At 45.8% G+C, this 71,393-nt stretch overlaps 2 protein-coding genes across 6 annotated transcripts; both read right to left on the bottom strand.

The window, feature by feature from the left end:
* Positions 1-2,467: 2,467 nt before the first annotated feature.
* On the bottom strand, positions 2,468-2,965 carry LOC118651884 (synaptobrevin homolog YKT6-like). The gene has a single exon (XM_036301585.1). The coding sequence runs from the start codon at positions 2,963-2,965 to the stop codon at positions 2,468-2,470; it is 498 nt and encodes a 165-aa protein (XP_036157478.1).
* A 17,204-nt stretch (positions 2,966-20,169) lies between these two features.
* On the bottom strand, positions 20,170-64,955 carry PDGFRA (platelet derived growth factor receptor alpha). 5 transcript variants are annotated; one of them, XM_036333829.1, is made up of 23 exons: positions 61,038-61,152; positions 55,195-55,255; positions 53,666-53,980; positions 51,396-51,656; positions 50,183-50,313; positions 48,530-48,701; positions 48,249-48,438; positions 45,652-45,767; positions 44,596-44,722; positions 43,548-43,741; positions 42,802-42,896; positions 42,466-42,598; positions 39,803-39,907; positions 38,852-38,962; positions 38,432-38,585; positions 37,206-37,372; positions 34,819-34,934; positions 34,346-34,468; positions 33,048-33,159; positions 31,727-31,826; positions 31,479-31,584; positions 28,616-28,857; positions 20,170-23,243 (listed from the first exon to the last, which is right to left on the bottom strand). In XM_036333829.1, exons 2-23 carry the CDS (start codon positions 55,241-55,243, stop codon positions 23,096-23,098), a joined length of 3,267 nt encoding a protein of 1,088 aa, XP_036189722.1. In that variant the 5' UTR covers positions 55,244-55,255; positions 61,038-61,152; the 3' UTR covers positions 20,170-23,095. The 5 variants fall into 5 exon arrangements, with proteins under 5 accessions (XP_036189722.1, XP_036189730.1, XP_036189726.1 ...); XM_036333837.1 differs by lacking the exon at positions 61,038-61,152 and adding an exon at positions 64,793-64,955 and having other exon boundaries at positions 23,096-23,243; XM_036333833.1 differs by lacking the exon at positions 61,038-61,152 and adding an exon at positions 63,614-64,491 and having other exon boundaries at positions 23,096-23,243.
* Between the last annotated feature and the right edge of the window lie 6,438 nt (positions 64,956-71,393).

The raw sequence follows: 71,393 nt of genomic DNA, 5'->3' as shown, positions 1-71,393 counted from the left end.
CTGTCTAGGTGAGAGGTGATACAAAGAGCCAGGAGAAGGAGTCAGGGATGATACCCAGGTCTGGGGCTTAAGCAGCTGGAGCGTGGACACTAAAAGGGGAGCAGGTCTCTGAGTTCACTGGGGGGGAGGAGGGCTCTTGAATTTGACGCCCTATGTATCCTCCACGAGGAGCTATCAACTCAGTAACTGGCTCTGTGAGTCTGGAACCCAGGAGAGAGGACAGCACTGGCCATAGAGAGCATATAGTTGGTAAATGAAGCCAAATGCATTCAAGATAAGAGAGGCAGAGGGACTCCACCTTGCAGCCACAGAGTAGATGGGCATTCGGGGACCGTAAGAAGGCAATGCAGCAACTCTCTGTGTGGCAGCTCCTCTTGCGTTTTGTTTTTTAATCTCTGTATTCTCCTGGACATCGGACAATTGAATTCTCATATATGGTAGAAGCATCCTCTCTTCTGCCTTAACGACAGACTCCTATATTGTTAAGAGTCTCAGCGTGTCCAGCTAAAAAAAACTCTATTTCCCAGCATTCTTTGTAGATAGGAATGCTAATAGGATACAAATGGAAGTTGTTGACTGAGACATCTAAAAAAAAAAAACAGCCCTCCTAAAGGGGCTGACTCGGCAAGGCATCATGTACCTTTTCTTTTCCTTTCTTTTCTTTTCTTTTCTTTTCTTTTCTCTTCTCTTCTCTTCTCTTCTCTTCTCTTCTCTTCTCTTCTCTCCTCTCCTTTCCTTTCCTTTCCTTTTCTTTTCTATTTCAAAAGACAACTTTATCCAGATAGGAACCTCTCTAACAACACAAGAAAAATTAGGCAGCAATTATTAAAATACACTCTTAGCCAGATGACATCAGAATGACATCAACAGGGAGCACACGGGCACAGGGCCTCCGCCAGCCACCCCCCTCTTCCCAAATCCACCCACGCCCAGGTCCTCCCCGTCATCCATGACCCAACTGTCTTACGTGGGGTCACAGCCACCTCAAGCGCCATGAATAGGATGGGCCTGCGCCCCAAGGCGGGGTTCAGCAGGAGGAGTCACATGGGCAGGCAGCTACCATAGGGAGGCCAACAGTGCCCAGTGAAAAGGACAGCCGGCAGGTGAACCTGTTGGGGCAGGTACTGAGAAGCTAGACGGATCCCATTCTCTGGCCCAAGTGAGATTTGGGGCTGCTGGCACTTTCTGCTGGGTGAGTGAGACCTTCGGGCTAGGGCTGGGCAAGAACCAGCACGCTCAAGGAAGGACCCCCAGGTGAGACCACACTGGTTGACACCACCTCAGCAAAGGCACCTTGTCTGCAGATGGCACGCAGAGCAAGGAGGCAGTGTGGACAGGGCAGCACGACCCAGGACCGGGCAGGCCGAGGGGCCAGGACCTACTGGGCCATCGCCTGGGCTGCTGTGCAGGCCGCTGCTGAGGGTCAGGAGGGTTGGGAAGGCTAAGGTTCAGGAGGGATGGGGGGACTGAGGGTCAGGATGGATGGGGGGCTGCCACACTCAGAAAAGTGGGGTGCTGGTCCTTGGTTGGCTGGCACCTGCTCTTGATGCCCAATAACAGTGGCCACAGGAAGACCACTTGCTGAGACACACAGGCCCAGGTGGTTGCCAAAACAGTTTTGCTGCCAGAGGCACCTGCCTGGGATTCAGGTTCAAGGCCAAACTGCAGGTCAGGCAGGGGCTGTCTCCTCATGGCTCTGCTTGCCCCCTACCCTAGTGACCCTGGGCAGCTTTCCCAGGAGAATCCAGGGTGCGCTCTGCCACCCCTAGCCCTGTGGATTGAGAACCCCCTCACGGAAGCATTAACACAGTCAATGTACAAGTAAAACCCAAAGGCTGCTGAGGGCCAACACAGAGCTGGCTCTAACCTGGGGTGTCTCAGGTTAGACAAGAGCCCATTGCCATCTGCAGGAGTCATGGAGTGTTTACCATTTCATTCAGCCCCAAAATACCTCTGAGGGCCTCAAATTATCTTTTCAAAAATGACCAGAAACATGAATTTGAACATTCCCCACCCCAGGTCCCTTCTGCTGCTTCGGTGCTTCCAGGAGCTCCAGTGAACAGTGACCGTGCTCTGGTCTTGCCATGGCCCAGGTGTCTCTGGAAGCCACGGTTCTGATGGAATGACTGGGACTGCAGCCAGGGGGCCTCTGCAGACTATGGTCACATGACTGCACAGCACGAATTTTGCTTCCAGGCTGTTTTGTAGAAGGCTTTAGAGCAGTGGTTCTCAACACTCTGGCCCTTTAAATACAGTTCCTCATGTTGTGACCCAACCATAAAATTATTTTCATTGCTACTTCACAACTGTAATGTTGCTACTGTTATGAATCGTAATGTAAATATCTGATATGCAGGATGGTCTTAGGTTACCCCTGTGAAAGGGTCGTTCGACCACCAAAGGGGTCGCGACCCACAGGTTGAGAGTGAATTCCCAGCACTTCGGATTTGGACACCAAGTCATATATCTACTTGCCTCCTCCTAACAGGGACTCCATGGGGTTGTGCAGAACAATCTTGGTCTCATCAAGTTCTGCCTGCACTTTACTCACGGGGTCAGCTTCTCGGGGATTCTGGTAGGTACTAAGGAAGTCATCCAGGGCTGTGTAGTGGATGGTAGCAGGGGATCCGACTGGCCAGTTGATCCTGTCCACCTGCTTGGAGGAATGGTCCAGCACCTTCTCCAGCAAGGTGAAAGCCACCCGGGATGGGTTCTCGCTGTCAGCAATGACCACTCCTGCAAGACTGTCGTTCTGCACGTAAACGTGGCACAGATATTCTTGTTCCTTGATGGAAGTTCTGCTGCCTTTGGCAGAGAGCTCCACAATCAGCTGGCTGGTGAAGGTCATGAATTCCTGAACACTGGTCCTCTGGAAGAAGCTGAGGGACGACACGTCGTAGGCAGCCCTGAGCAGCACCGCCTTGGGGTCACCTTTGTAGAGTATGCTCAGGCTGAACAGCTTCATGGCACCACCCGGGCCGCCCACCTGCCCGCCTGCAGACCAGCGAGCAGTGCGGCCGCTGCCCCTCAAGACCTCCGGCTGCTGATGGTCCAACACCGCCTGCTTTTCTATCGTTTTTCATTTTCTCCTTGGAACTTGGGCCTGACAGCTTGGGCTCCAGAGGCCATCTTAGACCACGAGGTAATCTTGAACATAGAAACAAGATAGTTTCTGGGTCTCTGTTGATTGTGGAGCTACTGCCCAGGTAACTTGTTGGCTTCTTTAAAGTGAAATAAAAATGAACCTCAATATTGTGTAAGCTACTGGTATTTGGATTTTGTGGTTTATGCTGTCAAACTTAATCTAACTGATAGATCATTTGTGTGATAATCAGACATGACAGTGAATCCATAAAAGAGACTGTAGGGGTGCACAGAATGAAGAAAGCAAGTTAGGCTGATGCATAAAGGAGCAAAATATTCTTTCATATCAGGGAAAATGTCCTTGTTTCTTGCAATGGCTTGAACTAGCAGTGCAACAGCCAAAGTACATCATCTCGAGTGCCTCCCCTTGGGAATCTATTAGCAATTGAGCATCTTTGAATCACAAGGGAACGTTAATCTCATGTACAAAAATAGTGCTCATTGTGATTAAGATCTAACAACTGTAATTGAATAATTACAAAGTTTAAAATAGTTCAGGCAATTAAGAAAGCACAAGTGTCTCAGCTACATGAGGTGCACAAAGTTCCCAGAAAAATAATTAAATCCTATGTAATAAAAGCCTAATATGCTAACTGACCCGTCATCTGGTTGTCCGTTCAACTAATCCAGTGGTTGGCAAACCGCAGCTCGCAAGCCACATGCGGCTCTTTGGCCCCTTGAGTGTGGCTCTTCCACAAAATACCGGCTCTTCCACAAAATACCAACTTCTGCGCATGGGCCACAAAGTTTCAATCGCACTGTTTGTGCGCACCCGCACGTGGTATTTTGTGGAAGAGCCACACTCAAGGGGCCAAAGAGCCGCATGTGGCTCATGAGCAGCGGTTTGCCAGCCATGGAACTAATCAAAGCGTAATATGCTAATGATATGCTAAGGGTGCTCAATCACTCGCTATAGTGTGCACTGACCACTAGGGGGCAGACAGTCAACCAGTTGACCAGTTGCTATGACGTGCACTGACCACCAGGAGGCAGACACTCAGACCGGTAGGTTAGCTTGCTGCTGGGGTCCAGCCAATCAGGACTGAGATGGGCTGGACACACCCTGGAGCCCTCTTCCTGTTCCTTCCTAGCTGGCTAACCTCCCGCATCCCTCCCCAGCCCCGATCATGCACCGGTGGGGTCCCTTGGCCTGACCTGCTCCCTCTCGCAATCTGGGACCCCCAGGGGATGTCAGAGAGGTGGTTTCAGCCCGATCCCACAGACCAGGCCGAGGGACCCCAATGGTGCACAAATTCATGCACTGGGCCTCATATATATATAATGTTATTCTCAGCTGCCACTAATTCTAGAATTCTGTCTTCAGGTTGCCCAACCAAGGGCATAAATGAGGGCTGAGACCTAGCCCGAGTTTAGCTCCCAGACACTACCCCAAATCAGGCCAGGTCAGCTTGGAAGCAGTGGCATGTTTTACAATTTGTTCACCTACAAGAGGCATCCTTTAGCACTTGACACAGAGATGCTTGATCTGCTAGCTGGTTCCCTGGTGGGGCCCACCTTATTCCTTTCTTTTGAAAACCATATTTATTTAGATTGCGTTCAAGAAGTTGAGGAATAAGAAAGCATATTCGGAGTCCCTCCAAAGAGCAGAGGAGACAGATGAAGCACTTTGAGGGATTGGTATACAGAAAATTACCACAAGCCGACAAATGTGGGTAACCCACAGCAGAGCCATAGCCACTAAGTAAATACAACCCCAAATGGAAGAAAACGCCTTACTTCCTACCAAAACTAAGAAAATGATGTGATCAAAAGGAGAAATGTTAAGTTTCTTTAGTCACTAAAGTTTAGTGCTTCTGTTGCTCTCTAGCAACCCCTTGTGGTACTTGAAACAACCTGCAGTCTGGTGCTGCTATTCCAGGCCCGCTCTTGGTTGCAACAGATTTGAACTAGAAGAAACTGAAACCTTGAATCTATTCGGAACCCTGCGCTAAGCACAAAGATCTTAGAGACCTTGCAAACAATGTTTACCAAAATAAATATAGCAATGAGTTCATTTCCTGCACACCAGTGAGACTCAATTCTTTAAGACAACCAATTTGGTTAAAATATGTATATCTCTCTCTCTCCATTCATCCATCCTTTAATAAGATTCTGCTATGTTCCAACCCTATGAGTGTGGCTCAGGTAAATAGATGGACATAGTATCATAGTTTTGTAGGACAGACAACTAGGAGACAGGCAAGGGTTGAGTCATGAAAGATCTTTATATTCTGTTGAAAACTTTGAAGGAGATAGGGAGGCATGTGACATGTAAGCACGGAAGTGGTGTAATCAGATCTGTCATTTACAAAAAGTGATTCTGGAAACAGGGTGAAGGTGGGTTGGGTGTGGGCATATGGCAGAACGATGGATTAGGAGACTGAGAATTCAAGTTCAGACAGGCTGACCCAAGGCAAGTAGCAGAAAAGAAAGAGTGCAAACTGAAGAGAAATTTGGGAGTAGATTTGAAAGACATAGCACATGGGTCACGTTTCTGCCTAAAGCAGCCAAGTGGCTGGTAGTGTTACTAACTGGCGTGGCAAACATAGAAGGCTTGGAGTAAGGTGAGGGGTGTGGGGACTGGAAGAGGGAGGATTTGATTAGAAATTTAAATGGTTTTGTGGAAAGAGCTTTTCATCTGGAGTCAGGCTCCTGCACTGATGCCACTTTGTTCTAACTGAATTTTATTAGTCTATATTCGTCTACTTGTATTCATTAATCACAGGGTCCAACTAATGCCCAAAGTTGTCTGCATCTTCCCTGCAATCAGCTTTTTCGGGTGTTCCAAAATCATATTACAAACTCCCCATGTGACCCTGAATGCCATGGTGTGCCCGCCTCTTCTCAGGAAATGTAAGTAACAAAAATCTTTCATTGGAGTTAACCTCCTCATGTTGTCACTCAGTCACCTTTATAAATTTAGAGCACCAGTCATACCTCCTCCTTATAATTCTGAACATGTTACTGCTTTATGTTGCTCATCTAAAGTATAAGAATAATAATAAGAAAAAAAATAATGAGTTACTTCATGTGATTGTATGAGGCTTTGTACATTATAAGCATGTTTGTTATTATCATTAGCCCTGAAGAATCTAATCTGCCAACAAAATCAACTTCTAATTTTTTTCTGACAATATGGTCAATGAATCATATATATTGAGCATCATCCCTGTTCATAGTGCAAGTAAATACATATGATCTGACCAAAGCAAGAGATAGAGAGCTACAAGGAGCTGGGTTGGTTGGTCTTACCTAATGCAATATCATATTTTAAAAATTCTGCATTTGAAAAAGAAAAATCAGCAAAAAGGACTCTCCTACAGTATTTAAAAACAACCTGGATTTATGATCATTCTAGCCAGAGCTTTTCAGGAGTTCAACTAAACAAAACTTGATCATTAAGTTTTTTTTGTGGTTTTATTTGTGTGTTTTTGTGTTTTTGTTAGTCCTCATCCGAGGATATTTCCCCATGATTTTTAGAGAGAGTGGAAGGGAGGGAGTGAGACAGAGAAACATTGATTGGTTGCCTCATGCAAGCATCCTGACCAGGGCTGGGGATCAAGCCACAATCAGTACATGCCCTTGAACGGAATCGAGTCTGAGACCTTTCGGTCCATGGGCTGATGCTCTATCCACTGAGCCAAACTGGCTAGGGCTTGACCATTAAGTTAAGTCCAGTTGCTAGTTTATAAAAATTTCCCACCAGATTCTTGCTTATTGTTCTAAACACAATGATTTGGCAATAAAAATGGAATAAAGGAAAAGAAGACAATCTGGAGTGGGAGGGGATAGAAGACAAATGGATTTTTCCAGCAGCAAAATGGCATTATTGTTATTCCAAGAAATAACAGTTTCCACAGAGAGCCCTCCATAGATTCAAGATGCTCACAAGAAAAGGCCTGTCCAAAGCCAGTCAGAGTGTCAGAACCAAGATGGTGACTCTGTGAAAAGGAACTCGTGTGGAAAGATCCTAGATTTCCTGGAGCATTTAATGCTAACTTCACTTGGTTCAGAGTAAGAGCAGGTGACAGCAGGACCACGATCAGGGTGAGGCAAGTGAGGTGCCTAGGGTATAAAATTTAAGGTGACATTCAGGATTCTCAACTCTATGCATATTCCCTGGTCCCCACCCTACAGTACAGCTACAGGGATAAAGAATGGGTAGTTACCGAGTGGTCACAAAGATGTAAACTACAGCACAGGGAATACAGTCAGTAATATCGTCATAACGATGTATGGGGCCAGGTGGGTACTTGAAATACTCTGTAAAAGCACATGATTGTCTAACCAGGGGTGGGCAAACTTTTTGACTCGAGGGCCACAATGGGTTCTTAAACTGGACCGGAGGGCCGGAACAAAAGCATGGATGGAGTGTTTGTGTGAACTAATATAAATTCAAAGTAAACAGCATTACATAAAAGGGTACGGTCTTTTTTTTTTTTTTAGTTTTATTCATTTCAAACTGGCCGAATCCGGCCCGCAGGCCGTAGTTTGCCCACGGCTGGGACTCTAACCTCTATGCTGTACACCTCAAACTAATACAGAATAATATTGAACGTAAACTGTAAAAAATAAATACAAATTTAAAATAAAACGTCATGGCAATGATTTAAAAATGAAAAAAAAGCATTTCCATTCTAGCATCATTAACATAGAGAAGCGCTGTCAAGTGGCTCGCCCTCAGCTGCAGCATAATCATAATGCAGACTATTGTGAGCTGTTCTCCACGCTGAAGCATGCCTCTATGGATGGACTGGGTTCTTTGCCAAGTAGCCTCCATCAAAACCTAACCAGAGCTCTGAATTTGAAGAGGAATTGAGACTAAACAATGTTTGCTTATTCATACCAGAAGTGGAACAAATGCTCACTCTTAGTGAGGTAAACGTATTTCTGAGAAGTTCACCTCAAGTTCGACAAATACACACGTGTATTTCATACAAAAATAGCCACCACACAAGGCCACCCATGTTCTTAATTCCAATAGTGCTCAGGATCAGAAATTTCTTTTCCTCTGGCTCTTCTTCCCTTTGCCTCACGCCAGACTTGGACAGTTTGCTAGCAAAACTCTGTGTTTTATTTAAAATTAGGAGTGAAATTCTTCCCATAAGTCTAAAAGAGATGTTATGGTGGCAAATGAGTACATTCAACAGTGTTTGTTTGATTTTTCTAGGTTCATGAGAGCTCTATTAAAACACTTTTCAGCAGTTTTCATACATGTCCCTGCTAAAAATAAACAAACAAAACAAAACAAACAAACTCCTATAAATTCACTATTATGGTAGTTGTCCCTTTTTTCACTAGAGAAGAGCATAGCTATTATGTCATAGGCACTTTGGATTGACACACACAGGCAGGAGCTTGGGGTCAGCATTGAGTCTGGCCTCAGATGTTGCTTTCTCAATTAGTCTGCTGTCCTCAAGCCTCCCCGCCGCCTCACCACCCCCAACTCCTTCTGTGTGGGTTCATACAATTCTGCAACGAATATTTACTGAGCACATACTCTTGTCCAGGCACTGTTCTAGGCACTAGGCATATATCGTTGTCCAGAAATAGCAATGAGGCCAGTGAAATAAGAAAGGAATGAGCGAAGGAGAATGGAAGAAGGAGATGTGACAGAGGCTGCATCTTGAAGGGCCATGAAAATTATTTTAAACACTTCCTGTTTTACTCTAAGTAAATGGAGAGCCATTGCAGGATTTTAAGCAAAGGGGTGATCACGATCCAGTTGCATTTTCAAAGGATCACTCTGGCTGCTATATTGAAAATAGTCTGTTGACACAGACAACAGGGGGGTGAGGGCATGAGTGAGGGGGATAGAGGGGTAATGTGGGCACATATGAAATAACTTAATCAATAAAGAAATTTAAGAAAAATAGTCTGTTGTGGGGAAGGGAAGGAGCAAAACAAGGTAGACTTTTAGGAAGCTACTGAAGTAATCCAGGTAAAAGGTGATGGTGGCTTGGTCCAGGGTGAGAGCAATGTAGGTACAGAGAAGTGGTCAGATTCTGAATATATTTGGGATATGCTTAAGTTGGAACCAAAGTCTTGCCATATTAGCCGCAGTGTATGAGAGAGAGGAAGAGAATTGTCGAGGAGGACTCCAAGATTTGTGGCATAAGCAATGGAAAGATTAGAGTTACCATCAGCTGAGACGAGGGAGTCTGAGGGTGGATTAAGTTAGAGGGGAAAAGCAGGAGTCAAGTCTTAAAGTTAAGAGGTCACAATTTCACATCCAAGTGAAGATATTGAGTAAGCAGTTGGACATATGAACCTATAGTTCAGGAAAGAGGACTTGGTTGGAAATACACATTTAGGAGTTGGCAGCATATAGATTGCACTTGAAGCCATCAGGTTAAATGAGAACAACCAAAAAATGAGGTTCAAAGACTTAGCCCTGGGCAACTCCAACAGAAATAGAAGCCAAAAGAAGAGAAGGATCAGCAAAGAGAGTGAGAAAGAGGAATCAGTAGCATCACTTAATAATGCATTTGTTACAGCTGACACACAAAAACATGAAACTGGTCAGATACAGAGAGAGAGAGAGAGAGAGAGAGAGAGAGGGAGAGAGAGAGAGAGAGAGAGAGAGAGAGAGAGAGAGAGAGAGAGAGAGGCTGGAAATAAGTGGATAAGGGCTACTGAACATATGCAAGATATCGTTAAGGAGCTTGACTTTTTCTCCTGGACTATCATTTTTAGTGTGTGGTTTTTAATGCCATAGTCAAAATATGGCTACAATGACTCTAGACAATGTCTTCAAGCTCCCAGTAGGAAGAAAGGAGATGAACTAAGTAAGAAAGACAAAAACTTTCCCTCAAAGCTTTCCCTCTTTAATGCAATAGGGAAGCCCTCACCAGAAATTGCACCAATATCTCATTGGCCACAATCATGTCACATGGCCAAATTCTAACTGCAAGAGATTCTGAGTATTTTGCTTTGCAACATTTGTTCTAGAAAAAAAGCAATAAAATGATATTGAGAGAGGATGCTGAGTGGGCCAATCTATAATACCTGCTGCAGAGAGTGAGGAGTTATGCAGAGATAAAGATCTCATAGCTGAAGAAGTAGATGAGAAGTTGGAACTTCCAAGGCCATTTCTCTCTGAGAAATGAACGTATCTTAATTAATGACTTTGTACCCATAACTAAGAAATAACCAGACCGCTGCCCCATTGCTTCTATTTGAACCTCATTTTACCTTTATTCCAGTCAATATCCAAGAAATTCACACATGGCAGTCCTTTTTTGACTCTCTATTGAACCAATACCATTCTCCTTTAAAATGGAATCAGCTAATAGGTAGACTTCAAGAGCCAAACAACCTTTCAGCCCCATCATCACATTTGGTTTATGGGAATGACTGGCTCTCTCCCAGCCTTTCAAAGAGATGTCCTATCTGTAGACTATAGTTATTAAATATTTCTTAGCACACTTTATAAGGGAAAGGTCAATTCATGAATCTCGGCTTCTTGTTCTTTTGGCTTAAAATGATCCTACCTTCTTCTCTGGCTGGAAAAAAAAAAAAAATCCTTCAAAGCCCAGTTCAGATGGTTCTCGCCAATACTTCTAGCTTGGTTAAAAGATCTTTTCTCTGCACTCTGATAATACTTTGAATTATATAGCATATGTTTATAGTATACAGCTAAAATAATGTTTAGAGGAAAACTTACAGCATTAAATTCTTATATTAGAAAGTATTAAGGTCTCAAATAAATGATCTATGCTTCTACCTTAAGAAACTAGAAAAAAAAGAGAATTAAAGCTAAAGTAAGCAGAAAAAAGTAATAAAGATAAGAGTAGAAATCAGCAAAATAGAAATGGGACAAACAATAGAGAATAGAAAAATAATAAAACCAAAGTTGATCTTTTGAAACCATCACTAAAATTGATAGATCTGTGGTTAAAATCATCAGTAAAAAAGAGAAAACATCCAAATTATTAATATCATGAATGAATGATGAGACACTATAAATCTTACAATATTAAAAATAAGGGATATTATCAACAACTGTATTAACAAAGTCAATAAAATTTTTGCTGATAAATTTACAACACATATGTATAAATTCCTTCAAAAACACAAATTACCTAGCTTACTTAGGAATAAATAGATAACCTGAATAGACTTATTTCTATTGAGGACATTGAATCCATAATTTATAACTTTCCAACAAAGAAATTACCAGGCTCAGGTGGCTTCAATCAGGAGAATTATATCAAACATTTAAGGAATAAGTAATACCAATTCTACACAAACTCCTACAGAAAATGGAAGCAGAGGAAACAAGTCCCAACTAATTCTATGAGGCCATTATTATCCTGATACCAAACCAAAACAAAGTCATGATAAGAATAGAAAATTATACAGGTGAATATTCATCATGAACATAGATTTCAAAATCCTTTAAAAAATTAGCTAGTTGAATCCACCAATATATAAAAAAGGACAATAAATCATAACTAAGATGATTTTAATCTAGGAATGCAAGATTACCTAGTTTGTTTTTTTTAAATAAGTCAATATATTTCACCATATTAACAAAAAAAGCTATATGATAATCTCAATAGATGCAGGAAAAGCTTTTTACAAAACCTAACATCTATTTCAGATAAAAACTCTCACCAAAGTAGGAATAGAAGAAAAGTTTCCTAATCTGATAAAGGGTATCCATGAAAAATCATACTTCATGATGAAAGATTGAATATGTCCCTAAGATCAGGAACAAAGAAAAGATGTGACTTATACCATTCCTATTTACTAGTAGCTTTGTACTAGAATTCCTAGTCAGTGCAATAAGGTAACTTGAAGACATAAAAGGCAACCAAATTGGGAAGAGAAAAGTAAAATTGCGTTTATGTTCAGATAACATCATTGTCTATGTAAAAAAAAAAAAAAATCCTAAGGAATCCAAAGGATTGCAAAATATAAGGCCAATTGCATTTCCATATACTAACAACAAATATAAATGAAAGGATGCCATTTACAATAGTATTAAAAGTGAAATATTTAAAAATAAATTTTAAAAATGTATGTAAGTAGCCAAAACCGGTTTGGCTCAGCGGATAGAGCATCGGCCTGCGGACTGAAAGGTCCCAGGTTCGATTCCGGTCAAGGGCATGTACCTGGGTTGCGGGCACATCCCCAGTGGGAGATGTGCAGGAGGCAGCTGATCGATGTTTCTCTCTCATTGATGTTTCTAACTCTCTATCTCTCTCCCTTCCTCTCTGTAAAAAATCAATAAAATATATATATATATATTAAAAAAAGTAAATATTTAAAAAAAATGTATGTAAGTATACTAAAATATACAAAATATTACTGAGATAAAATAAAGAAGACCTACGTAAATAAAGAGACATACCATGTCCATGGATTGGAAGACTCAATATTGTTAAGGTGTCCAGAGCGTAAGTCCTTCAACAAAAGAAAATTTCAAGTATCTACTGTATCATGTCTTATTAATATCCATTAGTCAAAGGGAATCACATGGCCAAATCCAATATCAACGATGTGAGAATGTTTGCTTATCATATGAAAATGAGGGAGAGGAATATGTTTCTGAAATATAATTCAATTTCTCACAAGGTTCATTGAACATTAGTTATATTAGTATCCCTAGAACTTAACATAATACTTGCAAACAGTTGTTGAATGATGACTAAACAAAAGTCTTTTAGAAAAGTATGTCCAGTCCTAGCCTGTTTGGCTCAGACCTGCAGACTGAAGGGTTCTTGCTTTGATTCTGGTCAAGAGCACAAAGCTCACTTGCAGGATCCTCCAGCCTGGGCCCTGGTCGGGGCTCACACAGAAAGCAACCAATCAATGTGTTTCTCCCACATTGATATTTCTCTCTATGTTTCCCTCTCTCTTTTACTCTCAGAAAATCAATGAAAAAATATCCTCGGGTGAGGGTTTAAAAAAAAAAAAAAAAATTATGTCCAAACATCTCCTCATGTTTCGACTTGGAAGGATCTTTGTTTTAAAAATAATAACTGGAGTGTGACAATCATACCCTACGATGATGATGTTACCTCACTATCCACATCCCTGAGATTCTACAATAATTACAGTCTCATGCTGGGAACAAAAGGAGTTATGATAGGAGTTCAAGGACAGCACCGAAATACTTACATCATTCTTGCTAGTTGTGGAAAATTGCCAATTTTTTCTTTCTATTTTGTTGTAGAGTTGAGGTGTAATGGTAGATTGAACATATAAACCGTGGAAATAATCTTAATTAATTATTGTCTCATAAATTCCATTATATACCTGTTCTATAGAGTTCATTCTTCCTGCCCTTTTGGATGAAATTTAGAATACACTCACTGACATATCTTGCTTTGCATCAATAATAAAATGTTCACTATTTCCTCCAGATAGTAACTATCCTATCTAATAATAGACAAACATGGTAATTAACTGTACCTCTGACACGCTTCCCATTGGCTAATCAGGGCAATAGGAAAATTAACTGCCAACCAAGATGGTGGCCGGCAGCCAGGCAGCTGAAGCGAACAGGAGGCTTGCTTGCTCTAGTGACGGAGGAAGCCAAGGTTCCCCGCCTGCCTCACCCTGCTCTAAGCTACACTCTAAGCAACAAAGTTGCAATTATAGAAGCTAAACAAGCTCCAGATACCTGCTTTCAGCCAGCTTCGGCCTCAGAGCTTAGAGTGGCAGTGATGGCAACAATGTTTCAATTATAGAAGCTAAACAAACCCAGATACCTGCTTTCAGCCAGCCGCAGCCTCAGAGCTGGAGCCTGCTCTCAGCTCCAGTGACAGCTATAGAAGGTAAATAAATCCCAGAATTTAAATAAAAACACACACAAAACAAACAAACAAACAAACAAAAAAACAGAAGAAAAGGAGAGGCTGGGAGCTTCAGTTGCCTGCCAGCCTGAAAATGGCCCTCAGCCCCTCACTGAGACTGGCCAGGCACACCAGTGGGGACCCTCTCCCTGAAGGGGGTGTGACCAGCTGCAAATAGCCATCAGCCCGTCATCCAGGCTGGCCAGGCACCCATGCGGGACCCCCACTCTGACCCTGGACACCATTCAGGGCAAACCAGCCGGCCCCCACCTGTGCACCAGGCCTCTATCCTATATAGTAAAAGGGTAATATGCAAACTGATCCTAACAGCAGAAAGACTGGGAATGACTGGTCACTATGACACACACTGACCACCAGGGGGCAGATGCTCAATGCAGGAGCTCCCCTATGGTGGTCAGTGAGCTCTCACATGGAGGAGCTCTGCTCAGCCACAAGCCAGGCTGACGGCTGTCAGTACAGCAGTGGTGGTGGGAGCCTCTCCTGCCTCCTCAGCAGCGCTAAGGATGTCCGACTGCAGCTTAGGTCTGCTCCCCGCTGGCAAGTGGACATCCCCCGAGGGCTGCCAGGCTGCAAGAGGGATGTCTGATTGCCAGCTTAGGCTCAATCCCCCAGGGAGCAGGCCTAAGCCAGCAAGTGGTCACCCCCAAGGGGTCCCAGACTACGAAAGGGCACAGGCCGGGCTGAGGGACCCCCTACCCCCGAGTGCACAAATTTTTGTGCACCAGGCCACTAGTAAGTAACTATAAGTCTGTTATAAACTCTGAACTTCATGTGAAGTTTTAATTTCTATTTCCCCACCTTTGACCTATTGAAGAAGAAAAGGCTGCAGTTATAAATGTGGTCAATTTCTTCCCTATTTTCCACAACTAGAACTTTTTTCCCTACTACTTTCCAACTTACTTTGTTGCCATTGGTCCCTCCAGGGTTAATGGGAATGTGATATGGGGAAGAAGTAAAAAGATAAAAGACTTGACTGGTGCTCTCTTGAGTTACCAAGAGAATCATGAAGGAACTGAGGATTTTCCTACTTGTAAGGTAAAGAGTTAGCCTGCCACAGGTTCATGGATGCTGACAGAAGACATAAGACTCCTGAGTCAGAAAGAACGGACTTCACTACTCATGGTACAGTGCAAGCATGAATTTTATATTTATGTCAGTTCTCTCTGTCCCCTAAGCTCTGTGCGGGCCATGCAAAGTGGCCTGGGTGGGAGTACACATGCAGTGGTTCTGTGTCACAGTTGAGGAAACCTAAGTAAGGAGCCCCCATCTCTCTATATAAAAGCCTAATAGGCAAAGTGTCCCCTCTGGAGCTCAACAGACCAGGAGTTAGATCACTCGCTATGATGTGCACTGACCACCAGGGGGTGGCACAGAATGAAGGAAGACCCCGGCTGGCAACTGGCAGCTGCTAGGGACCCTACCTGTGCACGAATTTGGTGCGCTGGCCCCTAGTCTTTTATTATAGCCTACAAGCACATCTGACCAACCTTTGTCTCAGAAGGAGACATTGTCTTTGTTACACCGGCCATCAACCAACTATGCCCTCTGCTCTAGCGAGAGACTGTCTCTGTCCTCCATGATGTAGAGATCTTGCTGGGTTTTTTAATTTCTGAATATCAGAATCTAAAACAGTGTTTCACTAAAAACATTGAACTATAGAAGGATGAAAGTTGGGAAGAATGTATATGAAGGTGGCCATGGAAGTGCCTGGAATCAAGTAAGGACAGAGAGCCCAGGTAGGAAGACCACCCAGTCAGACTACCCTAGCCTTAGCTCCTCATTCTCAAATGTGTCCTCTGGTCGCAGAAAAGCATTCGTGTTATCAGGAGGCTCCCATAAGTTATACTCCATGTCCCACTCTTTTGACTTTTGTTGCTCCCAAGTAAGGACCGTGGCCTCCTCCACCTACCACCATTTTCTGCTCTGTGCTGCTTTGCTCTGTGACGTAATGCTCCCCTCAGGTGATTAGCTGGCTGGAATCAACTCTGCCAGCTGCCTCAATTAGACTCAAGCATTTTAGAGACCAAGTAAACAAAGAAGAGGCTGTTCTCTAATAAATATTTGTTGAAGGAATTCATTAAAAAAATGACTTTCTGTGGCGGGATCGCTGCATCATGCATTTTCTCCATTTAGGAAACCAAACCCCAGCCTTCCAAGGGAGGGAGAGAGGATGTCTGATCACCTCAGGCTAATGAAAGATGCATCCGCTCCGCAGTTGTCTTCCGGCAGCAGATATTACCTGCGCCTCGCGGGAGAGCAAGCTGAAGAAAAAGAGAAATGTAATGGGGTATTCAGGACGGGGAAGAAAACGGTTTTCTTCATTGCGAAGAGTTACTTAATTCCTAATCAAGTCTCCAACTTTGACCCACCAAGCGATGTGCGGCTTCAGCGCCGCGCAGAAAATACTGGCTCCGGGTCTGTGTGGAGCAGTCAGCATGAAATGTAATGCAATTCAAAATAGACAGGATACACATGCTCCAGAGGGAAGTCATTAATACCCATGAATAATGATAAAGCAAAATGCCATCTGCCAGGATAATGTGGCAAATCTTTTTAAAATTCCAATTAGCCTATAAACCAGGAACAGCGAGCAACTACGCTCCCCCTGCCATGCGAGACAATGTGTCCTTGATGTCTCCATCGCTTCACATGGAGACGAAAATGTGAGGGACGAAAACATCACCCATGTGTGCATACACTTAGGAGGATGCATTCATTATTCTTTAGGACACGGGTGCTGGTTATGGAACCGGGTGGAACAGAATGTTACAATCTGCTAATTAAGGCCACCTATGTATTTTCATATATATTTTAATCGCGGGGGTGAATTGTGTCTGTCATAAACACAGTATATTAATTTCACTGTAACAATGTGGTTCCTTTTCGTTCTGATATGTATCTGGAGTCTGAGATAATGAAGCATTTCTATCGCTCTGTTATCCCAGGGAAAATTGCCTGGCTTATGATGGATTCCAGGATTCAAGCCATCTTCCTGAACTGCATTTTACGAAGCACATTATAACTATTAAAATCATAATGTCCATTATTAGAACTGTTGTGGTATAGCCTGCAAAGAAATTGTCCTTATAACAAATGCATAAAATAGTTCTACAAGCCAGCTAGTCCATCACTTGTCTCTTGAAATTCTCAAGAAGCAAAGCAACCTATTTCTGAGCACTGACATCTCCCACTGGCTCTTGCTTCTGCATGGCTTAGCCTCATACATACAGAGCACTGTTTGGCATTTCTGATCCCACTGCCCTCATTAGTCAGTCGGATGCTTTTCAGACATCACTTGGTTTCATTTATAAATATCTTCCCGGCTTCAAAGCGCTATTGTAAGAATCAAAATAAGTCCATGTGAAAAGTATCTTCGAAAAAGCTTTAAAACCCTCCCGAGGTAAAAGTCACTTTTTATTATCATGATGAGATAAAGGAGGCAGGATCATCCACATCATATTGAGGTGAAATTATACTTTAAAAAGAAGAACAAAAAGATCTCTCCCCAGGCGTGGAGCACAGATTTGATGCTAGATTAGGCCGCTATTGTTTAAGCAGCAGGATGATCTGTCTTCTTCCCAGGATAATGCGGCAAATCTTTAATAATAATAATGAGGCCAAGCCAATATCCCACCAGTACCCTCCTTCCAGCTTTAACTTCAAGGAGGTGTGCTTGAATACAGGCTACTTGAACTTGGATAACAGGAGTTAGGTTGGAAGAGGGTGTTACATTCCAATTATTAACAACACTAGAGCACGATGCATGCAGTACATCCGGAAGGTCATCTGGAAGGTTGTCTGGACAGTTGTTCCGCTGTTCAGCCGTTCAGTTGATTTGCACAGTACGCTATCATTATAGATAACCAATTTCCAATATCCAGGTGTTGAAAAGGGTAAGTTGTTTTATTTAAAAAAAAAATCCTAAAGTCCTTTGATTCGGCATGCTTCAGAATGCAAAAACCCACACGCTCTGGCACACGCCACATCCCAGTGAGCAGTGGGAGGCAGGCAAAGCCTAGAGCTGCCGGTGAGCTGCAGAGCAGGTGACTCCCGTCCAGACCGACAACATTTACTGCACCAGTCACATCGGAAGACTGGTGCTCAATAATAATTGACTTGGGCACACCCTTGGGCCTCGTGATTTTATTTCTAGGAAACTATCCTAACAAAACACTACTCCAACCCAGCCGGTGTGGCTCTGTGGTTGAATCCTGGTGTGAACCAGGATTCACAGTTTGATTCTGGGTTGCAGGTTCAATCCCCACTGTAGGAGGCGACCGATCGATGATTCTCTCTCATCAATGATGTTTCTATCTCTCTCCCCCTCTCCCTTCTTCTCTGAAATCAATAAAAATATATTTTCAAAAAGCACTACTCCATGTGCACTTTAATAGCAAAGAACTGGAAAATATAAATGCATTTAATAGGAACATGGCATAAAGTATAGCATATTTACATAGAGGGATACTATGCAGTGGATAAAAATGAGGGGAATATATATATATATTTGTATATATATATATATACACACACATAATTTTCACAGAGATCTTTAAATATAGCATTTAAAATACAAAGCACTGTGGATTCTGGGGATAATGATGTGTTATCAATTGTAGCAAACGTGCCCCTCTGTGGGGGACAGTGAGAAGGGGGAGGCTGTGCATGTGTGGAGGGCAGGGGCTGTGCCCTCCTCTCAATTTTGTTGTGAATCTAAAACTGCTCTAAAAAATAGACTACCTTTAAAAAGAAAAGAAAAAGAGAAAAGCATAGCACAAAGCATTATCTAAAGTACAATCCCTTCTATGTTAAATATAAAGCAAAAATAACTTTATTACACTTCACAGCTGTTGTGTGCTTTTCAAATTAAAGGAAAGACCTTACACCAGCAAAATTACGACTCACTTTATTGCGGTGGTTTGGAACCGAACCCCCAATATCTCTGAGGTATGCGTGGGTATGTGGATCAGCAGATGCACAAAAAGGGGGCTGCAAGAATACAAAAACACTCACCGAGTGACGCAGTCCTGCCTCTGGGAGATGGGACAGGGAAGAAGATGTGGTGGAAAAAACTTTACTTTGTACTTGATGCCTTTGTGATGTTTGAATGCTGTCCAGAGTAAATGCAGTCCTGTACTCTTCATATTGCACAGGAAAACATCACACAATAATATGCTATTATACACACAGAGCAGACTGGTGGTTGCCACAAGGGAGGGAGTTAGGGGACTCGGTGAAAGAGGTGAAAAAATTGAGGAGTACAAATTGGTAGTCACAAAATAGTCATGGGATGTAAAGCATAGCATAGAGAATATAGTCAATAATATCGTAATAAGTATGCATGGTGCCTGATGGGTACTGGAAATATCAGCGGGGACCCTTTAAAGTATATGATTGTCACCTGGCCGGCATGGCTCAGTGGTTGAGTGTCAACCTGTGAACCTGGAGGTCACAGTTCGATTCCCTGTCAGGGCATATGCCCAGGTTTCGGGCTCGACCCCCAGTGGGGGGGCATGAGGAGGCAGTGGATCAATGATTCCCTCTTATCGCTGATGTTTCTATCTTTCTCTCCCTCTCCCTTTCTCTCTGAAATCAATAAAAATATATTTTTTAAAAAGGTATATGATTGTCTAACTACTATGCTGTACACCTGAAATCAATACAAAATAATAGACAGTAAACTAATTGAAAAATAAAAATGAAAAATTTAAAAACAATAATATGCTATTATAACAAATAAACAAACAAAAATAGGCTCAAAGGCCCTAGCTGGTTTTGCTCAGTGGATAGAGCATTGGCCTGCAGACTGAAGGGTCCTGGGTTTGATTCTGGTTAAGGGCACATGCCCAGGTTGAAGGCTTGATCCTACTAGGGGGTGTGCAGGAGACAGCCAATCAATGATTCTCTCTCATCATTGATGTTCTATCTCTCTCTTTCTCTCTCCCATCCTCTCTGAAATCAATAAAAATATATTTAAAACAAATAGGCTCAAAGATTAGGCAAGTGCCAATCATCTTTAAGTCAAATGCTGAGTCTGAGAACTGGCTAGCTTAAATAATGTTTACATCTTAAATTTTCTATTGGTTTCATCAAAACCATAATACAGAGTCCTACTGAAATGTTGCTAAGAAAATAAATTGACTAGGATTGCTTTAATTTATATGATTAAACTAAAGACAAAAATGTTGGAACCTTAGCATAACTTTAAATTATATATATATCTCATTTATTGAAATATAAAGATCTTCATTTACACGTTTAAAAACAAAAACATGAACGGGGACTTGCAATACATTTTGCACCGGTAGACCCTTCCTATCGAGTTAGTTCTTCTCACACATTCACCACACCACTGTTTCGGGAACACTTACGTATTTTTCTCTTTATTATTTCTAAAATATAAATTTTGGACATTCAAAAGTGCAACAGTTAATGTGCCTGTGGGGAATATCACAGTTAAAAAAATATAAACAAAGGCAGTGATACAGCTTGTCATAAATGTTTTGGCAGTATTCTCCAAGTCTATATAGAAATACATATATACATATTGATGTATAACATCATTGTATCTTACGTCCCTCTTCACAAAAATAGGACCATTTTGTTACAGGTTGGCAGACCACATTTTAAGGACATCATAGATCATTTTAAAAGTCACAAATTTTGTTTCTCAGGCCAGCTTTGATTGTCTTCATAAAAACAGAAAGCAGGAATGATTGGCAAATTTTCATCTGGGGACTTTGCAGTAGGCCATAAAGGAAACAAATCTGTGATACACTGAAAACGCTGTTTCTTTACAAAACAAAAACAACAACAAAATGCAATTACACACAAACTCCGGGGGGAGCATTTGTTAGGACTGGAACCTGCTGGTCTGAAAATCTTCTCCAGCCTGATGATGTCACACAAGACTCAACGGAGCATCAAAATGTAAAGTAGCAACAAAAGAAGGCTACACAGGAGAGCGAGTGATAAACAGAATGCTTGAGCTGTGATTCTAGAAATACAAATGTATTTCAAGTCTAATTGGCTCTACAGGACCTAGTTAGGTTTGCTTTTTAATTGGCCAATCTGGCTCAGTCTTCACGCTATGAAAAAGGTGGATAAGAAAGTTGGAGCTTGCACTGAGATTACACCAGTAGGTAGTCAAGTACCTTGTTATCGCTTTTACATCTTTCAAAGCATCACCTGTCAGGAGCGTATACAGTGATTGCAGTAATCACAGCCCATGTTTCATTCATATGGTGGCAGAGATTAAGCGGTATTGCAAAGAATGCCAATGAACCCACGCCAACCAGTTTGACAGTTTGGATTGATGTGATAATTTGTCCTCCCATCTAACCCCAAAATATCAGAAAAACTTTTCTTTTTTTCACCAAAATATTGGCCTGGTTCTAGAGACTTGGCACACGAACCTGCATCTTTTTGTACATGCATTTTGGGGCTGAGGGAAGAGGGAGTTCAGCTCCCCCATGCTGTGGGCAGCAGTGCCTTTACTTTTAGAAGACCTGCCAACCAAGATTTAGCACGGTCAGCCTCAGCAAAGACTGAAACGTTAAATTAAGGATAGCAATTGCTAGATATGTGGCATTAAGTGGCACTGACCCGAAGCCAAAGATTTCAACAGCAGCCCAGTTCCTAATTTCAAATTATTTTTTTCCCATGGCTGTTTCCTGTAACCTACGCTGGTTTTTCCAGACCCGGCTGATCAGAACAGCCAGGGTGTTTATAAAAATACAGGCTTCTGCTCCCCCAAGATTTAGTCATTCAGAATCTCTGGGACGAGGACTTACCATCAGGGGATTCTGGCTACCAGTTCCGTTTGGGAACCAAAGATCCAGATGAAGGCACACACAGCCTTCACTAAGCAATGCCTTTATGGGCTCAGAGTTTCAAACTATTTCTGCTTGGGGTAAGAGAAGAAGAAAAAGGGCTCATATTCAGGATATTCTTCTGCCTCTTTTAGGGTCTGTAGAATTTTAAAAACATATATGTTGGGATTCACCAAAGTTTTCACCAGGAATGAGTAAAATCTCTGCAAATGCCATCTTTTTGCTGATGATTATATTTTCCATAAGAAGTCATGTTAGTCATAGGCTTATGCCTTTATATTGAGAATATTTAGGATTCAAGGGTTTTGCTTATTTGTTCCAATCCCATCACTTCTGAGGGTAGTTAATTGTTTTTAGTACAATGGGTTAGGGGACCTATTTTGTACATAGGTAAAAACTCTGACTTCCTGGAAGACACTACTTTTACTTTGTTCTCTATGTTCAACTAAATTTAATCCACTAAAGCTATTACCATATTTTATAGAGAAACATATGTTATTTAATATAAATGTCAAAAACTGTCAACCTACTTAGTAAGGATTTCTTTAAAAAATTGTGCTTTCTTTGTAGGGAAAACGTGTTACATATTACACATTTAGCATTACTGATAACAGTAGTATTATTATAAACATAGATTACAATATAAAAATGAGATGTTGGGCTTCTAAATGACCCAAATCTATTAAACAAGGTTGGTTAATCATTAGCCTTTATCTCTTTAACACTAAAAAAAAAAAAAAAAAAAAAGTAAAATGCTATAGTACCAGTACCTTTTAAGGTTCAAAAGTGGTTTTGCATGTACTTCATTAGAAAGTTCAACAGCAGCTGATACCAGGTTTCAAACAGGAAGTACATGGATGGGTTGAGTGGTCGGTCTCTTCAGAGGTCCAGAGCAGATAGTTAATACAAAACTAAACACATCCTTGGTTAGAGTTATTTACATAATTACAATGCTGGAGTTTTGTTGCAACAAAACCTTGTGTATGTTGGAATCTCACCAATGCCTTGAAACACAAAGTTCGTCTTGTGTGGTCCATTATTTCCTTGTCCAACTACCTCCAAACTTCACACGCTGAGATGCTACTGAAGCATTGCAAGAGGCAACGCTGAAGAAGTTCATTTCAAAATATCCCATTCACTCACATGTAGAGGGCTCCCGGAGGCCCTGGGCTGGGAGCTTCTCTTTACACATCATCCAAGTCCTCCTCTCAAACTTTGCATTGCAATAAAGTGGTTTTCTCAATAGGATCCACGGTGGCTCCGGGAGTGGAAGGCACCCCTCGAATCCGCAAGTTAAAGGAAGCTGTCCTCCACCAGGTCTGAGGAGTCTATGCCAATGTCATCCATCATGTCGATGTCCTCAATGGTCTCGTCCTCTCTCTTGATGAAGGTGGAACTGCTGGAACCTGTCTCAATGGCACTCTCTTCAGAGGTCTGGGAGCTGGGGAAGGAAAGAAGAGGAAAGGTTACGGCCACGTACAGCCCAACCTGACCATGGTGGCGTTTCTAGGGTGGCCCCCAAAGGCAAAGGAGCTCTTCCTGCAAGACCCTTAGCATTCAAACTTGGGCTACCCAGTTGGGCAAGATTCTACCACCAAGCCAGGCAGCTACTCATCACCCATCACACTGCAATGGGCCACCTGGAAAATCAAGGTCCGCGGGTCATCTCCACACTTCAGCTTTCCTTCTCTTCTGCTAAACCTTTCATCAAAGTTGCTAATAAGCTGAGACAATGTCTACTTTCCTAACTCAATCCTCCTGGAAGAGAAAATAAGCAATGCCTTGTCAAAAGGATGGGGAAGGAAAAGCAGAGGGATGGAATCAGGGGCAGACGACAGCCAGGCCAGTCCCTTGCTCTCCCTGAAACCTCCTGAATGTGCCAACTGTGTTCTCAGGATGTCGGCCCACTGGCCTGGAATGCCTTCCTTCCCCTCCTCTTGAAGGCCAGGTGAAGGCTCTTTACTTACTAGAGTAGAGGCATAGAGGGGACATTCTAGAGGCAGAAAGTCTCAGGTCTGGAATGGTCTGCCACTTAGTAGCTATGGGACTTCACCTTAGTCACTTAACCTTGTTCCCTTAACTGTAAAATGGGATGACAATGGTGCCTGACAATATTCCTGTTTGTTAGGGTGATTAAATGAGGTAATAACCATGAAGCACTGAGCCCAGTGCCTAGAACATAATAGGTGCTCGATAAATGTTAACTGTTATTATTATTGCTAGTATTCAAACCCTCACCTAAATTTGAATAGGGCCTAGATATTAGATGATATAGGGAAATAGTTTAATTTTCTTATGGGTAATCATGCGATTGTGGTTATGTAGGAGAGAATCCTTATTCTGAAGGGATGTGTGCTAAAGTTTCAAACGATTTTGCAAGAATAAAAAATATGAGTATGTATGCATGTGAAATACTCAACACCTATTAGATAGATAGATAGATAGATAGATAGATAGATAGATAGATAGATAGATAGATAGAGCAAGCAATGTGGCAAAATGTTGACAACTGCTAAATCCAAGTGGGAAATGTATTCTCTCAATTTTTCTAGACATTTAAAACTTTTCACAAAAGTTTTGGAAAATAATCTTCCCTAAATCAGCCTGTCACGATTCCCTGTCTGTCCTTCCTTCTCTGAACTCTTGGTAGTTTGGTTCTCCTGCCTTGTTTGCTAAATGTTTATGTATGTCTTTTAGCTCTAAGCAGATTACCACCTGCTGACAGGCAGGAACGGTCTCTTCTCCTCACTGTGTGGCAGCAGCACCGCTGTATACAGAGCATCTAAACCACACTATAGGCTGGTCAGCCAGAAGGAGGAGGCTCACACACACCACACAGGGGCTCAGCCCGGTTGGCTGTTTCCTGCCTGTCAGCCCAGCCTGATTCCTCAGCCTCTGTCCCCCCCCTCTCTCCATATCATTTCCAAGCAGAGAACCGAGCCTGGCCCAGCAGAAACCTCTGGGGAACGGTTTGCTGTCCTGCACCCCAAGGCCCCTGTGGCCTGGCGAGCACTTAAAACCAATGGGGCTACTGGACTGAAGTTTCCCTTCACAGCCCCACAGATTGGGCCCTTTCCTATGGTGAGCTTTTGCCTCGGTGACTAGTTTATATTCCACCCCACGCCCCCACTTACACCCTGGTCCTGGAACCTCACTGGGAACCCCAGCCCACTTGACTAACCATCTAGTCCTGACATCCCCTCTTCCCTGGCAGGCCAGAGTGTTCCTGGGCCTTGACAATGACTAGGGGCCTGAATCACCCCTTGGCTATTGACCCAACTCAGCTGGGGCGTGCAATTATGACACTTTCTTGGATGCTGTGATTTGGACTGCTGGCCCCCTCCTTGAGGGCAAGTTCCACAGACAGTCTGTCTCCCTGGAACTGGCCCTCCTGGGCCTGGCATGCTCCTCTCTCTGAAAGGCCATCTCCCAGAGAGAAGGAAGAGGTGTGGGCACAGAAGCGAACTCCCACAGAAACTCAGCACCAGACCATCCCTGCTGCTCCCCAGGCTTCACGGTGGGTCCTAGAGCTGATGACTGGGATTACACCTGGCTCCCAAGCCACAGTGCCCGTCTTACAGCCCAGGACCTGGCTCCCAACAGCCTCTGACCAGAAGTCTCTACAGCAAGGCCCTGTCTTCCTCCTGCCCTCTCCTCTCCTGAGGCCAAGCATCCTGAGCCTAAGGAGAAGGTTCCTCAGGACACCACGCTGACCCTGCCTGCCTAAACCCAGAGCACCCCAGCTCAAGGATCGCCTCTCTTTTACCGGCTGAATTGTGCACCCCTCTCCAATTCATATGTTGAATTTGAAATCTTAATATGACTGTATTGGGAAATAGAACCTTTAAAGAGGTAATTAAAGTTAAATGAGGTTATGAAAGTAAGGCCTAATTCAATAGAACTAGTGTTCTTATAAGAAGAGGACAAAACACCAGTGGTACTTGCACCCAGAAAAAGACACAAGAAGCCTTGGCCAGTGTGGCTCAGTGGTTGGAGCATCAACTCGTGCACCGTAGGGTCTCGAGTTCAATTCCTGGTCAAGGGCGCATACCTGGGTTGTGGGTTCTCTCCCTGCCCCTGGTCAGGGTGTATGTGGGAGATAACCTGTCGATGTGTCTCTCTCACATCGATGTTTCTCTTTTTCTCTCTCCCTACCCTTCCACTCTCTCTGAAAAGCAATGGCAAAAAAATATCCTCAAGTGAGGATAAAAAAAGAAAGGAAGAAAGGAAGAAAAAGACACAAGAAGAAGGTGGCCATGTGCAATCCAAGGTGAGAGGCCTCAGGAGGAACCAAGCCTGTCAACACTTTGATCTTAAACTTCCATCCTCCAGAACAGCGAGAAAATAAATTTCTGTTGATTCAGCCCCCAGTCTGTGGTACTGTGTTATGGGCCACCTGAGCTGACACCATGCTCAGCCCACTGTCAGGACCAGAGTCTCATCGGACCTTGTGTAGTCATTTGGGACTCAATCTGCGTGACTCAAAGGAGACCAAATGTGTCACCCTAGCAGACGTTCTCATTATCTAATGCGACCAATACCTAGCAACTAGAATCGTTCTCTCTGTCAGATATGTGTCAAGTTCTGCAGTCTAGCCTCCTCTATCCCTAGAAAAATTCTGGGGACACCTTTCTTATGTTATTTATTTATCTCAATGTGACTTTCTAACTTTATTTAGATGCAGAATCCTTTTTACAACAGAAATATTATTCAGAGTCCCCAAACACACAGGAACCAAATAGATGACTGAGCTGGGAGTGTGCCGAGGCCCCCTGCTCAGCCTTCCCCCACCCCTGAGAGTTCTACCACAGATCCCCAAAACTTGGACAAACACTGCTTGCTAAAGGAATGTAAACACATTTTGTCCTGAGCAAAGGACAAGTAGAACAGTAAGTCAGACAGACCACTTTGCCCCATCTCCAAATCTCATTTAAATCACACATTCCAAAATCATAACAAAACCTGTTCTTTTAAAATTACCTGTGCACGCAAATAAGCAAGGGGTATCTAAGCCTCATACCCCAGCTGGCTGGGAGCGGTCACAGTCATAAGCCTCCCAGATAGTAATGCCTGTGCTTCAGTAATTGTATGTAGTCAACTGAGTGAGGAAGAAGGGACAATATTGCGAAGAAAGAGGGGAAAAAAGGAGACTCATAGCAACTTGGACCTTGGACAAGGGGCCACCATCACCTTCTCCTGCCTCTGCTCAGAGGCCGTGCAGAGAGAGCGTGGTTGGGGCATTCCACCTGGGCTGTGTAAACCAACGGTTCTAGTCCTGGCTGTGCATTTGCATCAATTGGTAGTAAAGTAATGGGTCTAGGGGAGGATCACCAATGGCTGCTAGTGTCACAAAAGGGGACACATCTGGACAGTAGGCACCTCCCGACAGAAGTACACAGCACCTTCGCTGAAGCATACTCGCTTCAAAATCTAACCTGAGCTAGATCAAGTCTCAAGACGAGCTACCAGTTTACAACAGAAATCTGAGGCAGAAGCACATGGTAAAATACACTACAGGATGCAATCAGCAACATTTTGAATGTGAGAATTCTACAGGCAAAGGCTCTGGTTTCTTCACAAATAACATGCTAGGGGCAAAGAGAGGCAGGACAAACCCAGAGACATAGCCACTGTGTGACTCTTATTTGGGTCTTGAATAAAACAAACCAAATGTAAAATAATATTTGTGAGGGGATCAAAGAAATGGGAATACTAACTTGATATTAATTTATTGTCAATTTGGGGGGTGAGATAATGATATTATAGTTATTTTAATAACTATAGTTATTTTTAGAGATGGAGCCTTTATCATTAAGAATCCATATTGGAATATTTGTGGATGAAATGATATGATGTCTAGGATGTGCTTCAAAACACTCTAGAGGGGGCAGAGGTGGAGGAATAGACACAGCCAGGCATGCAGACTGGCCATGAGGTCGTAAACATTGAAGGGAAGTGATGGATACCTGACAGTTCACAATACTGTTTGAATTGTGCATTTTAGAACTCTTCCATAATACAAAGTTAAAAAGAAAACACAGCCCTGACCGGGTTGGCTCAGTGGATAGAGCGTCGGCCTGCGGACTGAAAGGACCCAGGTTCGATTCCGGTCAAGGGCATGTACCTGGGTTGCGGGCACATCCCCAGTAGGGAGTGTGCAGGAGGCAGCTGATCGATGTTTCTCTCTCATCAACGTTCCTAACTCTCTATCCCTCTCCCTTCCTCTCTGTAAAAAATCAATAAAATATATTAAAAAAAGAAAACACAAACCAGCCAGAGCACACTTGAGCCCCACTCCCAGAGATTCTAAGTCTTTGGTCTGGGTGAGGCTTGTATATCAGTATTTTTAAAAATCTCCCCAGGTGATTCCAACTGGCAGCTAGAGTTATAAAGCACTGATGTGGCGTCGAATAGCCCAGTCTAGCCTCTCTCGCCTTTCTGGGTGACTAATTAAGGAAACAGCAGAAGAGGCCTATAGCATCTCAATAATCTCAGTTGCTGTGTAAGTTTGATCAAATTACCTGAGGGTTTAGGTCAAAGATTCTCCACTGGGGAAGCACATCCTTCCCTGCCCTACACCTCCCCCAGCCCCAGGGGGCACATATTAGGATCTAATGGAAGTGTTTTCAAAACTGGGGAGGTTCTATATCCCTTGATCCCCTAAAACAGATTCACCACCGGGAGCCTGATCATCTGGGCAACAGCTCCTGTATTCAGGTGTGCCGGGGCAGGGGCTGGGGCAGGGGCAGGGGCAGAAGCAGGGACAAGGGCAGGGAGAGCGCTGCTGGAAGCTGAGGCCACACCCTCATCTACCTGTGTCTGTTCCTCTTGCCCAGGTCTTCCTCCTCAGGAATGGGGTCGATGTCAGGCAGAGGGATGATGTAGCCGCTGTCAGCACTCAGCCTCTGCTCGTCCAGGCCACCCTCCCAGTCCTTCAGCTTGTCCTCCTCGTTTTTGTAGGTGACGCCAATGTAGGCGTGGTCAGCATCCACGCGCATGCGCGCCACAGCAGGATGGTCGCTCTTCAGGAAATCCAGGTGAACCTTTTCATAGCTCTGCAAACATTCATTTCACATCCTTACTCTGGTGTTACTGACCAAACTGCAGGTATGTATTTATTAGTTTTAACTGTCCGTGTTTCCAAATTACCTTACAGATGAGGGATTTAGACAACGGAAGGAGAGTCAGGTGTCAACTGTCCCCAGGGATGAGGGACATGAAAAAAGGGCCACCACCTCTCATGACCACATCAACATTACAACTAAATTATAGAACAATCAACCTGGAGACTAGCTGGAAAGAGGTCCTATAACTAAGGATACAAGGAAGAAGCCGTGTAGGAGGGGCACAGATATGAAACAGGCTGGCCTCACACCCATGCGTGGTGGTTTCAAAGCAGGAGGGATATCTCAGCTGTGGAGGGTCCTCCTGAGAAGCAAGGGGTCCCAGCCCAACCCTGGGCTCCCCAGCCCAGAGCACCAGTGCTGGGAAGAGGAGCCCCCATAACATCCAGCGTGAAAATCAGCAGGGATTCCATTTATCTGGGCGAGATGGAAGGCTGCTAGAAACCCAGGTTCCTCTTAAAGGGCCCACACACTCACACAGACTTAGTTTCAGGGCTATGGAATCAGCATTATTTTCAATAGCCAAGACATGGAAGCAACCTAAGTGCCCCACTACAATTGGATAAATGTGATATATATATGCACACACATACATACATACACACACACATACATACATACACACACACATACATACAATGATTATTTGGCTATAAAAAAAAAGAATGAAATCTTTCCATTTGTGACAGCATGGGTGAATCTAGTGGGTATTATGTTAAGTGAAATAAGTCAAACAGAAAAAGACAAATGCCATATGATTTCACTTATATCTAAAGAACAAATAAATGAACAAGCAAAACAGACTCATAGATAGAATAAAAGGTGAAGTACAAATTGGCAGTTACAAAATAGTCCTGATGATGTGAAGTACAGTATAGGGGAAACAGTCAATGTAATGACTATGCATCGTGCCAGGTGGGTACTAGGCTTATGGAGGGATCATCTCATAAATTATATAAATGTCTAACCACTATGATATACACCTGAAACTAATATAAAATGTCAACTGTAATTGAAAAAATTTAAGGGAAAATAAAGGGCCACCAATGGCAGAAATCTCCTGCTGGCAGGTCTGAAAGCCCCTTGTCTGAGTCAGTAGCTGTGACTGTGTCCGTCCCCACAAACACCCCCTCTCTGGGACTAGCATGGACACTCTGACTCATCACATCCATACTCTCTCCACGGCTTGAATGGGTCCTGATAAGAGGTGACAAAGACTTCCACAGGGAGCGCCATCCCTGAAGCCATCCCTAATCATTGAAGAAATCTAACTCAAAACTTGGGAACTTAGATCTAAAAACATCCTTATTTCAACACTAGTTCCAGTCTATTTCCACCAACATATCTTTACCGACTGGAGCATCTTTGACCTATAATAAATTCCCTTCTGGTTCCCCAGTGCCTCATTTAGGGGACTTGCCATGGGCAGTGAGATAAAGCAATAGATAAAAGTATTTCACTTCCAGGTCAGTATGCAGCCTCCTATCACTGCCCCTCCTTGAGAAGGAGAAAGAGAAGCAAAAAAGTATGGAAAGTCGATATGGTGACTAATCTGAATCTAAGAAATCCAGTTTATTTTACATGTGTGCCTGGGTTTCCTTCTCAGCATCTCAGCAGAAAGTTGTTTCACTCATTAACATATCCTGCTTGGTTCCATGAAATTACATTTGTTCCTTTGAACAATGTTTCCTATTCCACACAAAAACCAGCTGGAGCCACAGATAACAGCTGAGGTTGCTCCTTCCAGTCAGCTGGCAAAAGCCAATTCTGCATGGATTTCAGTGCATTCAAATTAGCACTGTAATGGCTGTGGATGCCCTGAGACTAACTGCACAGTAGCTTCAGATACCCAAACATCTGGAGAGTAAAGTGCTTACAGGTGTTGCACCCTTAAGATGAAAGGGGAGCCCTGCAGGAAGAGGAGGGTTTTCATTCACCATGGCAACCAGGGCCCTGGGGAGCACTCATTGAAACCCCGGCCACTGGATCACATAATCTTTCTCCTTTGAAATGTTCCTTTAAAACAGTGGGGAACAGTGCTGCTCGCTCACTCACTACCAGCGTTTGTCTTTTCCCTTTGCTCATTCCTTTCCACCCATCCTAAGGGGCCCAGACAAACCTTTCCATTTTAAAATAATTTTTTCTTTTTCAATTACAGCTGACAGACAATGTTACATGAGCTTCAGGTATGCAACATAGTGATTAGACATTTATATAACTTATAAAGTGATCAACCCAATACGGCTAGCACCCATGTGACACCATACCTAGTTATTACAATATTCCCTATCCTGTACTCTCCATCCCTGCGGCTGTTTTTATATCTGGTAATTTGCACACCTTAATCCCTTCCCCTTTTCTACCCAGTCCTTCAACTGGCAACCATCAAAATGTTTTCTGAATCTATGAGTTTACTTCTGTTTTTGTTTATTTTGTTGTTGTTGTTTAATTTCACATACAAGTGAAACATACGCCATTTGTCTTTCTCTGTCTTACTTATTTCACTTAGCATAGTGCCCTCTAGGTGCATCCATGGTGTCCCACAGACAAACCTTTTTATACTGTCCAGGCAGCAGGTTCTCCACAATCTCTCTCAGGTGGTAAAAGGAGGGTCTCTTCTCCGGCTCACTGTTCCAGCACTTCACCATGATCTCGTAGCTGGAGGAGCAGAGAACACATCATGAGCATAGGGAGGAGCAGCAGGTACCCCTCCCCCGTCACACACACACACACACACACACACACACACACAGGCCCACTGGGCATGAACACAAGGCCCACGGGATGGAGAGAGGCTCACATTTCACTGGTGGCGTGGTCAGGCTTGGCCATCCGGTACCCACTCTTGATCTTATTATAGAAAGTAGAATCCACCATCATGCCAGGGTAGGGTGTGCCACCTGAAAGCCAAAAAAGAAAGGAACCGGGATTAACAAGTGTGTGGTATGTTCTTGAAACAGTTGGGATGATACAGCAGCTTTAGAAAACATTTGGGGATTCCCCACCATTAAGTGCTGGTTCTACCAAGAAAATGAAGTGTTATCTCCCTGCCCAAATCTTAAATTTTAGCAAGACTTCTAGGTTGGTCAAGTCCAGAACCCCTAGGCAAAAATTCTATGTCTCTTAAAAAAAGCTCAAAAGTGCTTTTCAATGGCTCTGACTACTGGATCTATACATACAAAGCAAAATAGAAAAGCAAAAGAATCATGAAGGCCACAATGAGTCATTTTCACCAGAAATGTTCAAAAAGATGAAAGCCAAAGTCAAAATTGGGCCTTGAAATACTGAGATAATTCTCTGCTTTTAACAGACTACGCACACTGGGATGATCCACAGTGGCATCACATCCAAGGAGGGAGAACTAAGAAAAAGGGGGCCAGTGCTATCATAGCAGAGTAACAGTAAATTCACATGTTTATGGCCAAGGCCAGGTCAAGTTTAGTCTCCTCTCTAAAGCCTTCCAAAACCACTCTAGGGCTCCTTGCTCCTTTCTCAGGACTTCCCGTAGGATTTTAAATCAGGACCCAACAGTTTATCACTAAGTGTGTGAGTCTTGGCTCCCTGGATGAACTGTCTGGAGGTCAAGGTGGTGAATCACCCCTCTCTGAGAGCCCTCACCTGGCAGCAGGGGGACCAGTGTTGTTCAGCAGGTGGTCACTGACTGACTGACCAAGCAACTAGGTTTCTCTCCTCCACAGTGATAACCAGGAAGGGGAGCCACACCACCTTCCACCTGAGCATCTAGCACCATGATGTGAGGGAGTGACAACTCTCTACTGGTGAACCCACTTATCCCAAAGCCCAAGGTGAAAAAGCAGCTGATGAGTGGGTGTCATCAGGAGCATTTCCACTGGGAGAAAGTCACTCTGCCATAGCCCAAAAAAGAGGAGGGGGAAAGGCCAGGGGTGAGGGCACAGCTTCCCAAGACCACCATCTCATCGTGCATGGGCACACACCAGACGTCACACATGCACAATGTGCCATCTAAATCGGCTGCAGTGTGCTTGACTCACACCAGGTGTCTTAACAGTGATTACATCCCAGAGCTTGGAGAAACACAGCGTTTCCCCTCCAGTGTTGTTCTAGAACAGCCCAAACAAATAGAGATGTCAGGCACATACCCAGGGAAAAGATCTCCCAGAGCAGAATGCCGTAAGACCAGACGTCACTCAGCGTGGTGTAGAGGTTGTCGAAGATGCTCTCAGGAGCCATCCACTTCACAGGGAGGAAGGTCTGCAGGGAAGGAGGAAGGATATTAAACCCAGCGTATGCACCGATATCTACAGCAGCAGAGATAGGAAAAGGTTCTCTTTCTATTGGGCTTAGAATAACTTGCACTAATAACATTGGCCCACATGAGCGTCCTCTGTGTGTGCGATTCGCTGCTGTACTCCTGGCACTCAGAAGAGTCCCTGGCACCTGGTGGGTGCTCAATAAAAATTTGACGAATGATGGGCAGTCAGTTTGGCCTCTTATGTCCTTCCAAAGAATAACATCCAAAAATATTTAAGTGTGAGCCCTGAATGGACCTGTCCCCTATTTTCAAGTGTTCCAAGGAACAAAATTAAGAAGACCCAGGGATCTGAGAGCCAAGTACATTTTTGAACTTGAAGAAACACTACAAAGAGTCTGACATAATGATAATTTTGCAGCCTCTTTTGTGAGGTTGTCCAACCTTCTGTGTATATACCAAACTGGTCAGATGTATCGAGTAGCCACACTAGCATCCTTCAGCCCCCTAAAATCGCTGGGGAGATAACAGACTCATAACCTTCCTGAACAGACCTTGACTCCACCAAAGTCCTGTCCCCAGCTACTCCATCCACTTAGAGGTGCAGGGGATGGATGGGCAGAAAGGTTCAAGTGTAAGATAGAATGACTCTCTTTAGGGAAACTGTGCCTCTAAGATATATCAAAATGGTTAAGATAAAACCCAAATGGTTTTAACAGTTTAGGAGTCATAGATGCCATTTGAGAAAAGATTGAGATGCTCTCCTTAGAACTGCATGCAAGGACACATGTGTGCACAATGTACACATTAATAACTAACACTTACTGGGTGCTTATATGTGCCAGGCACTGTCCTAAGCATTTTACATGAATTCACTGATTCAATCCCCCTCAGCAATGCAGGAGATAGGTATTATTGTCACTTCCCTGCTACAGACAGGGAAAGTGAGGCACAGAACAGTCAAATAACTTGCCCCAAATGCCAGTAAGTGCTGGAGTGGGGGGTTCACACCCAGGGCGTCGACTGCAGGGCCTGTGCTTTTCATACAAATCCTGAGCCCCTTCATGGGACTTATAGACTCCATGTTGAAATTATGGGCACCCAAATGGCTGGAAGCAACACCTGATTTCAGAGATGCAAGTGAGGGAGGGTGAGCATGCCAAATGGGGCGATGGGGAGAGCACTTACGCTGCCTTTCGATACGTAGTTCGAGTCATGCATGATGTCTCTGGCCAGGCCAAAGTCGCAGATCTTCACGATTTTCCCTTGTGCCAGGAGGACGTTGCGAGCAGCCAGGTCCCGGTGGACACACTGCACAGAAAGAGAAGAAATGGTGTCGGTGTCAACCCATCCGCCCCTAGACAGCATCACCCCTGCAAGACTGGCCGTTTCAGGGTGGCGCGGAGCTGCCTGGTGCACCTCGGAGAGGCTGTTCTGGCATAAAGAGCTCACCTCCAGGCTCCCATCCCAACCGCTCCCAAGAGCAAGAAAGCGCTGGAGAAAAGCAGACACCTGGTGATGTCGGATTCCCACTCTGCTCTGGGGAAGAGAGGAGAGCAGCAGCCATTGCTACTGGCCTCTCCAAGACCTATCTTCCCCGTGCACCTCACTCAGACCTGCGGCCTGGGTCCAAAAAGGCCCTGTCCTGTGAACACACTTACATTCTTTGAAGCCAAAAACTCCATTCCTCGAGCAACTTGATAGGTGAAGCTCAGCAAATCCAACAAAGTCAGGCCTTCCGCGTTATCATCCGAAAGGAGGTTTTTGACTTCTGAGTCTGCAGACAAGGAATGGAGAGTGTTGGTGCTGGCACGAAACTTCGCCCTCTGCTGCTCCCACGGGCTTGTCCAAAGAACATGTAAAATGATTTTCTTTTTCTTCTGTTTTCTTTTTAAATTTCAATCACAGTTTATATTTAATATTATTTTGTATTAATTTCAGCTGTACAGCATAGTGGTTAGACAATCGTGTACTTTACAAAGTGATCCCCCTGATATTTCCAGTACCCATCTGACACCATACACAGTTATTACAATATTATTGACTATATTGCCTATGCTGTCCTTTATATTCTCATAAAAGGATTTTCTTATAGAGTTTCTAGACCTTACAGGTGGGTATCTAACTTATGCAAATTCTAGACAAAATACTTTGGAATTTAGGAATGAGCTTTTCGATGGAAGTGAACATCTGTTAGGAACTTGACTAACAGGACTAGACTAAAGATATGAATATAGTCAGACATGATTAAAATATATGTTACATATTTAAGGCTAATGACTAAAATGAAATAACTGTAGATTTAAAACAAAAAATAAATACTATGCAAAGGCTCTATCTTTAAAAACAAATATATCAACAGCAACACATATCTGGTTAAAAATATTATATCTGAGATATATATCTCCATAAGAGAACCAATCTAATAGGTTCTCACACATATTTTGTTGTTTGCCTCCCAAACTTTTTATAACCTCAGCAAATCACCTCAGCCACCAATAAAACAAACACACACACTAAAATCTTCCATAATGAATACACATGTGAGCCTTTTGAAAAATATCTTCTAGGAATTGCTTTTTTTTTTTTTTTTTTCCTTTTTAAAGCCACCTTCATAGTACTTGGTTTATTTGGTGAATATAGCCAACCAGTCAGGCTAGAGGTAGCAATCTTAAAGATCAGTGCCAGTGACTTTGCATTTAATTCCCTTTGTAACTTGTCCACTTTCCCTGGTTAGTCCCATCTGGACCGGTCCCAGGGTTTTCGAGGAAGGAGGCAATCTAGGCCAACAGTTCTCAGTTCTCTCTGAAAATGTTCAGGCAGTGAAGAGTAGCTGCAGCCATTCACACTTTTCCAGCCAGCTAGGGGCAGGCCAGGAAGCAGCGGCCTGCCTGCCAACAGGGCCCGGGCTGAGCATGAATCAGGTTCCCCTGACATCTGGAGCCAGGTCCAGCCTGGGAAGCAATGTAAACTATTTTTAACAATGCAGGAGTGGAGAGGAAGCGCTGATTCCGACAGCCCTCACTGGCTCATCTTTAAAAAGGGCTTGGAAGTTTACCCATTTGGCAATGGGGGAATGAATGGAACTTGGAACTGCAGCAATGGAAAATATCATTGTGTACTGAGTGAGCTTTGCAAAATGAGCACATTCTTGTCATAATGGATTGTACCTTTCACTTAAGAACTCTGAAAGCATTCAGAGCATGTTAGTGGTTTTCAAAACAATTTCCATAGCAGCTCAATGTTTTGTGTGTTTTTTGCATTGACCAATGGGAGGGCTCAGACTCAATAATACAAGATCACAGGACAAGTCAACATCAGGCCCATCTCGTAGCCTCCTCTGCCTGTGATTAGACTAGAACCCTGGAGGGGCCACCCCAGCAGATGTGAGGTGGTCCATCTGGTCTGGGCATGGCTAGGCTCCCTGGAGTTTATAAATCAATTCAACCCTGCCACGTGCCCATCTGTTTTGAAACAGACAGATCTTCCTTCAAACATTCAGCAGAAATACCCAATGCCCTTGTCAGAAAAATATAACCTCAAACTGTCCACTTTCCAGTTTCTATCACAAATGGGATATTAGCAAAGCTAAAAGCAAGGGCTATTGAACCCATGGATATCAGAGACTTATATAATTAAATTTTTAAAATAATATTAGGAACCAATATAAGATTGCTAGCTTTTAATTTTGCCAAGTAAGGGCATTGAAAAAAAAAAAGATCAATATCACCATACGTATGTTAAAAGAGAGAGAGAGAGAGAGAGAGAGAGAGAGAGAGAGAGACATGTTAACACCAAGAAAGATCATTATATCAGAATAAACAGTCTTTAAATGATTATATTTAAAGTCTAGAAAATTCATTACATTAGGTCAGTCTATTCTTTTCTTTCCAATGTCACAGGCTGGGCTGGGCAGACCTACATTTAAGGACCACGTGGCCTGGCAGTTCTACTTACTAGGCCTGCTCACCTTCTTCCGAGTAGTTTAAATATCACATTGAACCCCTGGAAGAGCACAACGCCAAAGAGTCAGCACAGACACTTTTACCTAACACAGACTTCTTCTTGTATGAGGCTGGGCGGTCATACAGCGATCTCTGGATGTCTGAGTATTTAGAAACCTCTTTCCTTTCCAGCATGGGGACGTACTGTGTGGTGTCAGCTTGCTTCATGTCCATGTAGTCACCATTGTTTTCAAAAGATAAAACAACATAACTGTCAAAACAGAAAAAAAACCTTATCCAGAGGCCCTCGAGAGTGGAACATTCAACATTCAGTCATCGATGTGCAGGTGCCTACAGTCTGCAAGGCAGTGTGGTCGGCATGGGAGCAGCAGGGGAGGGTAAAAGCAAACCCATCTGCACCCTCCACGTGGGATAGTCTAGGCAGGGACGGGAGCATTAATCAATAATCACACAAATACACAAACCATCTCAACTCAGGTGTGCCTGTCTTTATTCTGTTTTTCACTCCACAGGTCATAAGCCTATGCCAGTGGTCGGCAAACTCATTAGTCAACAGAGCCAAATATCAATAGTACAACGATTGAAATTTCTTTTGAGCGCCAAATTTTTTAAACTTACACTATATAGGTAGGTACATTGTTATTAACTTAATTAGGGTACTCCTAAGACTTAAGAAGAGCCACACTCAAGGGGCCAAAGAGCCGCATGTGGCTCGCGAGCCGCAGTTTGCCGACCGCGGGCTATGCCATGTGACCATGTGGCTTGGGCGGACAATCCCACTACTCAATAAATTTAGCACCAATTTGGTGTCCATCGAGTAATTTAATATGAAGTGAACTCACTGTACTTCCTGATGTTATAAAACTTCCAATCTACAGAGATCTTTATAGCCACTTGTGGGTTTCTGCAGTGGGGATCACTGTCATTGGTTTGATTTATAGGCCCAGGTTCAGCAAGGACCAGCATCTTACGCTTTGAAATCCTCAGTGTCTCTCAAAATGCGAGCCCTGAGGCATCCCTGGCCAGTGCTGCCTTTGATAGGTGTTCAGTGGACCACATACAAACAGGATAATGGCTCCCAGAACAATTCCAACTCCTTGCTTTCATTCAGACCTATCAGCAAGGCTCCCCATATGACATCCTGATCCAAAACACCTGCAGATATCCTGTATCTATCGGCACTGTGTCACGGGTGATGGGCTCTAAGTCTTGCTACCTCCGGGCACAGAGCCTGCAGACATGGAGTTGGTCAGGACATGGGTTCTCTCCATTGGTGAGGCTCCTAAAACAATGATTCACAGCAACTCACCTCCGTGTGCTTTCATCGGTAGGATTTAATCCGAAGATGTCCAGCTCTTTCTTTGGCTTCTCTGGGTGGTGGCTCAGGAAGCTGTCCCTATTCTTATGCAAGTAGTTGACCAAATCCCCATAGAAGCAGTATTCAGTGATGATGTAAATGGGGCCTGTGGGGACCAAAAATGGTTAGGAGATGGGTATGAAAATGAAGAACAGATAAGCCGTGAATGGCTATGATTGCACTGGCAAGAGATGCTGCTCAAAAACAATGAGCTTTCATCGATTCAGTGGAACCCACTCCACTCCATTCAAGAGATTGATATTCGCTGGCATGGTTGGAGATACAGAGTGTGGGCTTAGAAAGCTGGGTTCGATCGCTTTCACAGTCAGAGGTGTTCTATGAAAACCCGCCCGCCCAGGCCAGGAAGCCTACCTGACTTGGTACAGGCGCCCAGCAGGTTGACAATGTTTAAATGCGGCCCCAGGTGGGTCATTATCTTCAGTTCAGACATGAGAGCTTGTTTTTCACTGGATCTGGCTGTGGCTGTTGAAGAAAAACATCACTTATCAGTTCTGAGCCACCTACTTCCCTGAAAAAGCCAAAAATGTGGCTCATCCTGTGCTTGGATATTACTTTGTTGACCAAGAGTCTAAAAGAGAAAGAGAGAGTGCCTTGGTCTAGATTCTAATACCAGATCCCCAGTCTTTAGGGCAGGAGTGGGGAACCATTTTCTGCCAAGGACCATTTGGATATTTATAAACATCATTTGCGGGCCATGCAAAATTACCAACTTAAAAATTAGCCTGCTATGCCCTAACCGGTTTGGCTCAGTGGATAGAGCATCAGCCTGTGGACTGAAAAGTCCCAGTTTTGATTCCAGTCAAGGGCATGTACCTTAGTTGAGGGCACATCCCCAGTGGGGGGTGTGCAGGAGGCAGCTGATCGATGTTTCTCTCTCATCGATGTTTCTGACTCTCTATCCCTCTCCCTTCCTCTCTGTAAAAAATCAATAAAATATATTTTTAAAAAATTAGCCTGCTATATTTGATCAAACATTTAATTAACTCAGCCCTAATGCCTTGGCAGGGCCAGACCAAATGATTTTGCGGGCCTTATACGGCCAGAGAGCCGAGCCGGACATCCCCTACCCCTGCTTTAGGGTAAAAAGAAGTCATTGAAAGTAACAACTCTTGATTTTCCAACACACAGACAACAAAAGCAATGTACATAAATCTAATTGACAAAAGAGTCTAAATACACATAAAGCCTAGAGTCCAAAGAACCAAGATCCAGTCCTAAATTTCGCATTTACTCGTTCTGTGATTTGGAGCAGATCATTTAATATCTCCATGTGCAAAACAACCCCCAGGAAGGGACACTTACGTTTAAGCATCTTCACTGCTACTTTCATGACCGGTTGGGACCGGCTTAATCCGTAGGCAGTTCCTTCAACCACCTTCCCAAAAGCACCAGATCCCAGTATACGACCTGTGGGCAACCAGAACCATTAACACACGCAGACGTCAGGCGGCTCGTCAGCTTTATTTACCACAGCCAGCGCCCGTGGGCGCACAGCTGGGTGGTGTTTCCCTGCACAGAGTAAGCATAATGATTCCTCCAAGTCATCATGTCAAGGCCAGAATTCAGCCCACAGGGAAGGAAATTAGTATAATTGCTTTTGTCAAGTAACATTTGCAAGGGAAAGGAAAACAGACGGGAGAAGGGAGGCTGCAGCCCTCCCCGGTGGGAGCACTCTGTCCACCCGCTCCTGTGCTGAGCGAGACCGCGGCTCCATTGCACTTGTTTTCTGTGGCTCCTACCCAAACCCCTGGGTTCTCTGCCCTTCTATTTTCCACATGCAAACCGAGGCATCTTTTTTGCATCAGTAAGTCCTTACCCACTGGAAATACTTCAGTATTAAAGATGCCCCTGACTACCGTGAGTGGCGAAGTGAACTATAGGCTGTCCCCCTGGCTGCCTGTTTGTCAGAAGGACCAGGAACCGCACAGGTAAACCTGCACGGGAGCCCAACACTTTGCTGCACGTTGGGAGACACAAAAAGAAATGGAAGCTGTCGCCCCCACTCTTAAAGAGCTCACAGTCTAAAAGGGATGCTTCTCAGAGTGGGTAGTCTCCGCACATAGAGCCAAGCCTGGTTAAGACTCAGCTCTGGCCGAAACCGGTTTGGGTCAGTGGATAGAGCGTCAGCCTGCGGACTGAAATGTCCCAGGTTCGATTCCGGTCAAGGGCATGTACCTGGGTTGCGGACACTTCCCCAGTGGGGGATGTGCAGGAGGCGGCTGATCGATGTTTCTCTCTCATCGATGTTTCTGACTATCTCTCTCCCTTCCTCTCTGTAAAAAATCAATAAAATATATTAAAAAAAAAAAAAAAAGACTCAGCTCTGGAAGGACACCAGCAGCCGACACTGCCTGTGACCGTGGGTCTGCGCTGCTGGAGACCTCGGGAGAGCACTGCGCACCAGCAGCGTGGGGACCCACAGGAGCAGAGAGATGCAGAAGCGCCCCTTGGCGCATTAGTGGTGTTGCCCTCTACCCTATTGTGTTATGACTCTTTAAATTCCCTCAGCTCCTTGTCCCTTTTTATAAAACAAGGGGAAATATAAGTTTAAAAAGCTTAGTTCCCAGGTAAAGTGCTTGGATTGGGAGTAGCTAGGACAGTGATGGCGAACCTTTTGAGCTTAGCGTGCCAGCATTTTGAAAAACCCTAACTTAACTCTGGTACCGTGTCACATATAGAAATTTTTTGATATTTGCAACCATGGTAAAACAAAGATTTATATTTTTGATATTTATTTTATATATTTAAATGCCATTTAACAAAGAAAAATCAACCAAAAAGAATGAGTTCACGTGTCACCTCTGACACACGTGTCATAGGTTCGCTATCACTGAGCTAGGATGTCTCGTTTGATTTCAAGTTGAATAATTCTCTAAGAAGACCTAACCTTGCTGTATTTTGAGATCAGACAAGTGGATAATTAAAACTACCTTTGACATCCTCCAAAGTACATTGGAATATTCCTGATGACACATCTCTAGGTCTAACTTTCATTTATTTGTCCTGTATTCATTCATTCAGAATGCAATTTTTTTTAATCCCCTGGACTAGAGCTTCATGTATTTAGACCCACAGGGAAGGAAATTAGTATAACATTTGCAAGGGAAAGAAAAACACAGATGGGAGAGGGGCGGGTGCAACCCTCCTGGGTGAGAGCACAAAATTGTGAATTAGAATATAAGGATGGGTAACTGGTGAATTACCAAAGTCTAAATGCACCAAAGCTTAACTGTATTTAGTCTCAGCCCAAGATTAAAATATTTGAAAAGCCTGTGATAAATTAGCTTGATTATTCTTACATGTTTTCCTTTAAAATGTACCTATAGTTTTATATTCTATACTCTATATATTCTAAGGAAATATCTAATTCATCCTCAGAATGTAATGGATCAAAATATATTTTGTGATTGTCCTCGTTCATTTTTCATCTGTTCCTTTTTAGTCACAGAAACTCATCTAATTTGCAATTTGTGTCATTTCTAAAGAAAAACCATTTTGATGGGTATCTTTGGCAGATTTCCTCATATTCATTTATTTTATAAAATGTTCTTTAACCCTAGACAGTTTGGCTCAATGGATAGAGCATCGGCACAGGTTCCATTCACGTCAAGGGCACATGCTTGGGTTGTGGGCTCAATCCCCAGTAGGGGGGATGCAGGAGGCAGCCACTCAATGATTCTCTCTCATCATTGGTGTTTCTATCTCTCTCCCCCTCTCCCTTCCTCTCTGAAATCAATAAAAATATATATATTTTTAAATGTCCTTTAACCATAATTTGCTATAAAATGAGATTTTTTAAAAAAGCAACTCATTTTTAAGACAAAAAGTACTTCTGAAGGCCAGTTTCTATTGCCTCACTGTTATTAAGCACAGCTCATATCCCTCATTCCTCATGAGCCTGTAAAGAGCAAAGCTATGGACACATCAAAAGGGGGACTTGGGAGATCACCCCGGTGGGAGCTTACCCAGCACTAGTCCGTCTCTTGGAAACTCCCATCTCGAGTCATAAGGCAGCTGCATCGGGTCCACATAAATATATTCGTGTCCATCAGGGCTGATTGATTCAATGACCCTCCAGCGAATTTCATACCTTGGTTTCTATAAACGACCAGGACAGGTAACTGTTGAATTACCAAAGTCCGAATGCACCAAAGCTTAACTACAGCAGCAAAGTGGCTGGAAACAGTAACTCAACACACAACTACTGAGCTCCTTCTCTGTGCCAAGTGCTAAAGTAGGTTGCTCTTCTCATTATTTTCACTGACTTCAAAGATTTTCAGTTCTTTGAGAAAAATATCTACCTGTTTCCAAATGACAACCAGGACAATCAGTGAGATGATCACAATCACCAAAAGCACCAGGACTGCGGCTGCCACCGTGAGCTCGGAACGCAGAGCTAGAAAAGAAAGGGAGAGGCATGATGGGAAATGTGCATGAGCACACAGGACGGCAGAAAGGCGGTGCAGTTGTGACTGGGACAGAATCCCTGACTCTGGGGAGAAGCATGAGGGCTGCCACCTCCTTTTCAGGATGGGCAATAGGACATGACTCCAACTCTTCCCTTAGGAAAAAAAGGGGCAAAATTCAATCAGGGAAATGCAATACTTTCTCTAAAGGTGCTTCAACATTAACCTGGACAGAATGTGAACTGGAATCTAAGGACTGACAAATGAGCTTGACTTAAGTTCATAAACTTAGGTTCTGTTTGTTTTGAAAGGTTGCGTTTTGTTTATATTGCTTTTGGCTTCATTAATTTTTTTTCTTAAGGAATTCAACCTGTCTCACCTGTTGTAAGGAGCACAGGGCAGAGCAACCTTCTTGCCCCCTCCATTCCCACACTCAGACTAGACAGACTGGGGAGCTACGCTGTTAGACAAGCAAGGGGCCTCTGCACGGTGCAGTTCAGGAAGAAAGGACTCCCTACAGATGCCAGAGCGATCAGAGCTGACTTTCTGCCTGGGGACCCCATCTTGAACTCAAAGTTCCACCTCAGGAAGAAAGGACTTGGTTGATGACTTAGACTTGTCCCCACTGACAAGCAACTCACTGGGAGCCACCAGCTTCAGCTCTCGGTTCTCAACACCAAGGAGATTCTTAGCCAGACATCGAACCGCAATGGTCTCCTCCACTTTGGCGAACGTCACCCGGCCCTCCACCCTACTCCTGTCCTGGCGGTAGACCTCCGTGATGATGTTTGAGATGTTGTTGGCCAAAATCGCCCATGAAGTCTCATTATTACATCTGGGGGGAAAAGGACACAAACATAGAGACAAATACAATCAAACATAACTACCAATCCCAAGCCTTGAACAGGAGCAACACAACAGTTTTTTACTTCAAGAATGTTTAACTATCCCAATTTCCTACCCCTTCAAAAAGGCCCAGGGCCATTCCTTCTATCTACACTGTGAAGAGCCTCCAAGGTGTCATAGGGTTGAAACATCACCTGGCTGAGTTTTGAGACCTAGATTATAGCTCCTGTCAAGATCCCAATCTGGGCCCTTAGCTTTTAGAAGGAGGTAGGTCTCAGCCTTTAGGAGAAGCAATCGAGGCTTCTACACACAGCCAGTCGCCATGGGTGGAAGTGTGAACATGTTGTTTGTGTGCCCATTGGAGAAGGCTGGTGAAGGAAGAACTGGTGAGTTAAATCCCATCAAATAACAGGTAAGCAAATGAGGTAGTGAGCAGTCACATGGGCAGTATTTTCATTTATGATCACATGCCATTTATGATCACATGCCAAATAAAGTTCACCATATAAGAAACGTGAGGTGAAAATGTGGCCCGGGGTAGCTTAAAATCCTCTTGTAACAGGAGCTCTTTAAATTAGTTTTCTTTTTAAATGAGAGATCCTTGGAGAATGTGATGAAAGCCATAGACTGTCTCTCACATAGTCATGAACACACAGGTGCGCACACGCGCACACACGTGTATGTACACACAAGGACCACATTTAGAATCCTATCTTGTAGTTTGTGAGACTTGGGCCAAATAAGAATCTCAAATACAAAAGAAATAAAATGCACTTGAGGTCCTTTGCATCAAGGAAGAAACATTCAGCCCACAAATGGAAAAGGAACATCTGGTCTCCATACTTCTTAATATCCTTGCAAATCATCCACTCAATTTCAGGAAGAGGTGTCCCTGCAGCTGTGCATCTCACGGTCTGTCCCCCCGTGGAGCCATGGTGGTCATCGACCAAGTCCAGAATAGATGCAGGAACTGCAAGCAGTGGAAAGAAATCAGAATTGGATGATTCCTGACCCCAAACTTCTGGAAACTACCACATGGAATATGAGCTCAGAACTTGCTCATGGGGCATCCGAACCTACAAATCAGGAAACCACCGGAGAGGAGGTTGTGTGCATGATAATACTCCCGTTTGCAAAGACCCACTTGGTTAAGAGCACTTTCATAGTTTCTGTGTTTGGGGATTTGTGCCCCATAGTGTTTTAAATCTAAGAGTGAAGAAAGCAGAAAGCCCCTGTGGTTATTTGGCTTGAAAGGCAAAGAGGCTCTTAAAATTAATATAGCCTGGGATTCAACCAACGGATTCAGCTCAAGTGGAATCTAACGCAGCATTTACCAAAGTACATCAGCAGAATACTATTAGGTTTTAAAGATTTTTTTAAACCTGTGAGCAAACAATTTAAAAATAAATATGCTACTGCTTGTACCATAGCTTTACTGTGAGGGTAAAATGAGCCCACCTACGACAGTACCTGGCACATGGTAGGAGCTCAATGAACAGGTGCTAAACCTGAATATAAAAGGACTCAGGCACTCCTTACTGGTAAGAGCCACTGGACCATGTCGACAGGGAAGCTAAGTAAAAATGCCCAAATGCTTTGGAACAATCTAAGGTCATCTAGACCAAAAAGTATCATTTCACTCTTCCCAGAACTGTAGGTGCCAGATTGAGACGCCGGTGGTAAGGAAGCGGCTGGAGCTTAGGAATTTCCAATCAGACTGTTGCAGAGCAGTCTGAACCCTCCCAGAATTACTGAATGCTTAAGTCCAACAAAGCTATCCCTGACATGTGATATCTACAGCCCCTCCTTCTCCCCTAAATGAGCGTTTCCCTCCCCGACCTGGGAGAAAAGTGCCTGGCTCTCCTCACAAGCAATATCTTCAGACTGCCCTCAACATACCTTGAGTTAAGAGTTCAAAAGTGTAGCTCTTCATGTCGTCTTCATTTTGAACTACAATAGTGTAATGGCCACTGTCTTCCTCCTTAGCACGGATCAGCTTTAATCTACTTCGGTACCTTAAAAAGAAAGGACTTTGTTTGAGCAAGTGGCAGCCAAATACATTCCAATTGCTTCAGCAATTACCATGTTCAATTGAAATATCTTTTTTTTTCTTATCTGAATCATTGGATTTCCAACACACTTTGTACCTATTAAAGGTCTGAGTTCTAGACGCTTAATCCTTACACAGAAGATCAAACATTTGAGATGAGCAATGGCTTGTGTGGCTCCAAGAGTAATTAGTCCTGGCAAGACCTGACTTCTGAGTGGGAATAAACATGTCCCACCAACTTTCCTTTAAAAAAAAAAAAAACCCTTGATTTTTACTTAGTTTTTAGTCATTTAGATGGTTTAGCCAAACAATGAAACACCAATGAAAAAAAGAATGAGTCTCTCTACATACTGATATGGAGAGCTTGTCAGGATATAACGTTCTTCTTGCTTGCATTTGCTTTAAAAACAAACAAACAAACAAAACCCTGGAAGGTTTCATAAGAACCTAGCAAAAGTGTTTCCCTGTGGGTGGGAGGAGGGGTACTGGGCAGGTGGGGACAGGAGTGGAAGGAGTCTCTTACAATGCACCCTCTTTAAGTGCATGGCTTTAAAGCACAGGATTCCATCACCTATTCAAAAAAGTCAAAAAGAAAAATATATTTCTTCATATTTTATTAAAGCGAAGTTTCCTCAAAAGATTCTTACACATGTATATTACTAAATTTGGCCATGCATGTGTGTGTGCGTGTGTGTGCGTGCGTGCGCACACATCAACATAGCATTTGCCCATTTGTCCATCTTTATAAAACCTCACAGATGGAAAAGCAAGTAGAGTGGAGAAGAGCGCTGGTCAAAGTGAGCAGCCTAGGCTACTCTTGGCATTCTCATGGTGAGCAGATCTTGGGCATTAGTGAAACGGCTCAGTTTCCTTATGTATACTAGTAGCATAGAAATATTATTGCATAGCACACAATCCTTTAGAGAATTAATTAAATATAATTATATGCATAGAAGCATTTCATAGACTCAAAAGTGCCCTGAAAATTAGAGTCTTCTAACCCAAGATGCTGGGCACTAAGACCTTGATGAGAGCATATGGGGTTGGCTTCTCCTCAGCGGCACCCTACTGGACCCGCTCCAGGGCTGGATTTCCTTAGAGAGAATCCGTAGGCACATCTGGCTGCTGATTACCAAAGGCTCTTCTGTCCTTCATTTGCTATACTGTTCAGCCAAGAAGGCTAGTGGGCCCACTAGTTCTGAGCTCCAGGAAGCCAGACACGTCATCCATCGTGTTCATCTCTGGCCCATAGTGGGAACCAGAAGAACACGTGTTGAGGGAACTCCGCATCAATTTCACCGGCAGTTTTGCGGAACCACTCAGTTGTCATTACTGTTGACTGTCGCTTACAGATAGGGCCCAGACACGTGTTTGAAGTGCTGGCTGTGCCAGGGCGGAAAAGGAACAGGGAGGGAGGACTATTCCTCCTGGCCTCACAGCCTTGTGCATAGTGCAGCACCTCCCACCTCTTTGTGCACCTTCGTTCTGTGTCATCGGAAAGCCTCCCAGATTCAGTTTTCCACTTCTTTTTCCATCATCATCTATACCAAGGTCATTTCATTTCACTTTCTCAGACACTGTTTCTCAATTATATGTGGAATTTAGTTCAGAAAGAAGAACGCAAATCCTGAGGTTAAGTGAACTGATGAGGGAGGTTTTGTCTCCTCCTCCCTGGTGGCTTCAGCCTCTTGTCTCTGTGGATAGTTGCTGACAAGGGCCCGGGGCTGGATTAGCTGGGTACCTTCTGCTCCTGGATTCTAATCAGAGCTTAAAACTGCAAGAGACCTCAAATATCATGATCCAGTTTCTTGCCTTGATGGACAGAAGGTATTATTAACCCTACATTGTAGATGAGGAAACTGAGGCTGAGGTGTGATTCACCCAGAACACCACCAGTTAGGGGATGAGAGCATTCTACCACTCTCATCAGAGGATAGGGATCCAAACGCTTCATTTTACCTGTTCTCCTAACCAAACGTAACCAGACTCCACTCTTACTCCCCGTGGAGGTCTCCTTTGGGCAAATGTGTCTCAAACTAAGTGATAACGTGCTTTATGTCAGTTTATGTGATAATTGCCTGGCAACTATAACCACCCTACATATTACTTGCAATATGGACGATACACATCAAGGAATATATTCAATCCAAGTTGGTCCAATTTTACTTTCTTTCTTCCAACCCTCACTGGAAACTGTTTTCACTGGGGGACAGAGCGTTTCAGTTCTTCTTTCTTCTTATTTTGTCATTAAATACTTACCAACATCCTCTTACCATGATGCAATGTTATCATTAAAGGTACTTGATTTCCAGTACCTCCTAACTCAGATTGCTAAAGTTTCTAGACTGACTCCTGGTGTGGGTTGTAGGACGCACACATAGGCCCCTGGCTATCTGGCGACACACAATAAAAAGAAAAGGCCTTCATGGGGAGGATGCTCCTTTACCTGATCTCCTGGACCTTTTCTATGTCGGTGGTGATCTCGGTGAGGTTTTCGATCAGAGTCAGGTTGTCCTTCAGCCAGGATATCCTGGGCGGCGGGTAGGCCTGCACGTCCACCACAAAATGTTTGACTTCATGCAGGTTGACAGCTTCCAGCTGGCTGAAGCCGGGTTGGATTTCGATGAACCCTTTCTCTGTACAGGGAAGAGTTTCCGTTAAACAATGATTACCGCACAGTGGCTCCCCAGCAGCGTGGACGCTGACAGTTTAGAAAGCAGAGTGTACCGTGGACAGCAATGGTGACTTTCTTCATCTCTTTGACCTCCCTGGTGGCCAGGCGGGCGATACATTCGTAATCTCCACTGTCTTTCACCGTGGCCTTGGGGACCATCAGGGTGTGCACCAGTTTGATGGATGGGTCCTTGATTTCCTCCAGCATTACGACGCCTTTGTTTTTCTGCAGCAGAAGGAGGAAAAGCAACTTTAAGAAGCTAGCCCCCAGGAGTGACCCCTCTTGTAAACTAGGGACGGTGATCACAATGACATGACAATTTAGGTTCTAACAAATGCACCACCTGTGGGGATGGTGAGAAGAGGGGAGGTTGTACATGTGTGTGTAGGGGGGAGGGATCGCTGTAACTTTCACTCCTTTTTGCTGTGAACCTTCAACTGCTCTAAAACATAAAGCCTGATTTTAAAAAATTGTTTTTAAGCTCACTCCTTAGAAAACCATGTTTTAAAAGGCCAGTTAATGACATAGTAAGGTGTCTGTGCTATATTGCCAAAGGGAAAAGGGTATAATGAAGTACTGAAGTATAATGTCTATTAATTATTAAACATTTCACATATATACAAAGTATTTAAAGGATTTATCTCCCTAAAATATTAATGGTGATGCTCTGGGAAGTCATTTTTTCCTGTTTTTCTATATTTTATGAAGTTTCAACAATAAACCTACATTACTTTTATTATCAGACAAAAAAAACTTAATTATATACTTGTATATTTGGGAGCCAAATAGTATGTACTTTGGTTTGGGGGGGAAATGTCTATCTCTAATAATTTTTCAATTATGTTTTAAGGATTAAAGGCAATCAAATCTAAACAGAAAAACTGAATAACTTCCTATTTCAGGGAAGATGTATAAAAGCAGAAATCTGCATATCAGGAATAAAGGGGAAAATATACATATACTAGTATCTGGCTTTTGTTCTCTAAGGCTGCCGTATTAGGCAGCTAATCATTTCTGCATTGGACTGTCACTGCCTTTTGCACTGAGTTCTCTCATGCGTGTACCACAATGCATTAGACCCTGTGTGTAAGTCCACAGTGGCCAGAGGTGGCATAGTGGCCCCCCTTCCCCACTTCCATCTCCACTCCTCCCTTCTCCCTCCTTCTCTGCATGGCTGGCTTTTAGCAGAATGCTTGGGGTTTAGCAAACATCACTGAATCTTTGCTGCATGATTACTAATGCCTGTTCACTGACGCTGAGCCATGTGAAGGAAGGCCAGGCAGGTGGGAGACAGAACAGCATCCTGGGTGGCAGACAACAAGGCAGAAATGGAAGGGGTTCAGGCAACCACCATTTAGTAAACCCCCAAGACATGGGAGCCAAGAAAGTAAGAACTAATGACTGTTTCAACAATTAGTAAATTTTAAAATCCATTCTTTTCTTTTCTTTTTTTTTTGCTTTTTCTAGTATTTTGGTTGTTATATTAAACCTCCCTATTTCTTTCTGACTTAAGAAGGCTCAGTGTACAACCTTGCTACACACTGAATGTCATTTCAAGCCCTCCCACTGCTCAAAGCACCATAAAGTCATCCAGCCAAATGTGCCCGCTGCAGAGATGGGAAGCCGAGGTCTAGAGGAGCTCAGCCGCGCCCCGATCAGTGAGCCCTGCTCCTCGCCCTGCCACCAGGAGCCCCGAGGGTACACACCATTTCTCCAGGGTACGTCCACTGAAAGTCAACCACCTCGTTGTTCAGGACGATGCAGGTGAGCACAATGGTTTCCCCTGCCATGTACACAGTTTTCGGGGCCTCCAATTCTAGATCGAGTTCTGATGTTGCTATTTAAAAAACAAACAAAAGGACCTAAATATCCATAGTACAGTTAGGATCTTAGAAGGTTTGGGGAGTTCTTTGTTTTTTAAGGAAACTATGAAAAATAATTTGCAAACCAGTTTGTTCTAGATAAAATGTTAAAAATCTCAGAAGCCTTGATTTTGAGTTGGCATATAGAACTTGGCATGCAGTTGTAATACAAAATAATACACACACATAAATAATAACAGCAGTAAAAATAAATTCCAACTAAACAGAACATCACGTTCCCAAAGCATTTGGGTTAACTGTGGCCGTACTTGTTTGCAGTCCCCTGTACTGGCACATGGATTCACTTAACCAACCAACCCTTACTGACCAGCACTGCCCTAGGCACTTAGCTCCTATCCCCCCAATCATTCTCCTCTTCTCTCCTCCTCTGCTCCCAGTTATTCCCAGCACTTTTCCAGAGACTCGCACGGTGCCTGGCATAGAACAAGCCTGTAGTAAGAGTTGAACGGCATAGTCTCGCTGCTGCCATACCTACAGGAAAACGTTCAATCCCTCGCTGACACGAACATGTATTGCACTTTCCCATTCTCATTAAACCCCACATCAAAGGGATGGAGTCTACAACTACTTTCCTCAAAATACAAATCTCTTTTCTTTAGTTACTGAAATTAATCTAGGCACCCAAAGCCCCTTGGTGTGTGTACTTTTAGAGCCTCTGTAGTCAGGAATGTGAATAAAACAGTAAGAGGCTTATACAATAAACAAATTCCTTATAGTATTTTGAAGTCAGCTTATGAAACACGAAGTCTTACAGGGGTAAGAAAGTTTTTACCTTCAGTAAGGCTAAGCTTCGTCTGACTATAGCCACAGAGGTCAGCCTGACATTGTATAGAAAAGGTAAGGCCCCAAATGCTCAAGTCAGAATTCAGGCTCTCCATCACCAGGGGCTATAAATTTTTTAATACTACAAGCATGCAATTATTTTGCCTGTAATCTCCTTTTTTAATTTAAAAGTTGATGTACAATATTATATTAGTTTCAGGTGTACAACACGGGCCTGTAACTGTCATTTAAAGGAGGGAGAGGGCACAATTACCTTTGACAGAATAAATGTTAAATGGAATGGAGTGGAACTTCTTCCCCCTGACGATGGCCTCGCAGACATAGGGCCCACCCGAGAAGGTCCCGTTGAAGCCCTGCCGGCTGTCATAGTCGGCGAGGACCACCCCGTCACTGCTGAGCAAGGTCACCGGAGTCTGAGGATCAGTCGTGCGACAAGGTATGATGGCAAAATCGTCGTTCTCCACAATGACTAAATAGTCTGTCATTCCCAGAGGCACGAAGACTACATCTGGGTCTGTGGTTAAAAAAAGCAAAAAAGCACATTAGGTATTAAATTCACCTTGACATATATATGCAAGAAAAATGGATCCCACTGGCAGTAATCTTATTAATTTACCTTCACACATATGTCCAGGAGCTGTCACTCCACTAATATTAGTCATCATAATAGCTAGAAGATGATTTTAAAGTATGGACAATGCCAAATTGCATGTACCTTAATTAAAAATACTGAGGATACATACAGTAGCCAGGAATTGAAATCAAAATTTAAACTACTAAAAACAAAACAAAAAACGGACAATATAATAAATAACTCTGTTGAAAAGCTAAAGAAAATAGTCATGATTGTTAAATTAGGAAATGCTTCTTTCAAATTCCTACCCGCTATAGTCATCTCATGGCTAAGCCTGGCCAATCAGAGTGGTGCTGTGAAAAAGCACCACACCCCTTCCTCCAACCAGGGGAGCCAGGGCTGAAATCCATCACAACCCAAGGCCACGCCCTCTGGGGCTGTTTTCAGCCAATGACCATGTGGAATGGGGGTTCCTTAGGCTGGAGGATTCCAGGGCCTTCCTTAGAGGTCTAGGACTCATCTGCCTCACCTTCCCTTCACTCAGGGTCACACTTACCATGCAGTCAAACAACTGTCCCAGCCTCTGTGGAATACCCCGCCCGCCCATTTTCTCACAAAAGCCTCTCTCCTGATAAAACTCTGGCATGTTTAATCCCACCTTACTCCTACAGTGGCATCTGCTTCTCAAAGGACAAGAGATAAGATCATTACTATTCGATTTGCCCCTAAGTTGTATTTTTTTAAAAATATATTTTATTGATTTTTTACAGAGAGGAAGGGAGAGGGAGAGGGAATTAGAAACATCGATGAGAGAGAAACATCGATCAGCTGCCTCCTGCACACCCCCTACTGGGGATGTGCCCGCAACCAAGGTACATGCCCTTGACCGGAATCGAACCTGGGACCCTTCAGTTCACAGGCTGATGCTCTACCCACTCAGCCAAACCAGTCAGGGCTGTATTTTATTTTTTTAATGTTTTTATTGATTTTAGAGAGAGGAAGAAAGAGGAAAAGACAGAAACATCTATGAGACAGAAACATCCATCAGCTGCCTCCTGCACACCCTCCCACTGGTGATCAGCCTGTATCCTGGGCATGTGCCCTGACTGAGAATTGAACTGGTGACCTCTCAGGTGCATGTGATGTGGCTCAACCAACTGAGCCACACTGGCCAGGCCTTGCCCCTAAATTTTAATTAAGAACAAAAAAATATCCCTTCCAATTCATCAAGAGTAGATACATGTTTTAGTGAATTTGAGAAAAAGTTTGTTTATTTGTAAACTATAATAATGAGCGATGAGCAACACCCAGATAGGGCCTACCTAATTAATTTGTGTCCCCAGCACTTAGCACAATGTCTGACACACAGGAAATGCACAGTAACTATTTGTGGGACTTGACTGAACTGAATAGGAATGAGTAGATTTCAGATTCTTTGTGTATAATACCAATAAAGGTATGCCACAATAAAAATAATTTTTAAAACTTACTAGTTTCAAAATGTTAACAATGAATTATTTCTTGATAATGACATTATAATGATCAACTTAATATTGTGTGTTTGCCTGTTTTTTCCTAATTTTCTCCAATAAATATTTGTTACTTTTATATTTTTTAAAATCTTGTATACAGCTCTAGCCTGTTTAGCTCAGTGGATAGATCATCAGCCCATGAACTGAAGGGTCCCAGGTTTGATTCCGGTCAAGGGCACATACTTTGGTTGCAAGCTCGATCCCTTGCCCTGGTCAGGTTGTGAGCGGGAGGCAAACAATTGATGTGTCCCTCTCATATCAATGTTTCTCTCTCTGTGTCCCTCCCCCTCCCTTCCATTCTCTCTAAAAGTCAATGGGAAAATATCCTCCAGTGAGAATTAACAAAACAAAATCTCTTATACGGAACACAGGAGAGACAGGACAACAAGGTTGGTCCAAGAAACCCATCCAGCTCACCTGGCACGTAGATGTAAATGTGACTGCCTTCAATCTCGTTTTCTTCTGTCTGCGTGTGGTTGTAATAGCAAGTATACAATCCCGTGTGAGCCGCCGAGGCGTTGGCCACTTCCAGCACCGTCACAAAAAGGCCACTGTTGTTCTCCTCGTTTCTGATCCTCACATTGGGGTCCTCGTCAGACATGGGGTACTGCCAGGTCACTTCACTCTCCCCAAAGCATCTCAGAGAAAAGGATGAATTCAGCTGCACAACCTTTTCATTTTCGTTTGGGAGGATAGAGGGGAGTGAAAGCTGGCAGAGGATTAGGCTCGGTCCTGTAAAAGGAAACAGGCTCTGAATAGGATGTACCCAGAAGCAACAGTAGCCGCTTATATGAACAATGACCATTTCTACACAAAAATCCGTCAGCCTGGATGCCCATGAAAGGCCCCCCATTATAACAGCCACCGCATCTGCTGAGAGCAGCAATTGCTCCAAAGGCCTCAATAGCCGCACCAAGCCCCTCAGATTCACCCTCCAAACACTCAAATGGATAAAGGACGTGTGATTCCAATTCCATATTTCAGACTCTTATGTGTGGCCATAAAATATCCCAAGATGGCATAGGCTCTAGCACATATGGTTCTTTATTGCCCACATTCTCTGCAGAGGTTTCCCTGAGTAAGAAAGGGGATGAGAACAGGGGCAGGGACACTGAACCAAGCACAAAGCAGATTTGTGCAGAAGAATTACACATCGTCTGTTTCGTACAAGATTCAGACATGCCTTCACTCTAATGGCTTCCAGAAACCAAAGCGGAACCATGTGAATTTTCATTCAAAAATAAGAGTAAGGCCCGACCAGTGTGGCTCAGTGTTTGAGTGTCAACCTATGAACCAGGAGGTCATGGTTCGATTCAGGGTCAGGGCATATGCCCAGGTTGTGGGCTCAATCCCCATTGTGGAGTGTGCAGGAGGCAGTTGATCAATGATTCTCGCTCATCATTGAGGTTTCTATCTCTCTCTCCCTCTCCCTTCCTCTCTGAAATCAATACAAATATACTTTTAAATAATAAGAGTAAGTAAAGCCCAAGAGTGAAAAGTCTATCTTAGAACCTGACATTTCAGTCTAGCTTCTCCTCTGCATTAAACTGATAGAAGAGATACTATGCGATAATTATTAATTAATGACTTAAGGCAGTTAATTTCCTGGACAAGAACTTTTCTTTTATTAAAAAGAAATTGTTTTTTAATTTCGCTGATCCACCTCGACTGGAAACCCATGTCCCAGGAAAAGGAAGAGGCCAGTGGGTGAATTTAGACTATTATTCCTAACAATATTTCAATGCTAGGGTTGACATATACTAAAACTGCCCCTGGAGAACATTCTTTCTGAAATAGGGAACTAAAGGTTTGTGGTCACTGTAGATCATGTCTTATAATTTTCTACTTCTCTTCATTCCTTTGGACTGTACAGGTAATATGCCCGGAGCACAGAACTTAGAAAGCAAGGCTTCCCCCAGGGTAACAGAGAAGACCAAGATCCATACCTGCGAGGAGACAGCCTAGGACCAGGAGTGCCAGATGGGAAGTCCCCATAGCTCTGGAAAACTGAAAAGGTGCAAAGCAAACAGAAACAGTGTTAGCCAATAGAAACAACCGGGGAGGCCCGTTCTCTTTGTGCTTTGAGCTACAGAATATGTCAACAGCATCATTTTAGTAAAAAATATCCCAGTGTAAGATTCATGGTTAAAATAAGAAGATGCCTAAGAAGAAAGACTCAAATAGCCTGGTGGGGCCCCCAGATCATGACAGGAGCCATCTGACACTGGAACCCTTTTTGATTGCAGGCAGTTTTCAAATTCCGGAAATGTCTCATTTTATGGTCTCGGAATGTGTCCAAGAGTACAGGAGAACTGTTCCTTTTACACCATTTCAATTAAGAACGTGAAAAACAAAGATGTAAACACGTATTCATTAGATCTGATCACATAATTGAATCGATACCCCTCTCCTGGCCACTTCACAACAGACAGTCCCTTTCACTTAGACCCCATTCCACTTGCTAAGACCACATTCCACTTGCTAAGACCATTATCCTTCCCCTCCAGACCTTCCCAGGATCCAACCTGCACAGAGAATTCTCTGCCCAGGAATAAGCCTGACCGGAGTCCTGTAAAAACCTCTGACTCCCCATCTTTGGGTGCTGGCACCATTTTGGGGCTCAGCCCATCTGGTAACCAGATGGCCTAATACATTTATAATCCCTCACCACTTTGGCCTCATGCGTTCCTCCTTCGGCGACCCGAACAGTATTTACTCAAATTTCCAAACTTGAGCTGTTTTCACTCAAAATGGATTGTGAGTTGCTGTTTCACTACAGAAAGTATATGAAGTTCACATCCTCTAGCACCTCGGGAAAAAAATGCTTGGCTGGAAAAATATCTCATTCTCTAAGAGCCATTCAGATCTAGAGGGTTTGAAAGTCCCACTAACCGATGTCACTTACAGGATGATGTCACTTTGTGATCCAGAGGCCAGTACCAGGCTCAGACCTGGGCTCCCAGCCCAAGTTCTCCCAGGACCTGCCGCCCTCACAGTCTAGCTAACAGAGGGCAGGCAGCCCAGGGCATAGGCATGGAAAGAGGGTCGGTAAAGAAAGTGAAGAAGGGAGAGAAAATGGGAGAGGAGAGTGTGACTAAATCCCTGTGTCTCAGGGGACGCAGTAGAGCACAGGATAAAACTTGATGGAGACCAGGGATTCATTTGCATGTGAAGGTTATAATAGCAGCTACAGAAACCAAATTCTGGACTCTGGTTCTTGCAACACAATCTGGGGAATGGAAGAGAAATGAAGAGAGATATTGAAATTAAACGTCCACAAGATACAAACAGGGAAAGCATTGGGCGAGAAGGAAGGAAAGCATAATAAATAAAATGAAGGAACAGAAAAATTAAAGAGAGGCCCATGTTGCCTTTCCATAAAAGCCCTGATCTGGTCAACTCTCTGAAAAGGCCCCTTTCCTTGATCTTTGTCTTCTCATGCACACTCCCACTCGATTTTATCTCCCCCTGCACTTCCCACGCGATAAAGGGGTCTTACAGAAGGCAATGGAAAGAAACTCTAAATGAGCTTGCTTTAAAGTGGCAAGGTGCATAAATCAGATTTCTGCTTCATTGACTTCTACCAAGAAAACGAAGGAAGGAGGAGGAAAGATGAAATGTTGGTAACAGGGAAGGGGATGGGGTTGGACTGGAAAAATGATTATTGTTTTTCCCAAGGCAGGAATGAGAAACCAATATTCACTAAGCCAAAGTTTTCATGTGTATGCTGTGGCCTACTTGATTTTAAGAACTGGCAGTTGAGGCTCAGAGAGGGTTAGCAAATGACCAGAAGTCACACAGCTGGCAAGAAAGCAGGTTCCTAACACCAAGTCTGCGTGATGCAAAAGCCATGCTCTCTCCCATCCACCATATGGTCAGTGTCTCCACCAGGGTGTTCTCCTCCCCTGCTCCCAACTACCTCCTAATGCAGATTGGGGCCCTGCTTCTCCTCTCCTCTCACCACAGTGAGAGAAGCAGTGCTGAGAAGCAGTGCATGATGCTGGCTGAGGGCGTCCAAGGATCCTGGCATGTGCGCGGGCGGCAGGGTTTCCACACGGCCGCTGTGATGGGCGCAGCGGGCCCCCGAGCCAGGATGGCCAGCCTGATTTACCTCCAATTAGCAGTAAGGGCTTGCGTGTTTGTTCATATATATATGTCAGCCTCCCACTGATAATCCACTTAGCCAGCTTCAAAGGAGCGCTCCAGAGCCAGCTTGCTGTCTTGGGTTTTATCACATTTATATCCTGTATTTCTCTAGCAGGACTTGCCAACAACGCATCTTTAAAGCATTCCCTGGCTTAAGAGCAGGGTTTGCCGCTTTTACAGGGCAGGTCCGAGCATCGTTGTGCCCTGGCCAGGCCCCACCAGATTTCCTTCTGTGCATCCAGATATAGTGGACCCTCTGCCAGGTGGGATACTTACTGACATACAAAGTGGGCAACGAAAACAAGGTCTGGGAGCGAGTGATAATGGTGCCAATACTGAAAATCAACATGTGTTTGCTTAAGATTTCAAACTCCCTTCTCTGATAAGAGTGGTTGCCTGGCTGGAAATCAAAGCGGATTTGTGAAGTTTCATGTCATTACTCATCAATTTACTGGTGAAAAATAGCAGTATTTACCCTACCGGGAGGTAATGGAAAACAACCAGAGAGGATGGAAGGGCTTCCCTGCCTGGTGGCCCTGGAGTGACAATCTCTAGGATTGTTGCTCTCCTGGGCACTTTTCTACTCTGGGAGTAGAAGTTCATCCTTAATCAGTAACCCCTCTCCTGAAGCTCATCCAAAAGTCAGTTGTGCAAATATAAGTAATTGACATTACAGATTCAGAGAAACACGGCACGTTATGAGTCAGCAAGTACAAATCACTTTGCGAGGAGGAACAATAAATTTCACCCAGCCCAGCCAATGTGGCTCAGTGGTTGAGTGTTGACCTATGAACCAGGCAGTTCAATTCCTGGACAAGGCACATGCCCAGGTTGCCGGTTCAATCCCCAGTAGGGGGTGTGCTGGAGGCAGCTCATCAGTGATTCTCGCTTATCATTGATGTTTCTATCTTTCTCTCCCTCTCCTCTGAAATCAATAAAAATGTATTTTAAAAATAAAATAAATTTTCACCCAAAGCGTTTTTAAAAAAAATCACAATCATTTCTCTCATGCCAACTATATGTTGGACCTTGATCTCAAACCTCTATAATCACAACTCAAAAACATGTACCACAAGTTAGAGAAACAACTGATAAAACAGATCCCTGCCACATTCAATTTCAAGCAAGGACTTGGGATCCTCCCACAATGCCCCCTACCCCACCACCCCACACATACACCATTTTCTTGTCTTTCTCATTCCTTCTCTTAGAAGACATGATGGAAATCACATTGGACTAGGCTCTGATCCCGTATCTTACACTTAGTTCATCTCTAAGTCTCTTCTTCTGTTACCCAGGGATAATCAGTCACACCTGACTTGTGAGCTGGCCTTACTACCTGATTGTAAAGATTAAATTACACCGTTCAATTGCTTTGGAAGCTACAGCGATTGGTTGTCATATTGACTCTTTTTTCTGCAGAGTCCTCAGATGTTTTAGATGAGAGGAACGTCAAGACTGGGTACTTCAACGTCTCCTTCCTGAGAAAGGCAGTCCCCAGAGGCCCTGCATCACTGCCTAGTGGAGGAGCTGATCTGAACTCAGACTCTGCCCAGGCTTGGTATGGCCCTCCAGACTATTAATAAGTTGAGCCAATATACTGTCACATAAGCAGAGAAACACATCTGTTTGCAGTCATGAGTCTTTCTCTTGGACAGGTTGGCCTCTCATCCCGCAAACAGAAGTGCAGAGCCATTGAGTGTGACTCCATAGCCAGAGGCAACATGCTAAGCCCACAGAGTAAACAGAGCAAGCAGTGCACGGACCCTATTTCCAGAAGTGAGAGTGCACTGTTATTCCCATGAAGCCACAGAGCTGGCTTCCCGGTCACCAACTGCACCAGGCACCCACTGCGGAGCCCATGAGTATCGAATGTCACCCCACCCTGGCATGATTAAAGACCACGGGAGACGCTCTCACAGTCCCAAAAGCCACTGACGACTTCAAGATTCAGATTTTCGAGGTTTAGTTAATGTCAGCTCTCCTAAGTTAATTCTAACTGTGAAAATTGTATATCCTGTTTTTATTTCACTGTGACAAATGCTCTACTCAGTCTCCTAACGTCAGTCCAGGCAATCCGAGTGCCTGTCTACATTGGTGGTAACTTCAGGGAGGGTGTGTTGACCAGGATCTAAACCCCGGAGAGTGTGTTTTGTTGTTTTGATCTCCCTATGCTCCAGTAGACATTCCAGTGATGGGTGGAAGCTGGAGTATTTTTGCATGGAAGAATTTCATGGGACAATATGAATTCATAAATCTCTCTGCTCTCCCTGCACAAGATATTTAACCATGGAAACTAACATGATACTTCCTTTCAATTTCACCAAACTGGTGTTCCTCCTAATGGGATGACCCTTGAGCTGGAGATTACCAAGGCACTAGGGCTTCACTCACAAAGGAAAATGCAAATTCTGCTCTGATATGCCAAGAAATAACAACTAAAGCAAAATAACATCACAAAGACCTCCAAAATAAAGTCTGACCGCCCACTGGTTCTTGAAGCTTTATAGGAAAAGGTCATAAGTCATCTTTCACTTGGTCCTACCGGGCAAAAAAATATATATATATATACATTTTCCTGATGCCAGGACTTGCTTAGAACAGAATCTCAGCAAAGTCCATTCCTGCCGAGGGTCACTGCAGTTCTCTAGTGCGGCAGCAGATGGCAGTGTTGGTCCAAGGACGTGCGTCCAGGAGTTCCCTGGAGAAGCAGACGCCTCTGCAAATTCTGTGCTAAAATGTCTCAGATCTTAATTTCCAATCTTTTCCTTTCATAAATTGTACTTTTAGCTTTCGTAGTGACGGTAGTTCAAAGCCCGCAGAGTGGACGCAGGAATGGGGAAACTGTTCCTGAAACTCCCCGCGGGGGCCTGGGAGAATTCAGGGGACGGGCACCATCACCATCATCGCTGGGAGGAGGGACAGAGCCAGGGCCTCGGAACCCAGGAAACGACACCGCCGTCCCGGGCCGCAAAAGTTCAGCAGGAAAAGCCACTCGAGAGAAGGCTGGGTGGTTCAGGGTTTTGTTTAGCCAGCGTTCTCCCCACCTCGAGGAGGGAGGACACCTGGGTCGCGCCCGGTGGGGGCCGCGACGCCTGAGCCGGCCCTGCGCTGCCCCATTTGTTCTCAGGCCAGTGTCACCCTCGCCAACCCTCCTGTCGGGGGGCCGCCGCGGCGCAGCCCGGGAATCGCGGGCTGATTGGAGACGACTGTTCCCGTTACACCATAGCGCGGGGTCGTAAAACAAACTGCAACAGGCCGCCTATGTGGCTGGGGAACTTGCGAGGGGTTGCAGTTGGAAAACAGAAGTCGGGGACTAGCTCCCCTTCCTCGCTGCCCCGCATGAGCGCCCGGGACCCTCCAACCTCCGCGGTCCTCCGCTTCTCCCACATTTAATTATTATGACGCCCCATTCTCATCCCCGAATTCGAAGACCTCCTCTCCCCACCGCCCACCTCATGCCTGCGAAGCATCTATTCGAAGCCTCCAGGAAGAGGGAAGGTAACCCGAATTATTTTTTGAGGGGTCCCCCTTGGTCCCAGCGGGGCGTTCGGACGCAGCTGTGGCAGCGCCGGAGGCCGGCGGAAAGCAGGACCGCGCTCCGGGGGGCCGCCAGAGGGCGCAGCAGCCCCGCACATCTTACCCGCTGGCGGGCCGTTCCCCGTCGGCTGCTCGGGCTGCGGGTCCCGACAGCGCTGCCCCGACCGCGGCTCGCCCACCTCCGCCCGGGAGGTTCCGTCTTAATAACTCCGTCCGGGTCCCTACCCCGCCACATCCACACGTACAGGGAGCCGGCCGCTCCCCCTCCCGCCGCCTCCACGCCCTCCGCAGCTCGGTCACCTGGGGGGATGGTGGCCACAACCGCCTGCTCTGGGCTTCTGCGCCCCGGCCCGCCGCGCTCCCAGCCTCAGAGCGGCTGCAGCCGCTGGGCTCCAGGCAAGATGCTGGGCGTTTGCATTGTTTTCGCTTGAGACCTGGGAAGGGGCCGGACCGGGTGGAGGGAGTGGGGCTGGGAGGGGTGGAAGTGGAGGAACCGGGGGTTTAGGGTTACAGGCGCGCGTCAGCGCCTCCTATGGGCCCGAAAGCGACACTGCCGCGCGCCGCGGCTCGCGGAGAAGGCCCGGGTGATCGGTCCTACACGGCGCCCCCTCGGCTTTAGGAACTGAACCTCCCCGGTAACCTCCTCGCCCGGCGCTCGCCTTGGCCGCGGCCGTCCAGCGCACACTCACGCCCGCCTGCGCCTCTCGCTACGCTTTCGTGGGGAAGGGAGATGGCACTACGAAGAGAAGGAAGCTCCCCAAGGCGGAGGTCTTCTTTATCCCCTCCATTCTACTTCTCACCGAGCCCTGGCTCACTGTTCAGTTTTAAACAAAAGGAAATGCCGCCGAGCAAATCAGCAAAAGGCTAGCTCTGGCTGAGCCCGGACTGGAACGCAGTGCCTGCGTCCAGCGCGGGGCCGGAGCCCGCAAGACGTCCGAGTGTCACCCCCGACAGCTGATGCTGCTCACGGACCCCGCGAAACCGGACCCGAGAGACGCTGAGATCCGCACCTTTCGATCACCGAGCAGCCTTTTAACTCTTCAGAATTGCTACTTTTCCATCAGCAACATGTAAGCGTCTCGCAGGTCCAGGGAGGCCAGAAGAGTCCCCCACCGCTGGAGTTTGCGGGAAGGCGCTGACCACCGGGTCCCCAGGACGCGTCCCAGCGCTGCGCGCCGCCCACGGCTGGTCCCCAGGAGGCACAAAACCGGCCCGCCTCGGCGCCAGACGCGTTTGCAGCTGGAAAGCCAAGCCCGAAGCCCCTCCCCTTCCACCCTTCCACCCTTCCACCCTTCCCCAGTCCGCGCCCTGGGAGGACAGCGGACCTGGGGCCGGGAGCCGGGAGCTGGGGCTCTGCTTGGGGTCCTTCTCGGTCTAGAGAAGGCTGGCGCAAGAGCAGAGGGTCAGCTACGCGTTCCTTACTGGTGTCCACTGCCCCCACCCCACCTCCTTCTTCTGCTTCCCTCCTCGATCTCAGGACTCCAAATCCTACACTTGGGTCAAACCAAAAGCAAGACAGCAAGAACCCGAAGCAGGGCATCAAAGCGAGGCTGGTCGGGCCCTCGCCTGTAGGGGAGCGTTGGAAGGGCCCCCTTTATCGTGAGGATTGTGGAAAAGAGGAAGCAGAGTGGGGGAGGGAGGAGGGGAAGAGATGCAAAGCAGCAGCACCACAGACCGAAGGGTCAGATTGGGGATGGGGGGAGGGAGGGGGGAGGCGCGTAAAAACCGGAGCCTAGGAGGCAGCAGACGGTTGCGCACGCCCGGGGCGCCACCCCCTCCCCTCCAGCGGCCCGTGGGCTCTCTGGGCTCAAGGGTGTTCGTCCCAGGAGCTGTGCGGCTGATTGTCGCGCCCATTTGCCCTGAATGTCTCTTCCTGTTCTAAAAAGCTGCTTAGTTCTGGTCGGGAGCGACCGCGGCGAGGCGAGGCGGTCCAAAACGTTGAGCAATTAGGCTGTGGAGCCAAAAAACCATTTCCCACACCGCCCAGCCCCAAGCTTTTCCAGGCAGCCCAGCCAGGCGCGGGGCAGCCGGACCTGATAAGGGCCATTCATGCTCCCTCTCCAGCCGGGTTTGCCTCTCACTCTCGGGGATGAGTGGCAAGTTCTCCCAGACCCTCTTTATGTGCAACCTAATGTCTTAGTGGGGCTCGACGGGCGCTCTGGCTGCGGGAGGACGGACAGCCGACAGAGAGACAGCCCAGAACTTCCCTCCAGGCCGAGACCTTTGGCTGGGCGGCTGGCAGCTCCTGCACACCTGGACAGGCAGCCGGGGCTCCTGGCCCCTCGGGTAGCCCTACGCGGGTCGGGCCACACTCCCTCTCGCTCTGAACGGGCCGCGACCACCCTTTTCTAACAGAACCGCGAGCCAAATGGACGTCACCCGCTCCCCTTGCGCTGCGGGGAAAACTTAATCTCTCGTGTAAAAGCCGATTTCCATGGGGATAGACGGCAGAGGAAGAGAGGGAGCAAGGAGACCGCTCCGCAGCCGAGAAGGAGGCAGAAGGCCCGCGCAGAGAGCGCAGTACAGATGGGACCCTGGCGAGGACGCAGCAGCGCGGGGCTCGTGCAGGCGGCGAGTGCCACGCACCCCCGCGCGGGAAGGGGCAGGCGAGGGAGGTCCAGGGCTTCGGTGCCCAGCGGTAGGTGGTGAAGGCGGCTTGCCTCCCTCTGCCTGTCTTACCTGGAACCGAGCTTCTCCATTCCGAGTCATCCCTAGCTTTCATGCAAAAAGTTGGGCACTTTTCCGGCGACCTACTTCTTTCCTTCCTGTGGCCGGGACTGGGCAGCAGCAGAGTCGGAGCTTTGCAGAAGCGGGTCCACCGAGGAAGGGGGCGTGCAGAGGCCGACGGCGGTGGGGAGCACAGCGCAAACCAGGGCCCCTTGGAGCGCAGTCGAAATTCCTCAAACCCCAGTCGCTGGAATGCCAGGCGACGACTTCTTCACTCGGGGCCAAATGTGTTTGTCATTACTCCAGACCTCCCGCCCGCGCCGCCGTCGCCCCCGCGTTACGGCGCTCCACTCCGGGCGCACTGCGGGGCTGGCGCCCGCTCTTCTCGCGCTTCGCGGGTCCCACAAACCGCTGGGGAGCTCCCCAGACCCTCGCCCAAGTCCGCGCCCCCTCTGCTTGTCTTGCAGCCGCCACGGTTGCGCTAAGTCTGGCCCCAGCTCGCGGCCCGCGCTGCGCCGTCCATTAATTCTGCGCCCTGAGACGGCGCCGACTGCACCAGGCGGGCACTCAAGGTCCGGCCTCCTCCAGCCGAGCCCTTCACTCCCATCCTCCCCGCAACTCCTCCCGCGCCTCCCTCGACACTCTCCTCTCCCCACCTCCCCCGGTGTTCCAGCCGTGCTCCGTGCCACCGGCTGCAACGTTGTCCCGCCAAACCGCGAGCAAAGAATGAAAATACTCATTAAAAACCTGTCGCCTTCCAGAACCCATTGCCAAAACGAAGGCCAACACCTCTGCCCCCACTCCCAGCGTTACTTGGTGCTCATCCCAGCATACACCAATTCCACCCCAACCCCAAAAGAAACCTCAAAAATGTAAGCCTAAACAATTTCTTTGGGAGGCCATAGAGTTGTTAGAAAAACACTGCTTTTAAAAATAGGTCTGGAAAATGTGTGTGTGTTTTTTTTAATTCCCTAGACTTTCTAACTCTATGGCTATCTTCCCTCCAAGTGAAATTTATTCAAAATAAATTACTGTCTGGACACTCCACTGGAATTCCACTCCAATTTTGTTTTGGGGTTGTTGTTTTTTCTCATTGCCCAAAGCTTGAGTGAAATTACTTCACTTCTAGCCCAGAAGGCCTGACAGGGACGTCTTTTAGAAACAAAAATCATTTTTTTTCTTCTCCCTTACCTTCTCCTCTTATGTCAATTCGCAATGAATATCCTACATCTGCAGTAAAAAGTGTGTCCACGGCCTCCAGTCCTCCCTGGCAGTCCCCTCTGTTTCTCTCCCTCTAGCTCCAACTGCAATGGGCTCAGAAACCGCGTTTTGTAATTGATTCAATGTTATAGTCCATCCTTCTAAAACTAATCATTTGCTCTAAGTAAATAGCTGTCAGGAAATGAAGCCCCACCCCCCTTGGCTTTTTCAAAATAAAAGTTTCCTCCAATCTCCCAACCTTCAGATGGTGTTCGCCCTGAGCTCTTACGCGACCAGGGGGTCCTGCCCCAACCCCCAGACTTCGACAACAACTGGGGGGGCGGGGAGAAGCAGACCAGATGGGGTGGGGGTGGTGGGAGGGAGGAGGTGTTGATGCTCTGCCGGGAAAGATGTTCGTGAAAATACAAACTGCCCATCATTTCCAGAATGAGTTTGCCTCCTGGTTTGGGGGGCATCACCCTACGCTTAGTCTTCTCTTCGAAAGGAAGACAACCGATACGTAAAAATCGCACGCAATGCCCAGAGAGAATATAAGCCTGGGATGGAGAAGGGCCCTTCGGTAGCCGCTCCCGGCCCGTCTAGAAATAGGGCGGTTTCGGAGAGGTCTCCGAGCGGTTGCGCGTCTTGAACCTGGTCTGTTAGGAAAAGGGCCCTGTAGTTACTAATCCTTTAATGGGATTAGACAAACTGTTGAGTCCCATATGAAGACGGTGGGGTTTTTGTTTGTTGTCTTTTGTTGCTGTTTTGGAAACTGGCTTGATAGGAAGAGGGCACAAAGAACCCAGGGTCTGCGCGGGTTTGGGACGTCCTCCGAAAGGACGACCTTTCCCTCCCTGGAGCCACTTATCTTGTCGCGCCTTTGTTTTCGGGGTTATCTGTGCGAGGTGGCCCTGGCTTCCATCACGTACGTTAAAAGGCCCGGGCTTGGCGCTGCGAAGTCGTCCTCGACGGCCCGCCACCGCCGCGTTCACGGGGAGGGTGCACTTTTCCCCTCCCCGAACTCCCTCCCGCGGTGCTGGTTCCGACCCTTCCAAAGTCGGGGGAGCTAAGAGCGGAGCCCCAAACCTTATTCCCAAGGCGCGAGGCAGGACGACGATGCTGCTCGCGAAGGAAAGGGGGCGCTGACGCTCCAGGAACTAGACCTGGGTGGAGTGGGGCTCCCAGGCGACGGCGGGGGAGGGGAGCGCATTCGTCTCCCCGCCTACTCCAAGTTTGAATTCTCTGGTTCGGTGGAGGGGGAGGCACCCGTTACCCCCATCCCACCACGCACTCTCCGAATTCCCCCGGCCAGTTTGACACTGGAACGCTGGCCAGCCACCCCCTTCTCTCTCATCAGGAGGGTGGACCCGGGACACAGGCAGAGGAGGGTCACGAAGAAGTACTCCCAGGGGTGCTGTTTAAGAGGGGTGGACTCCCAGGGTGTCAGGCTCGGGAAGCGCCTGGGGCTGGGCCAGGGCCCCAGCTTGCAGCCCTCCTGCGCGCCAGCCTCCCGTGCATCTTCAGCTCGGTGACTGCACTGCTCACTATTACTTCCACATGTTCCTTCAGGAAATCATTGAAGGCAAATATATGAACAGCCCCTTGTTCGGAATGCTAACAGGATACCGTAATGTTTGTAGATGGCGAACGGGGACGAACGGCCCCCATAGAAATCAGAGTGCGGAATCATGGGGGGAAGCGGGTGCTGGCTTTCATGCTCTCAGTACAGACAAGTTGAGATGCAGGTTTCAGAGCAAGTACTCAAGAGAGGAGAAGCCGAAGCTAGGAGCTGCCCAGGAAGGCCTGCTCTGCTACCGAAAGCACCAGCCCTGTCGCACCAGAGTCACCTGAAGGCAGGACCCCAGGGCTCCCGCCTACAAATAGCAACTTCCCAGTTCATTTCGGAGTCGCTTAAGGGGGCCAGAAAACGGGGCTCGCCCGGGGTGTCTTGGGGCCCTAACTCCTCACGAGTTGAAATTCGCAGAGAGCCTGGATGAGCAAGTGCGCACCCAGCTGTCCTTCTGGTAGTAATTACCTGCCTCATTTGAATGATGCCTTTGTGAAGATCATTAACAAACATTTGCTAAAGGTTTCCATGTGTGACATTCCAGAGGGTTGAAAGGCCTGGGGAGCTGGCTCCTGGGATGGCGCACCGGTGGGGGGTGGCGCAGGGCAGCAAATGGCTGGGGGACGCCGTAGCCGAGTCTCGGCCGAGCAAAGAAGGAGAGAGGTCAACATCTGCCGTCCCTGCAAAATCAAAATAAACCCGGTGGTCAGGAGCCACCCCCGGGCTGGAGGGAGGCGGTCCGTTCCTCACCACCAGCCCAGCCCGCAGCCCCCGCTCGCCCGCCCCTCCCACTGCTCATAGGCGGGTTTGAATCCCGCCGTCGGCGCTCCGCCGAGGCTCCCCAGCTTCGGGTGTGCGCGGGGCAGTGGCCCCGGCGGGATGGGGGTTGTTTTGAGATCCTTCCAGATTGTGTCCCCGACGCCGGGGGGTCCCGGAGCCCCGGGGGGGGGGGGAGGAGCAAGCAGCGGCGCCTGGCCAGCGCGGACTGCGAGGTCTGTTCTCCTCTCCGTCGGCTGCTGCCAGGGCCACCGCTGGGTACGAGGCCGCCCTGTGCGCCTGGAGAGGTGACCTTCGCCGGCCCGCGCAGCTGTTCGAAGGTCCCAGCCCGCATTCTTGTGTGTGTGTGTGTGTGTGTGTGTGTGTGTGTGTTTTCTTGAGAAATCATCATGGGGTTAAGAATGAAGGTTTTCTCCCCAAACGGGGACTCTGGGAAGGAGGCCCATCTCCGGGGCTGAGCTGGGCCGGGAAGTTCGGGGAGCGCGGCGGTGCTGGCGCGGCCTCGCACGTCTAGGCCCGCAGGCGACGTGAAATTGGATGCGAGGGCACAAAGAGATGTCATGGAGCCAGCCTTCTAAAAGAGAGGCCCCCGCAAAATTTTTACAACCAAATTAAAATGGTCACTGAAAACAAAAACCAAATCTCCCCGGCCCCGCCTCCCAGAGTCGCTCTTTGTCCCCCGCCCGGCCCTCACCGCGGCTGCAGCTCCGGCGTCCCACCTTCGGATTTCGGGGGCGTGGGCGTTCCCCGCTGCGTTGGCTTTTATTTCTACCCCACTCCTCCCCGGCTGTCAGCTCCACCCCGTTCCCCTTTCCTCGTAGAATTCCGAGGGTCCTTTTGCCTTAGAAGACCTAGGATTGTAACCGTTATCAAAGCCGTTCGTTGTGAAAATCACAGGGAAACAAACGTGTGATTTTTGGTAGGGTGGGGGCACACGTCTAGCTTCCCGACTTGAAAATAAAGGGCCCTTCCCCTGACCGGTTTGGCTCAGTGGATAGAGCGTTGGCCTGAGGACTGAAGGGTCCCAGGTTCGGTTCCGGTCAAGGGCATGTACCTTGGTTGCGGGCACATCCCCGGTAGCGGATGTGCAGGAGGCAGCTGATCAATGTTTCTCTCTCATCGATGTTTCTGGCTCTCTATCCCTCTCCCTTCATCTCTGTAAAAAAATCAATAAAATATATTTTTTTAAAAAAGAAAATAAAGGGCCCTTTGGTGATTTGTCAAAGAAAACGGCGCCAGCTGCCCATTCCCCGACCCGCTTCAATTCCTGAGTGGGAGCTGCCCCCCTGTGTCGCGCCAGGGATTCTTCGTGGGGAAGACTCCGAGGAGGCTTGTGGATGTGGCGCCCAGATGTGGGGTCCCTGGGGGCAGGTAGACCGGTGGGCACCCAGCCCTTGCCTTGGATCCGAACCCAGGGGAGGCTTGGGAGTTTGCTCCAAGCCTCTTTACACACTCAGAATTCAGAGAAGCCCACGTCTTCGAAAAGGAGGAGGAAGAATTAGTTCTCCCAAAAGGTCCCCACTGGCCTGTGTAACTTGAGGTGACAGTTCTCTCTCCAGACTTCCTCCCACACCTCCTCTTCTTCCTCAAGCTGCCTGGACCCAAGGGTGCAGCGTCTCTTCTGGGTTCCTTGGATCTCTCTCTCTCTCTCTCTCTCTCTCTCTCTCTCTCTCTCTCTCTCATCTTCAGGGAGAAGCAGAAAGCATTTTCGAGGTGCAGGTGAGCAGCTGCACCCTCTCCTAGGGTTCCTAACACCATGGCTGCCTAGAGACCTCAATGAGGACCAGAGGTTGCCAGCTGTTTGTGGCCCACCCAGCTCAGGAGGGCCTGCACTCCTCAGAGGTGAGAAAGATGTGGCTCTAGATCCAGCTTTTAATACCCTTTTCCTAGGGAGGGAGCCCCATTTCCTTAACATCTTTGTGTCTCCTCCTCCCCTCTCCTCTGTAGCTCTTAGTTACTTTTAATTTGAAAACCACTGTGAGGGGAGGGGAGGGGGGAATGAGGAGATTGGGAGGTCTGCTCTCTATTAGGAGCCCCAGCCTCCAGCTTTCCAAGACACAGCTGTGGCTGGGAAGGGGAGGGAGGGCTGGCTCTGTTTCGGTCAGCCTGACTGAAGAAAGGACCTCGTCCTCTATGAGTCTCCAGAGTACAAGTACAGCAGGGCTCTGTGGGGTAAAAAAAGAAAGAAAGAAAGAAAGAAAGAAAGAAAGAAAGAAAGAAAGAAAGAAAGAAAGAAAGAAAGAAAGAAAGAAAGAAAGAAAGAAAGAAAGAAAGAAAGAAAAGAAAAGAAAAAGAAGAAGCTTCCCCCAAGAGGCTTTGTGGAGTGGAAAGTCAGCCGGTGGAACCTGGGCTCCACAATGGCTTTAATTATAGTACGTAAGTTTGAATATGAGCCACATTATTTAATCAGTGTATTATTTTATTTAATCCCCCAAACAACCTCTGGGTTGTACATGATTATCCCCATCTAAAGGAAGAGCAAACTATTAGGTCTGATCAAATCGATACCCCCTCCCCTGGGAACTGACCTTTAGCCCACTTCACAACCGACAATCCCTTTCCCCTAAACCAGTGGTCACCAACCGGTTGTCCGCGGACCACTGGTGGTCCGTGAGGTCCAAAAGGTTGGCGACCGACCACTGCCTTAGACCACCTTCCATTTGCTAAGACCATTATCCTTCCCCTCCAGACTTAACCAGGATCTGGACCACCCAGAGAGTTTCCAGCCAGGAAAAGCCCTCCTGGAGTCCTTTAAAATCTCTGACTCCCCAACCTCGACACCATTTGAGGGCTCAGCCCATGTGGTTTGCAGATGATCTAATAAATTTATAATCCCTTATTGTGTTTGGCCTCGTGCGTTCCTCCTTCGGTGACCCTAACATTTGGTGCAGACACCTGGGAGGGTTCCATGGGGAAGGGGAGCCATCGCCCTGGCTTCAGCCACCCCAAGTTTGCTACTTGGAGAGCAGTAGGCAGTGGCAGCTCATCCTGGGCTTACCTCCAAATCCTATTCAGGTGACATGACCCACGGCCTCGATTAGGCCTCCCTCCCTTATGGGCCCTCCCAAGCCAGCCAAGGAGGACCTCTCCTTCTCCATTGCTGTCCCTCCATCCAACATCAGCCAATCTTTCCCTTGTCTCTAGTTCTCTGCCCACTTACTCTCACTGGCTTCAAGCTAGTCCTCTTGTCTCAAATATCCTAGCGCAAGGCCAGAAGACTCCTTAGCCAATCGGCTTCTGGTCTTTCTGGACTGGGGACACCAGTCTGGAGGGTTACCCCTTGTTTCTCGTGGTGATTTGTTTAGCAGTGGGGAGCCTGCCCTAAACAGCCACCTTGTGGTCTGTCACTCACCCTTCCCCTCATTGGCTACACTTATTCTCCTTACCATGGAGAACACTCCCTCTGCACCCACTAAAATGACCCCTCTTGGCTATCTGTCATCAGGGTGGGATAGCACTTCTAAAATTGTGAATATGGATATTATATCATCCAAACACCAAATCAGAATAATTTATAAAACACTTTTCCTATCTTTTTTCATTCAATGAACTGTATTTTTCTAGAAAATTTTATATGATCAAAGCAAGTCATAAATATTGTAAAAAAGAAAAAAAGCCTTTAGCCTGGCCAGTGTAGCTCAGCTGGTTGAGCATCGTCCCATGCACCAATGTCAGGGCACATGCCACTGTTGCAGGCTGGATCCCCAGTAGGGGGCATGAAGGAGGCAGCCAATCAACGTTTTTCTCTCTTCAATGTTTCTATCTCTCACCCTCTCCCTTCCTCTCTCTCTAAAAAAATTCAATAAAAACATATTTTAGTAGAAGAAGCAGAGGACCGAATTAGTGAGTTAGAAGATAAAGTACAGAAACAAGCCCAATCTGAACAGCAACTAGAGGAAAAAATTAAAAAGCAGGAGGAGAGCCTAAGGGAGCTTTGGGACAATGCAAAACAAAATAACATACATATAATAGGGCTTCCAGAAGGACAAGAAGAGAAGCAAGGATTAGAAAATTTCTTTGAAGAAATAATGACAGAAAACTTCCCTGATATGGGGAAGAAAAAAGTTACACAAGTACAGAGAGTCCCAAATAAGATGAACCAAAAAGGATCCATACCAAGACATGTCATAATTACAATGGCAAATGTACAAGACAAAGAGAGAATCTTAAAGGCTGCTAAAGAGACACAGAAAGTTACCTACAAGGGATTGCCCATTAGATTATCAAATGACTTCTCAACAGGAACAC

This window comes from Myotis myotis, unplaced genomic scaffold (genome assembly GCF_014108235.1).
Source record: "Myotis myotis isolate mMyoMyo1 unplaced genomic scaffold, mMyoMyo1.p scaffold_m19_p_1, whole genome shotgun sequence".
Taxonomy (NCBI): Eukaryota; Metazoa; Chordata; class Mammalia; order Chiroptera; family Vespertilionidae; genus Myotis; species Myotis myotis.
This window is presented reverse-complemented; position numbering and strand designations above follow the sequence as displayed.

Excerpts from the sequence above, each read along its gene's own strand:
- LOC118651884 (XM_036301585.1), bottom strand. The coding sequence starts at position 2,965 with ATGAAGCTGTTCAGCCTGAGCATACTCTACAAAGGTGACCCCAAGGCG.
- PDGFRA (XM_036333833.1), bottom strand. The coding sequence starts at position 63,643 with ATGACTCGGAATGGAGAAGCTCGGTTCCAG. Across the intron at positions 51,657-53,665 it reads CATTTACATCTACGTGCCAG|ACCCAGATGTAGTCTTCGTG; the intron begins GTGAGCTGGATG and ends TTTTAACCACAG. Across the intron at positions 42,599-42,801 it reads TGGTTGTCATTTGGAAACAG|AAACCAAGGTATGAAATTCG; the intron begins GTAGATATTTTT and ends GGTCGTTTATAG.